The sequence below is a fragment of the Protopterus annectens genome, chromosome 8.part1 (genome assembly GCF_019279795.1).
Source record: "Protopterus annectens isolate FY-2018-M chromosome 8.part1, PAN1.0, whole genome shotgun sequence".
NCBI classification, from domain to species: Eukaryota; Metazoa; Chordata; order Ceratodontiformes; family Protopteridae; genus Protopterus; species Protopterus annectens.
Window position 1 is genome coordinate 188,178,496 of NC_056742.1, and position 72,089 is coordinate 188,250,584.

Sequence of the window (72,089 nt, forward strand, 5' to 3'; positions counted from 1 at the left end):
GCCAAAGACAACCACAAGGTATTCTTTAGCAATATCTCATACCTCATAGGATATAAAATATTCTGTACAAATCTCATTATTAATGCAGCCACCTATACTGAGCCTGATGATATAGCAAACCTACAGGTACACAAATTCAGCTCAACCTTTGCCCCCCCTTCCCCCTCAACCTCTCCTTAAGAAATACCATAAAAAACCACCACTACTATCACTAGGGAAGAGATCCTCAATGCTTTCTCAAAAGCCAAGAACACTGCATTTATGGGCCCAGTCAGTATCACAGAATGTCTTCTAAATAGCATGAAACATGACTTGTTAGGACCTCTGGAATTGCTATTTAACTGTCGCCTCCAAACAGGCTTAGTGCATTATGAATGGAGGACAGCAACAGTCATCCCTCTGCACAAACGTCGACCATTTACAAATCCTGGAAGCTATAGACCCATAAGTCTAACTAGTCTCAAATACAAAGCCATGGATAGAATCATCATGGACATGATCGATACTGTCATTGGAAACCTCCAAATACTGGACTAAACCCAGTTTGGTTTTATCAAGGGCAGGTCATGCCTACTCTACCTGTTAGGCTTCTTTGGGAAGATACCAAAGCAAGAGATGACAGCAAAATAGTTCACACTGCCTACCTTGACCTGGTTAAGGCATTTGACAAACTACCCCACTTGGGCATTGTTGATAGACTCAAGAGGATAACTATAAACGTTTATGTCACCTTGTGGGTAGCCAGCTGGGTCATAGACAGGACCTAAGAAGTTAGAATTGTGGAGTCCACCTCTATAAAGAGGTCAATCACAAGTGGAGTCTCTCATGGATCAGTCCTGGAACTGCTCCTTTTTGGCATTTATTTCTGTCAAGGGCCTCTGTCTGACCAAATCTGCAGACAATTGAAAATTACAGCAGTCATAGAACCCCCTACTAATGATGTCCTTCCATTTCACTATTGCAGTATTTATAAGATTATGGATCTCCTGCCTAGGGCAGCCTGACATCTGGCCAGTATGCCAAAGCCTTAGGTTGCTTTAAGGTACACTGTACGTCACACATATACTCCTCATGTAGCATAGGGCATAAAGATAATGTCCGGATGTACCATCCTCAGAACTTCTTTGCCACCAGTCCGAATGCTGTCTCTTGATCATCGTTCTGAAGGCCTGTGTTACACAGCTGGTTTCACTGAACCATCAAGGATAAGTACCCCATTGCAGTTCCTTTTTACTTGTCTTTTCTTTTTGTTGCTTGTGGGGTTTCATGTCATCCAAGAAGGTTAAATTCCAGTGTGGGAGACAGATTCCCCAAAAAAACTGCCACGAACAGTGTCTGTTTTGCCTTGGTGCCTTGCATGACCATACTGCCTTTAAGCACATCTGAGGAGGCTTTGCAGATGTCTGTTTCGAACATTCAGGGGTTGCCATGGTTGATCATTTCCAAAGTTCCTAGGGGTGTTCCTCAGATTTAAGTCATTGAAGAAGTCCATACTACTATTATTAAATGCCATACTGGGTCAGACCCTTCCAAGTTTTATAAGGCAGGCGTCCCACTGAAGAAAAAAATAATAATTAAACATGTTTCTCATTCCACAGAATGAGTGGTAGGCCTTCACTCAGGGTTTGTTTAGTGTTTTGATGGCTTTGATATCTCCTCAGGGTGTTTCTCTTCCAGCTCCCCCTTGGTCCTCTACTCCACTTAAAAGACTCAGGAAACAGAAGGAGGAGTTGGATTTGGATGAGTAATCCCTTGCTTACTCTTCTCAGATTCCTTCTCCTTTGGACTATGGATTAGAATAAGGAGAATCTACTAGTCCTGATACTCCCTTTGAAGAGATTTCTTTTGGGAACACAATCTCCAGGGTGATGGAGTTCTTTAAATGGGATTGTACTCAGGTCTTTGAGATTCATAAGAGGTACTATGAGTTGCTGCAGATGGAATCTCCTAAATCTTTTGCTGCTCCTCCTGTTTTGGCTGCTTTGTTGGATGGGTTTGCCAGTCCCTCTAAACGTCCAGATTCTCAGCTCCCTGCTCTCAAGAAACCTGATAGGCTTTATAGGGTGGCTGAAGACTATAAATTTTTCTACAAGTGCCATGCTGCTGACCCCTCAGTGGTATCTGACAAGCCCTCTCAATTGCTTCCTTTGCCAAGTTACTGCCCTCTGATAAAGGCAGCAGAACCATGGAAAGGCTAGGTGAGAAGGTTTACACCTTGGCTAACTTGGCTTTTGAGTCTGTTAATTATCAGGCTCATATTTCCAGTTACATGCTGGCTCTCCTATCCCAGGCTTGCCAGGTTACATCTGATCTTCCAGACTGTGAGGGTAAATCTTTTCCTTTTTCCCTGTTAAAGACTTCCTCCCAGGTGGCTCATCATTCCATCAAATGAAGTTATGATGCAGCAGATGCTTTTTCCTAGGGCTGCTGCTTTTGTGTCAGTAATCAGAAGATATTCTTGGCATTGGCTTTAACCTTTGCCTGATGATATCAAGGCTAAGTTGATGGATGCTTCTCTTGATAATAAACTCTTGTTTGGTGAAGGTGCTGCTGATTTGTTTATGTCCCCTCAGGATAAGGGAAAGGCTTTACAGGAACTCAAACATGCGTTTGTTTCTCCTGTTCCTAAATTTCAGGGAAACTACCCCAATAAGCCAGCCTTTGTTCCCAGGCAATATCACTCTCCCCCTAAGAGTAAACAGGGTGGCAAGCAGGCTCCACCTGCTAAGGCTACTCAGATATTAGGGCCTCAGAAGTCTTTGTTTCCAGATAAACCAGGTGCTGTAGGACTATTCTATTCTTCCCAGCAACTTTCTCTTTACCCCTCTCTCTCTTCCTGTTTGTCTACAGATTACTCATGATTCCTGGTTCTGTCCATTATTTGCCAGGGGCATTTCATGGTGTGGAAATCCCTTTCCTCTTTTATGGGTATTTCTCAGCTCCCTTGGGAATAACTCTCCTTTTTCCCAGAGGCGCTTTGGGACCTTTTGACTCAGGGTACTATACAAGAGGTGCCTGTGTCCCAAAGAGGTGGGGGTTTTACTCCAGGATGTTTCTAGCACCCAGAAAAGAGGGGACTTGGAGATTGATTCTAGACCTCTCTCATCTAAACATTTTTATGAAGGTGCCCACTTTTCAAATATTGTCACTTCAGACTTTATTCACTCTTTTGTTTCCTCAGGCTTATAAGGTGTGTCTGGATCTCAAGGATGCTTATCACCATATTCCATCCTTTTCAGGAAGTTTTTACATTTCTCTGTTGCTTCCTGTCATTTTCAGTTCTTTGCTTTGCCCTTTGGCCCCTCCACAGCCCCAAGGGTATTCAATAATTGCCTCAATCCTGTTGATTGTTTATTAAAGAATTCAGGGGATACAAATATTTCCCTACTTGGATGACCTGCTATTTCAGGCATCCTCTCCAGAAATCCTGTTGCAAAATCTCCATTTTGTCATTTTTCTTCTTCAGAGCATGAGGTTTATAGTAAACTTCAAAAAGTCTTCTCTGACTCCTTCTCAGGATCTTGTTTTTCTGGGTTGCATGATTCAGACAGTGCCTTTGCTGGCATTCCTGCCACCTCCCAAGGCCTTGACCCTCATCTCCTTCTTTTAAACTCTTCTTTCTCTGGCTTCCATTACAGGCAGGAAGTTTCTGAGAGCTCTGCGTTTCATGGCATCCACCATCCCAATGCTCTCTCTGGTGAAACTTCACATGAGGAAGTTTCAGTGGTCTCCAAAGTCAGTTTGGCTTCAGCGTGCTCCTTCCCAAAAATTTGGAGTTCCTCTTCTATCTTGTCTAAAGAAGGAACTCCACTGGTAGATCCAGCAATTTTCCCTAAATCCAGGGCTCACTCTTCATCCCCCTTTTCCTCTCAGGAATTATTCACAGACACACTTCAGATGTGGGATGAGGAGCAGCTTTTGGCTTCCTAAAGGTGTAGGGGGTGTATTCTCCACTTTAACAGAAGGAGCGCATCACTATGCTCCTTGATGAGAGCCCTTCTGATTGCTCTTCAGGATTTTCATCCTCCTTTATCTACATGACCTCTCAAGGTGTTAATAGACAACACCACGGTGATGTGTTATGTAAACAAAAGGGGGAAAAAGATCTTATCTTCTTTGCTGGTTGGCACTCCTGGTTTGGGATCTTGTTGTCCAGTATCAAGTGACTCTTCAGGCAATTTACATTACCTCAGGGCAAAACAATGTGGCAGACACTCTGACTAGGTCCTTAACTCAATCCCACAAATGGATGCTTCATGGGGATCTGTTTCTGGACATCGTCCACCAGTAGGGTTCTCCTCAAATACACTTGCCTCCCCTCTGAACAGAGAACGTCCTCTATTTTGTGCCAGAGTCCCAGGTCCTCTGGTGTGGAAGGTGGCCGCCCTGTCTTTTTTTTGGAAGGGGATCTTTCTTTATGCTTTCCCTCCCTTTCCCTTCATTCCAAAAGTGCTGTTCAAAATTCAACAGGACACCCCCAAAATCTTTTTGGTGACTCCCCTTTGGCCGAGACAGAATTGGTCCCACTTCTTCTGCATTTAGCCAAGGGCAATCATCACAAGTTTCATCACAAGGTGGACCTACTCACAGAAGACAAGGGATCTTTCATCTATCTGCACCTATCTACTCTTCAACTGACTCTCTGGATGATAGGGTTTTTATTCCACATAGACACATTTTTTTTTCTGAAGATGTGCTTAGGATACTGATGCAGGCCAGGAAACCCAATACTAGGAAACTTTACTTATTCAAATGAAAGAGGTTTTCTGTTTGGTGTCTTTCTTTTAACCTGGATCCACTTTCTGTGAATGCTCTTTTAGTTCTCTCTTAACTGTGGGAATTTCTTAATGCTGGGTTGGCTTATTCTTCTGTTAAGGCCCACTTATCAGAAATCTCTGCTTGTCTGCCTTTATCTCTTCCTTCAGCTACTAGATTTAAAGCAAAACAATTCCTTAAAGGTGTCCTTCATATTAGGCCTCCATTGAAGCCTGTTCATCCCCCCTCGTGCAGATCAGAGTGTGTATGAACCTTTAAGAAGCTTTTCAGTGAGCTAGCATATATATATAAATACTGAGCACATGAAGCAAGACTGCCATTTTGTAGTGAGCTGCCGACGTATAAGCATGCATGCATGTATAGTAGTCAGTCAGTTAGTTTGTTTATATTTTATGTTCTGATATCAATCCTGATGTGTTTGTATTTAATAAAGTATATAAACGAACACCCAAGCCTCTTCATCTTAACTAGCTACACAAGACAAGCCAAATGGTGTCAGAATGAGATCCAAAGTCAAGACCATGAGGCACTCAGTTGAATTTGGAGGAATACATAGACGTGGATCATCCCTACTGCTCAATTGACTCACCAAACAGGTCAGAAATAAATTACAGGTTCTGAAACTCACGGAAATGATTTTTTACTCAACAAATATAAAACAAAGCACTCAGAATGCTCAAAATGAATTTCTATTTAAATGAAATGTGTGAAACTGCAACATATTGATAAAAGTATTCAAAATAGTTAAAAAGTGTTCAACATATTAATAAAAGTATTCAAAATAGTTATGAAAGTGTTTGAAACAATATCTGAATTGCATAAAATGTATAAATCAAGGAAATTGTGCTACTTTTTCACATTAACTAAAGCTATTTAAAATATCCAAAGTGTACAAAGTGTTCACAAGTTTGCGCAGTATTACAGTACAGTTATTTCACAAAATACAGCCATTTCAAACAATATTTCACAAAGTACAGTATTTCAACAAGTTTCTTGTACATTTGAATGTTGTTGCAAGTACCTGGTGTATATTTGCACATAATTATATGGAGTAATCCTAACTTCTATTTGTTAGTATAGCAGAGGGAAGTAATATTGCCGAAAACTGAAGAGTGATTGAGCAAAAGTACAATATTTTCATATAGGATGCATTTTCTGACAAAGATGCACATACAAAGGCATTTAATCTGCTTAATTTAGCTATTTTAGAAGCCACCGAAAGAGAGCATTCATTTGTTTATGTAACTGCTGTGTCTGCAGGGAAGTGATAAAAATGCCCTATAGTGGTACCAGCTGAAACAAGAGAAGACCCAGAGTGCTTAAAATGTACATTTAGAGAAATGTGTAACCCCCAAATGAATATTACAATGTAAAGGCACATATTTTACACAAGAGATGAAAAGCCTGGTGAAACTTTTGCAGCATATATGATTGACTTGACAAATAAGGCTAAAGCATGCAGATTTGGAGTTGATAAAAGACAGGCTTATATGTGGTATTAAATAAGATGCCGTGAGAAATATTCTGCTTCAGTACAGTGATTTTACTTTGAATAATGGCATAGAGATTGGTCAAATATACAAGCTCACAGAAAAGCACACAAACATGCTTACAAATGAGAAAGCATGCTTCCAGCACCTATTAAAGCTAATGCTGATAGTATGCAGCACATGATTAAAAGATACATGCCTAAAGGCAAAGCCATACCCTGGGCCTCTCTAGCAAAGCCCGTGGTTGTTTCAGTGAAACCCAGAACCTTTCTAGCAATTTCCAAGACATGCTTTATAAAATGGACATGCTCAGTGAAGCAGAAGGGTGAGTCAGGAAACTCAAGGAATGTGCCCTTACCTAGCCTCATATTTAAATGTCGCAATTGTGTAGAAATCATGAGTCTAAAAGAGAAAAATGCTTAACTTTTGGTCAGCAGTGCCACAAATGTTAAAGGGTGAATCATTTTCAAAGGTTCTGTAAATCAAAAAAGGTCCATTCTTTTCTTAAAAGTAAACATTCTAAGAGACAAGTTGATCAATTAGAAAGATGTTACCCTATTTTTTATGTTGATGGTTTGTCAGTACACGGTGAAACAGTTAATGCAGTAAATTTGTGGGCAAAGAATGAAGTATTTTGTACTGTTTGGATTAATGGGAGACCCACAGAGTACAAAGTTGATACTGGTTCAAAGTGCAATATATGTCAGCAGAAACATTTGCCAGAGTAAGAGCTGATGTGAAGCTTGATTTGGCTAAGTGGGCAAAGCTTGTTGCTTATGGTGATGACGAAAATACATACTGAAGGTCCAGTAGTGCTTTCATATCACTGTGCTAGGAACAGCTATGACTTGCAATTTTACATAGTCAAAAGGCACCTACAGTCATTATAAGGCCTCAGAGACAGTTTGAAAATGGTACTGCTTTCAGTTAATTAGGAAGTCCACCATTTAAGCTTGAAAGACAACTGTTCTAATTTCACCCTGACAATTTTTTTCTACCTATGCTGATCTTTTCGAAGACAAAGTAAGCAAACTCCCAGTTGTGTACTGCATGAAGTTAGACCTTGAAATCAGCCCAGTTGTCAGACCAGCAAGGAATGTTCGAGTAGCTATGCAGAGTAGAGGCAAAGCTGAGCTAGACAAAATGGTGCAGTAAGGTGTGATTTGTTCAGTAGAAGAACCAAATGAATAGGTATCCTCTATGGTAGCAGCTCATAATAAAAGCTCAGATGATATTAGGATATGTACTGATCCACGAGACTTGAACAAAGCACTAAAACGACCTCATCATCCAATGTGTACAGTCAAAGAAATTGCTGCTCTTATGCGAAATGCCACTGTTTTTTGTGCCTTAGATGCAAAAAGTTAATTTTGGGAAATTTTGCTTGATTGAAAATCTTCATTGCTGACCACTATCAGTACACCTTTTGGAATGTACAGATTTTTGAGAATGCCATTTAGGATAAATTCCATCAGTGAAGTCTTTCACCATACAATGGAACACATTTTTTCTGGATATCCATGTGCTATTATAGTAGAGGATATTCTTGTAGGAGGTAATGGGGAAGCTGAATATGATAGAAACCTCAGGAAAGTTCTAGAATTAGCTTGCAACATGAATCTTAAGCTGAGTCCTCAGAAATAATGCAAGTTCAGGCTACAAGAAGTTACTTATGTTGGTCATTTGTTTACCATTTTAGGCTTATGACCAGATCATTCCAAGCAAACAGTAATTCTTGAGATGCCACCACCAGACGATGTTCAAGCCCTACAGCATTTTCTTGGCATGGTCAACTATCTGCATTTATATCACGTCATCAAAAGACGAAAACACAGAACACCATTTAATCGAACCTAAATAATCTAAAGCACACAATATCAAACATTCAGAAGAGCAAATTTTTTCCCAGGGAAAAATTTTGCTATTCCGAAACACATTCACACAACACAGGCACACCAAAAAAACAGCAATCCACACACTTACACTTAAAATCATACATCAGACCCTACACTAAACTATACAAACACTACTACCAATCCATTTACCTTAACCCAACCCTAACCCTAAGGTCCGTCACTATCGCACACTCACCTTACGTGCACCCTAACCCTAACTCATTTAACCTGCCCCTAACCCTAAACAATGTCACTATCACACACTCACCTCACCAGTGCCCTAACCCTAACTCACGTAACTCGTGCCCTAAACCTAATGTCCACACAATCACACACTTACTTGAACCCCCGTAACTTTCCACCTCAGTGCAAAATATAGCGAAGCCACAGAAACAGACAACCAAATTCTTTCCCTAGGAAAGAATTTAATGTTCTGCAGCTTTACTATTTTTAGTGTTCGCTGCATAGGGTTCGACATTGTGGCATTCAACGTTATCGGCTTTCGATAATGTGATATGAACCCAACTATCTATGTAAGTTCATTCCAAATTTGAGCCAACTTTCAGCAGCGTTAAGAGAGAAGATATACAAAAATGTAACTTGGCCCTGGTTAGAACAACACCAGAGAGCTTTTGAGCTTTTGACATCCTGAAACATAGAATTGCCAGTCCACCTCCTTTAAGATGTTATGATGTTCACAAACCAGTAACTCTTTCTTGTGATGCTTTCAGGTTTGGTCTTAATGCAGTCATTCTTCAAGAAGGTAGACCAGTAGCCTGTGCTTTGAGAACTCTAACCCAAACCAAGATGCAGTATGATCAGATAGAGAAAGAACTTTTGACAATTGTGTTTGCATGATCGAAGTTCTATGATTATATTTATTGTCGACCTATTCAAATTGAGACTGACAACCAATCTCTAATCACTATTTTGAGAAAGCCTGTGCACATAAATCCTGTGAGGTTGCAACGCATGATGTTGAAATTGCAAAAGTATAATTTCAATCTTGTTTACACCAAAGGCAAACTTCTTTATCTTGCTGATACTTTATCCAGATCGTCCAGAAATACCACTCAGCAGTGTGAAAATGAGAAACCTGATTTTGAAGTCATGGAAGTGAGAAATCTTTCTTCCACATGTTTTGATGATCTTAGAACTCATACAGCTTCAGATTCAATTCTCCAGAAGCTAAACCTCTTTATCAGTCAAGGATGGCCATCAAAGCAATCTTGTTTACCACAAAGTGCAACCATATTTTCCCTACAGAGATGAGATTTTGTCTGACAATGGTATCATCATGAAAGGCCCAAAAGTGATTGTTCCAAAATCCTTGTAACAAGAGTATATTAACATCTTGCAACATGGCCACCCAGGAACTGATTCTACCAAAAGAAGGGTGAGAGGACTAGTATTTTGGCCTTCTTTGTCATGAGATATTGAGACAGTACTTTCATGTTATTCTGTTTGTAATAGTATTAAACCATATAAACAAAGAACCACTTCAGCTAAACCAGATTTCTGAACTACCTTGGTAGACAGTAGCTACAGATATTTTCAAATAGAATGGTCAATATTATTTGGTGTTAGTAGACTCTTATTCAAATTGGTTAGAGATTGACCTACTTCCTAATTTCACATCCAGTACTGTCATTACTAAGTTGAAGAGGCATTTTTCTGTAAATGGTAGTCTGTACAAAGTTATTTCTGACAATGGTGCACAGTTTACAAGCCAGCAGTTTAAGAGATTTGTTGAGGAGTGGGACTTTATTCATGTTATGAGTAGTCCTCCCACAGTCAAATGGTTTGGCAGAACTTACAATTAAAAGTGCAAAACAGCTGTTAGAGAAGTCAAAACAAGAAAATACCAATGTTTTTCTGAATCTCCCGAATCTCAAAAATATTCCTTGCGATAATCATTTTGGTTCATCTGCCCAGGGACTTATGTCAAGACAGACCAGAGCCACACTATCAATCAGTAGCAATTGATTGTTTCCATGTGATAAGAACAACAAAGCAGTGAAAGCTCAACTCCTGGAAAAGCGTTTATCTCAGAAGTCCTATTATGATAAGACCAGTAAACCACTCTATCCATTACAAGAAGGGGAGCTAGTGAGGATGCAGACAGCAAAAGGTTTTAGTCAGATTGCAGTAGTGAAACATTTATGCCCAGTGCCAAGATCATACATCGTGCAATCACAAAGAATAGAATTTAGATGTAATTGGAAACATTTAGTAATGGTAACCAAGCCAGTACTGAAGCATGTTGCCTGTGATAAAGACTCTAGTTCTCAGAGTTACTTGTCCAGTTTTCAGTTCCAGAGGACATTCCAGCAAATATCTCTGTTCCTAAGAATATCCCTGAGAGTCGTAAAGCAGATTATTCACCAATGACTGTCCCTGTTGCTAAACCGAGTCCTAACTGCTGCATTACACGATCAGGTCACATTTCCAGACTTTGTTCCAGATACATGGCAACTAGGTCATAAATGTTCTTTATTCATTATTGTCTGTATAATTTGCATGACTACTCAAATGTCATTATTATTGCAAGACAGCTCAGTAAAGTGGGAAGATGTAGATCTGAGTGCGTATGTACCTTTAAAAAGCGTTCTGGTGAGCTAGCATGTGTATATAAATACTGAGAACATGCAAGCAAGACTGCCATTTTGTATTGAGATGCAGAGGTGTAAGCATGTATGTACATGTAGTGGTCAGTCAGTTAGTTCATTTATATTTTATGTTGCTGCTATCAATCCTGATATGTTTTTATGTAATAAAGTAAATAAATGAACACCTGAGCCTTTTTGTTAACTAGCTACACAAGATGAGCGACACATGGGATCTTAATTTTATTTTGGAGAAATTGACTCTGGCTCCTTTTGAACTTGCAGCTTCAGCTTCCTTGCAACATTGCTCTTGGAAGACTGTTCTTTTGTTAGCCCTTACTTCTGCCTGATGGATGTCTGAGATTTAAGCCCATATGACTTGTCCTCCTTTTTGGTGTTTTATAAGGACAGGCTGTCCTTGCTTACTACTCCTTCTTTTATGCCCAGGGTGTTGAATGAGTTGTCCCTTAATCAGTCTAGTAATTTGCCCACTTTTTTCCCTTCTCCACAATGTGCTAGTGAGAAGGTGCTTCGCACATTGGATGTGCACAGATAACTCAGATTTTATTTGGATAAGACTAAGACTGTTAAGAAATCTGATCAGCTCTTTTATTTCCTTTCATTCCTGGTCCATGGAATTAGTTGTATCCAAGCTGACTATTTATTCTTGGATTTCAAAAGCTATTTCTTTTTGTTATTCTTTTCATAGTAAGAGCCTTCCTTATTCTGTAAAGGCTTATTTTACTACAGCTGTTGCTTCTTCTTGTGCTTTTTTCAAAGGTTTGGATACTAACTATATTCTTGAGGCAGCTACCTCAACTTTTGTGCATACTTTTACCAAGCACTACAAGTTTGATGGAATTTCAAGAGGTAGAGCTGGTTTTGCTAAGGCCATACTTCATGGCTTCCTAGAGATCTCTGCTGGGCCTTCCTCCTCCCAAGTTTCTTCCTGAGCTTTGACCCTCTCCTATTATGAATTCTGAAACAGTTAAATGGTAGGACATAGTACAGTTGTGTAAAATCTTACCATAATGGTAGATGTCCTTCTTTTCACTTTTGCAGTATTCACTCCCTTCCTACTTCCCCTGATCCATTTCTCCACTGGATGTACTGATTACCTCTTGGTTTTCCTTGGGCTGGCATTCCTACTGGGGCTTTCAGTTCTGAGGATGGTTTGTCCAATCACCTTTATGCCCTATGTTATGCAAGGAGCATACGTGTGATATATGGCTTACCTTAAAGCAACCTTAGGCTTTGGCATACTGGCCGGATGTCAGGTTGTCCTAGGCAAGGGATCCATAATGTAATCAATACTGCAGCAGTGAAAAGAAGGACACCTACCATTATGGTAAGATTTTGCACAGCTGTACTTTCTTCCGGATGGGCTGACACCAGCAAATAACTTGTGTAAGAGCCATAGACTGAAACCAAATCCCAAGGAATTCATAATAGTATTCTTCAGGAAGTCATCCATCCCTGGTAACTGTCATAGTGACAACACACCCTTAAGAGTCGAACCAGTAGTCATGGACTTGGGGACAGACATTGACAGTATTCTAGCCTTTGACCATCACGTGTCTACAGTAGTAGGGAAATTATTCTATGTTGTGCAGCTTATATACAAAGGTATGGCATCTGGGTCCAGGGATGTCATTGTTCCTCTGTATTCAGCTTTCATCAGACTTATCATTGAGTGCAGTGCCCCATTTGGTATGTATCTAACCAGACATATTCAATAACTGAAACATCAACAGACGTTCCTCACTAAAAGAATACAGGACATTAATAACATGTCCTATGTAGACCACCTGGAAGCCCTGTTCTTGTATTCTGTCCCCTAAAAGCTGATAATGGGAGATCTATGATTGGCATAGAAGGCATTATCAGACCCCACCCTGGTGGACCTCCTGCATATCCGCAAAACAAACAGCATCATAATTTCCCATTCTAAAGACTTGAAAAATAAATATGCTGTGCTCATATATGTGCTCATATAGGAATTTGCTGTAGACATAAAAGTCAGGGTCCCATATTAGTGAAAGGCATTATTTATGTTGTAGTTATGTCAGATACTTGGAACACAAAAGACTATATGTGTTATGAATTTTTTACCATAACTTTATTGAACTTTGTGAAACTAAAGGTCATGTGAAGTATTCCATTTAAAAGTTAAACCATATGACAGAGAAAGGGGGTAGCTGCTGTGTGCTGCAAGAAATAAAACAGTGTGGAAATCTGGAAAGCTTTTCTGAATAAAAAACATTGCAACGACAGAAATATAAGAGGCAAATGATGTAATAAAACAATAACAGCTGAAAATAAAGCTACTATTTTGTAAGCTGAATGTAGCACAAGTTTAGTTCGGCTATATCAACATAGTTTTCTAAAGGAAAGTGATGCTGAACTAAAAATGGTTGTAACAGTGCTATGATGCAGCAGAATGAGAACACTTTGCTCTAAAATACTCCTGGTAGGCAGTGGCAAGTAGAAGTTTTACATGCATGCATATATTACAGCTGTGCAGACAGAAGTTAAATGTTTTTCAATGGTTCTAATGGAGACAATGAGTAACTAATGATGAAGTACAGACACTTATCCAGAGGTTTTGCAGCTCTGCAAGAAAAGTAAGGGATTTTAATGAGTGTAGGCTACAGATGCATCTGGAACACTGTTTTTTAAGCAGAGTCAATCAGCTGTAGAACTGTAAGAAATCATTCCTGAAAATTCATATAAGACAAGGTGTTAAAATGTTGCTGGATGATGTTGGCAAGCAAAAGCCATTTGTTCAAGGTACTTTTTGAACATTCTCTAGAAGATGAAGCTGTGAAACTGTGCAATAATGTAAGAATTCAAACAAAGTGATGTCACAAGTGTAAATGATTAAATGACTTTGTTAAGCAGAGACTGGATTTTCTGAAAAAGGAATATGAAAGAGTGAGGAAGAATGTGTGCGTCTGTGTGTGTGTGTGTGTGTGTGTGGGGGGGGGGGGGTAGAAAATAGCTGCAGTAAAAGAACATCTTCCCAAAGGCCAGACTAAAGCAGAAGGAAAGAAGACATGCTTCGTCTGAGTTGGAAACAATGGTATATATACTAGGAGGAAAGCAAAATCAATGGATGCATGAACTTGAAAGGCACAGGAAAAACTATACTTCTACAAAATGAGAAGGAAGAATTATGGTAATACTGGCAACTGGTAATGATAACTTTTTTTATTTAAAAGTAAAGTATCATAATGTGCAAGGTGAGAGCGTACTACTAATGGTACAACTCAAAGGGGCTGCAAAATACTCAAGAACTGTTTACAGACTATTTTTATTTTGCAGCAATAAAGTGCTAACATCTTTAAATTTAAAGCAACATACTTTAGTACAGTTTATTCTAGCATGTGCAGCTGACAATAAACATTTGACATTTAGCAGTGAGAAACTTAAAAAGGCTGTATATAAAGAAGGGAATGTGAGGATTTATTGAAGGATTATGGTTTGAAATAAGGCAGTGCACTGGCTTTATATCTCAAAGCCCCTTTTAGAGAAGGGGAGAAGTCGGTATATATAAGCTAGGGAAATGTAGAGGTATCCACATAAACACACACACACATACACACATGCACACACAGTGGGGGCTAAGGGAGGTTTGCTGCCAGAAAAAAAATAAATAAAATTTGAACTTGTGTTTGCTAAAAGTAGTTTTCAGCAATTCACTTTTGTACATGTGTCCATCAAAGATTAATATTTTGACAAATAATTGTTAATCAGTTAAGGAATGCAGTAATACAATGATAGTGATTTACATGCACTTTGAGTATCACAGATCTGCAATAAAAGTCAAAAATGGAATGAAAATCTTGACAACATACTGCAACAAGAGAATAAAAATGTGAAGCCCCAGACTACGAACACCAGCAAGAGCTTTTTCTTCATGAGGTGAAGATGATGGCACACAACTGGCAAGTTCATAGTTGTCAGCTTTTTAGTTTTCTTTTTTAATGATGTCATAAACGTGGTCATTGTGGCTGGCTCCTATCTTTGTTTTCTTAACCTCTGTTCATTTATTTTTATTTTTATTTATTTTTGTACCTGGTTTATATTTTAACTCCATTTATGAAGATGGTACTGTGAGAATGGCAGTATATTTTCCTCACTACAGTTATATTACAGATTGTGCTTATGTATTTATGCAAAGTACAATAAAAAAAAGCCAAAGCATGGGTTGTAATATTGTTGTTTCATAAATACAATATGTGCTAGATTCATTTTCCTTTGCACACATAATGTCTTCAGTGGATGTGTTCCTTATGTGGAGGCAGTCCTCCTTTGACTGTGAAAACATCATATAATGGACAAAGTAATGTACTTAAGCTTGTTATACCCATTTGAAAACATTGCACCTCCCCAAGGAACATTTATCGTTGATCATATAACTGCAGTTTGCTTTCACATTTAGCCTGTTCTTAAAAAGTGATAGTCATTTTTTATGTACACTTTTGAAATATCATCATGAAGAAGGTTTAGGACCTAGTGGTCACCACAATGTATTTCTGCTTGATGTTCTTAGTCACATAAACTACCTCCAAAAAATCTACATCGACACCCATTCACCAATAGTTATAAAACTGCTGTGTGCTTTCCCATATGGCCCGCCTCTCTACCCTATGGAAAAAAAAAATTCTGTACTGTTCTGATGTTAGAATACAGTGACTGTGGAAAAATGAAGGGCCACAGTAATAAATGTCACGGCATTACTTTCAGACTAGTATGCACTGAATTTACTCCCAAGTTGTATTCACAGCTGTGTTACTACATACAAATGACTGCCATTTGCCTTCATACACAGACAGTTGCATTAAAGGAAAGAGTCCTCTGATGCTCACTTGCCATGAGTGATCATTAACAGAGGGAGAGAAATAAGAACCACTGTAGGTTATTTCAACTTGCTGCTGTCATTCTTAGCTAATATCTCACATCAATCATTTTAATGAAAAAGAAAAAATTCTGTTGTGGGAAGTAAGTAATTTTGTAAATATTAATAGATTCATATGGTGTCCTACCAGTACTTAAAAATGGAAAGATAAATGCAGCAGAAAAAGAAATACAAATCCATGAAGGTTGCTGTTTTGATGCCTTTATCCCAGAAACAAGATATTGCTGGGTAATCATGAAGATCAGCTACTAACACCAGTGCTTACTTTACACAGTATCTGGAAAAGGAATGCTTAGATATTTCCTGCTACTATATAAGGAAGTGTGGAGTGAGAAGCCATGCTGATGACTAACATGGAATATAACTTCCAATTTCAAATTCTTATTTCCTCTTGTGAAAAGATCTGAAATAGTTATTACACTCAAACAATTAGTTTACTACAGTAATAATTACCCCTACATATTTAGTTGCAAACCCAATGTATATAAACTAATAGGAAAAGCAGCCAAAATGTATCAGTAGATTTGAACTAGTCCTATGGAAAGTTATATCTAGTAAAGAAGTTATTTTTATTCTAAAGTTTCTCACATTACATATTCTACTAGGATTGCCACCTTTGTATTATTCCATTTTTTGACAAAGAGCAGCATGCCTTGCATAATGAAAACTCTCCTTTTGGCTCAGGATAGCCACATCCCTTTTAGCAAGCCATGTCCAGAAACATCAGATGTTAAATGGCATATACAGCCTAGGCAAAGGGCTCCATGACACTCCCCATATTGCTGCCAACTGTTATCCTGGCACACACCCCAGATCTCCTCTTTGTTTCTTTCTAGCATTGCCTTCTGATACTATCCTGAGTACTTTTGTTTTATTTTTAATAGGTTTTGTCTGATGTGTCCACCTTTTCCTACAACCTTTCAGAACATTCTAGCTGGTGATGATTATACTATATTAACAGTTTAGGAACTAATTCAGTTAAGTTGGGGATACAGGGGACCTAGTACCATCAGACACTATGGTGTTTTAAATGTTCAGAGATAACTTTTACAGCTTTATTCCTACAACCTTGATCCAATGATTAACAAACAAATGGTCTCAGTGCAAACATGAAAAAACTAGAAAACTTGCACAAAGCACCGGGAAACCAGCAGTCTTGACAGTCCATTTATTGTACACATGAGAACCCATACACCAACCACAGACCAGAACAAGAATAATGTTATGATAGAATTCCTTTTACGTTTTCGTCATCCAAACTTCATCAGATCAACTGTTCCCTCCAAAATGAACATTTATATAGCCCTTGTCAATTTAAAACATCCAGAAAGAAACAGTGTCAATCATTACTAAAAATGTAATTAACCCTAAAATGTCTCAGTTTTTGTAAAACAGTTCATAAAACATAAATATAACACATAACCTGTTGTTAGCCATATCTTATGAAAACAATAAGCATTATGAAATCAAATGCATCAAATGTTTAAATACAAATGTTTAAAATACGCTTGCTAAAATTGTTTAAACTGTGCCCCAACATATGTTAATATCATTTTAGTACATTGGGAGAACAAATTTGTTTTTAATTCTGAGTTTAAGCAATTCAGGAATTTTTATGGAAGATTTTTGGATGATGTTTGCATGTTTTGGAAAAGTTCCACTGAAAAATTTATGGAATTTTACAATTGCATCTTCAATACTACGAATAAGTTCACATACAATGTAGATGATACAGAAATTAATTATTTAGATGTGACTATTCAGAGGCTAGGCAACGGTTTCAAATCTAGAATATACAGGAAAGGAACCTTTTTTAATGCCTACCCACATTACACCAGTGCCCACCCACCACACAAGAAAAGGGCAATTGTTAAAGGACAGTTGGTACGGGTCAGTAGAATGACCTCAGATGAAGATGATTTTAAGCATGAATGTGAGCTTATTATTGAAATGTTTAAAGTTAGGGGTTACCCTGAAGACTTATTAACAAAATTACATAGTGAGGTAGTTGAAGCCAGATTATCTAGGTTTGCACCAATTTTAGGAAAGACTTCTGGTTTGGTTAATATTTCTTATTTTACAAATGCACTAGACATTAATTCTGAATATCAACTGGAAGGAAAAAGATATCAGTCAGCCTTGGTTACTACATTTGATGGAGAAAGTAACTTAGTAAGGATGAATGGAATAAATTTTCCAGTTTCTCTGACCTGAAACCCATTTTTGAACAACCTTTTAAATGTGTTTATAGAAGGGGACGGGACATCAAGAATATTTTAGAAGGACACTGTATAGATTTTTACAACAGCAACAAAAAAGGCACGCACAAATGTGGGAGCTGCCCCTATTGTTCTAAAATAAAAGAAGGCGACTCTATATTTTTGGGTTGTAGGAAAAAACACATCAACACCAAAGGTTTTGCAAACTGCAACACCACCGGGGTGGTATATGTTGTTTTATGTGTGGCCTGTGACTCCTTCTCATAGCCGACCTTAGGCATAGGCCAACTAGGCGGCCACCTAGGGTGCTGCTGTAGCAGGGGCGCTTTTCCAGTATTTATTTGGTGTAAGATGTGGGCACCAGATGGTGTATTAAGGGGCACCGTGGAGCCCTTTTGCCTAGGGCACCAGTTGACCTAAGGCCGCTCCTGCTCCTTCTACATAAGCAAAACTGAAAGAAAATTGAAGCAAAGAATGTACGAGCATGTCTATGATATTAGAAAGAAAAATTACAAAAATGCTTTGTACAAACATACACAAACATGAGATAAAGCTGATTTTCATTTTTTTGTTATAAAGATTGTCCCTCTGAATCCATGAGAAACTCGACTGGAATACAAGGAGTTATACTGGCAGTTAATCTTGGATGCTAGTAACTCACCAGGGCTTAATGATATGCTAACTTTAAAACCAGTATTAAAACTTAGATCTGCTAAGTTATAAAGCAATTTGAGGAACTGGTTTCTCCAATATACACACATATATATTTTTATGATATGCATACAATGTCTCTGAATACATATTAACTTACATACTCGTTTATGTTTTTATTATTTTTTGAAAATCGTCTTGAACATTTTAACACTATCTGCTGCATGCTCTATACCAGATTATTTCACCAGATGGCAAACTTATTTTTAAATCATTTTTAAACAATTTTAGCTAGCATATTTTAAACATTTGTATTTAAACATTTGATGTATTTGATTTCATAATGCTTATTGTTTTCATAAGATATGTCTAACAACAGGTTATGTGTTATATTTATGTTTTATGAACTGTTTTATATAGTGTAATCACATTGAGACATTTTACGGTTAATTAAGTTTTTAGTAATGATTGACACTATTTCTTTATTGGATGTTTTAAATTGACAAGGGCTATATAAATGTTCATTTTGGAGGGAACAGTTGATCTGATGAAGTTTGGATGGCGAAAACGTAAAAGGATTTCTATCACAACGTTATTCTTGTTCTGGTCTGTGGTTGATGTATGTGTTCTCGTGTGTACAATAAACGGACTGTCAAGACTGCTGGTTTTCCGGTGCTTTGTGCAAGTTTACTTGAGCCAATGATTACCTGATCAAAAAAATCATGACAAATAAAAAAAAAATGTTTTTTCCAAAGAAAAAGTATGTTTTCTCCAAGGCTTAATATTCAAGGCTGATAAAGCAGTATATAATAATAAATTTAAGTAGTGGTTATCAATAAACTGAGAAAAAATGTTTGTGAGGGCATGCAAATCATGTCTCAGATGACTGCCTTCCTCCCTACCACTTTTCTTCCCCCCAAAAATGTTCCCCTCTGGTATTAAATAGTAATGAAAGTGAGAGGGCAAATTACCATAGTCATATATTTCAAGCTGCTATTGTTATTCATCTATACAGTGTGTCTCCGCACCTTCTGTGTACCTCACGTCAAACATTGATGAAAGCGAAAGTACAAATAGTGCACAAGATATTTCAATGTAATGCTGCCAGAAGTTAATATGCAGTATGCCTCCTTTCTCCTACCTCTACAAGAAAGCCATCTATACATATATCCAATTTCAATTGTGAAAACAAAATAACACCTTCAGCAATGCTTTTCAATGTGTTGCTTCTAGACACTACACTAGTCAAAGATGAACAATAATGACATTCTGTACACAGCTCTGAGGTGAGATTTTGAGGAAAGTTAAAGAATCAGTGACCACACTGTCCCCTGCCAGCACCCAAGCTTCATTGACGTTTTGTGTACACCTCTGAAATTGGCTTATGCAAAAAAAAAATAAGTAAAATAAGAAATAATGAATACAGCATTCAGAACCCCCAACACAAACTACGGCAATTTGTGTGTTACACTGAGTGAACTCAGTTTTAGACTAGATGGGGTCCATTGCAAAAATCCCTTCTAAACCACTTATACAGCCAAGAATGGTGTTTCCTAGAAGCACGGAAAGTCTACATTTTCTATGATACAATTCATGCCTTATTTTTCACTACCAAGAAGACTTATGCATGCATCCATCAATGCTGTGTTTTGAAACACACACACACACACACACACACACACACACACACACACACACACACACACACACACATATACCATGGTTATCTGCGGTAATTCACCTACAGTGTGACTTTGGGATATTGGAGTAAACCAGATAACCTGAATAAAACCCACACAGAGACAGGGAGAATAGGCAGACTCCACATAGATTGAGCCATAGCCAAGAACTCAGATGGGTAGACAATTCCAGGGAGATGACAACAATGCTAATTGTGCCATTCCACCAGTGAAGTGTTCCTTCCCACATAGTTATTTACTCATTTTATTACAATTTGATGACTGTTTGGCTGAACTGGTCATTTGACTCTTCTCAGCCACAATCCAGGCTCACAGAGTGTAAAACAATAACAATCTTGCATATGCAGAATTTACAACAACACATAAGACCAATAGTGTTTATAATAGTACAGGAGTATTTAGTTAGACAAGCACACCACTTTATCCTATTGTTTTAACAACTATCATCAGCAGCTTAGTTCATGGAACACTATGATAGAATCATGAATATGATAATATAGGCATATGATTTATTGGTTGTTAGCCATTGTCTATAAAGCAGTTACAAATGGATTCAGATTCAGAAAAGATTCAGGATTGAAAGTTTTAAGTACTTTCATAAAGTACGTATTCCTGTTTTTTTTTTCCTTTAGTGGACTAGTAGTTTGGGGAGCAGGTGCCAGTATGGGGAAAGCTCTTTTACCTTGTGCAATTTTGAATCTTGGACATGCTAGGGAGAGAGTGCTATCTTGTAAGCTTCTCAGTTCATATTAGCTTAGAAGAATATATTTTATTTTTAGATATGAACAGAAACTGTGTTATAGGACTTTATAAAGCAGTATGACTGAGAGAGACTGTCTATGTCTGTGAACCCTTTGACCTTTAGTAAGCACAGTGCAGTTGTGGAGTAAGGGATCACCCAGGACGACACAATTACAGATTCTGTTATCTACTGTTTAGATTTAGTTGGTATTGCATTCTGAATGTAAGACTAGTAACAAGAGTCCATATTCATGTTTGGGTATTAGTTTATTTTTATCAATAGCTAAGCAGGCTTTTCATGAAACAGGTGTGAGATTTTATGGCTAAGTTTAAGTTGTGATAATCCCTTGTTGGTTATAAAGTTATTATGAGCAGTAAATGTTAGAGAAGGGTCGAGGATAAAGCCTAGGTATTTTTGCACAGTACCATTAAGAATAGTATTATCTTTATTTTCAGCTATATGCATGGGTGAATATTAGGTAATTGCTTTCATAATAAGATCATTACATTAGTTTTCATGTGATTGATTAGTAGTCTTTTGGAATAAGTTCAATTGCACAACCTAGACTTGTTGGAGCCTGTTCTGTATGGTTATTACTAGATTGAAACAGAAGTATATCGGGTCTATATTATCAAAGCAAAAAACCCTATTCCAGAATACCTAAACATCGCCACCTATACCGCGAATGACAAAAATCACAAACACACTAAACCACGAAAAAAAAATATCGAACTGTCCTAGTCGGCCAACCCCACCACCCGCTACATATTACCTACCCAAATAAAATAAATAAATCACACACATACACTAACCAAACCCTACTTCTAACCTAAGGTAAAGCACCAAAACCCTACCTCTAACCCTACACTAAACCCCATGTACACAACTAACTATGCACTATCCTTAACCCCTCCTTAACCCTAAGGTCCGTAACTACCGCACACTTCCCCTACACACATAAACCCAAACAAAATAAACAATACACATACATACACTTAAAATAACCCTACTTCTAACACTACACTAAATCTTACATACATTACCTATCTATACACTTACCTTAACCCAAATCCTAACACAAAAGTCCTATCTATCACACACTTACCTTACGGAGCTATACCACAGACGGGCCAACCAAAACAATTCGACATTTCGGAATTTGTGGTTTTCTACATTCAGGATTTCCATACTTCACGCAATACATGTCAACATCTTCGTATTCGCTCATACTTTTTTTGCATTCGTAATATATATGTTATTTACCCTTTACCTTGCAAAGATTAAGGTAAATCCCTCAGGAGGAACACGATCAGTTAATCATACCAATCCTTTGAGTTTCAGACTTAGGCAAAACACATTCTTCAAGTAGCTTTATAAGTGAATTCTCTGAATATTTAATCATTCACTGGGATTCAATAAAACTTACATGGAATGTAAGAATAGTGCAGCCACTCCTGCACAGAATATGGCCTCTTAGTGATCCAGTAAACAAGCCTGGGAATGTACACGAGCTTGGCAGCCCTATTCCTACACGGACACCACTGAATAATGATAATTACTTTATTCTCAGATGAAAACCATGCAAATGAGGTGAATTAGCAATTTGTAAGCAGGCAGGCATCCTTGCAGGAATAGTGTTACCTGCAGAAACGTATTCGGCTACTGGCCACTAGTCAGCCAATCATACAGGCAGCATCTGCAGCACAACAGTATAAACTATGCAAAAACCTTACAGTCTGGTTTTCCCACAAACTCTGCACCATTGGTGTACATATGTGGGAGAATTTTAACCAAAAACATGATAGGGGCTGCCATTGCTTTGATCCATCGGTATGTGTTAGAGGCTGAGGATGGTGAGGAGGATAATGCTGACAACCGCCACAGACCGAGGAGGAGGAGAAGAGTGTTCAGACCCAGGATAACTTACCAGGGTCTACATGATCTGCAGACAGTAAAGCAGTACAGGGTGGACAGAGACATACTGCAGAAAATTATCGAGCTGTGCCAGCCTCAACCCAGACCCAGAGCCAACAGAGTGGAATCCATCCCAATGGATACCAAGGTATGTGTAGCCTTACGAATACTAGCTACATGTACTTTCTAAAGACCTACTGGGGATACCATGGGGGTCTCACTGGCATCTGCATCCAGGGTACTCCACCAATTCCTGGATGCCATTATACCGCATACCAGTGAGCACATTTACTTCCCCAGCACCCATAAGGAGAGGACCAGCAATATGTGTCTCTTACAACATGTAGCAGAATACCCAGAGGTACTGGGTGCTAGACTGCATGCACATCCACATCAAAGCACCACCCGGTGAACAGGGTAGGGTCTACATAAACCACAAGGGCTTCCCCTCCATCAACTGCCAGGTCATCTACAATGCCCAGGGCATTATCATGAATGTATGTGCTGGCAGACCTGGAAGTAATCACAACTCCTACATCTGGCATTCATCACAGATGTACCAGGCATTTGCCAGTGGGGGCATCTCATATGGCCATCTGGTGGGGAATGCTGGCTATGCACTGGAGCCATGGATGATGACACCCATCAGAAATGCACACATACCTACTCTAGAATGCCATGATGAGGCACACACACGAACCAGGATCATAATAGAGCATATGTTTGGGATGCTAAAGTCACAGTTCCGCTGCCTTGACATATCATGTGCAGCCTTGAAGTACTCTCCATCCATATTTGCACACATGTTCATAGTATGTGCCATGCTACACTATATAATCCTGCGGAAACAGATGCAGCAGGAACAGCACGGGGAAGGGCCACTTAGCTCCCCACAATTGCCAAGGTGCCCACCGGCACAGAGTGACTCAGAAAAGGAAGTCCCTGAGCCTGATCCCATAGGCAGACTGAAGAATGCCCAGTATGCCCAGGCCTTGGCAAAGAGGCAATACATAGCACACACACTGACACTGTTGGGACCCAGGGACTGACACTCTCTCTCTGACTCGCACACAGAGTAAAATGGATGACACACACATCACATTACCTGTAACTTACCATGTATAGGCAGTGTACTGTGTGCATCTAACATAGGCAGCCCTCAAACACCATCCTCACAACTGCTGCAGGCACAAAATAAGTCAGTCTTCTTAACAATAAATTAATCGATTGCTATGTTTTGGTAGCATATCTGTGGAAATGCTGCATGCATGCAAGGGAATGGGGTGGCCTACTGGGAGGGCAGCAGACAACTGACACCTGTGTGGAACACCAGGAAATGTCTACACAATACTGTCTTCCCCTCACTATGCAGTATCATTTAAGGTGACAAATCCCACTGCAGTGTATGTGTGGGGCCAATTAATGGGGGTCATAGGTCGCATGCATGGATGCCACTGTGCGGATCCCTTACTCACTCCCAGACTCACAAAGCAAGTCATCCATAGAAAACCATAAAGGAATGTCTGGCAAAGGCACACAAATGGCAACAACGATGGAATACCCCCCTACAGACATGCACAGTGATATCACAGCAGACCTTGCAGTTGCACTAAGACTCTCTGAAGTGTAAGAAGTCTGAAACACAACTGTAAGGCATTACAATCTAGCATGTGGTCTTTAGTCATATGCCTCTATTCTCCAAAACAGGGCACAATACTATGCTGAATGGAACCAAAATGTAAAGCCAATATCAGCAGTGTCCGTGCAAATGTGTATTGTTGACAGGTGTGCCCTCCCCATCCATATTCACATAGAAATGCAGTAACATGTAAGTATGTAGGGTAATAGCTGCAGAGAACACATTGTCAGGGCTGTCCCACTCAACATGATAACTTGTTGCATGTCCACATTATGTAGGGGTAATTGAGCTATTCATATGTGTGGGGAATACTTGTCAGGATGTGGCGAGAAACTTTGCATGACTGTTGTGTTGTACTGGTCTAGGTACAGTACTGTTGTTGACAGGGCCATGTACCATGAAATACAGTGCCAACTAAATTGCATGTCAGCTACACACATGGTGGGAGTTGTACACACTGTCCTAATATCAATATCCATTGCTGCTGGGAAGCTGGATAGGTCATGTACAGGGGGGCACACATATGAACAGTACAAAGGTTGGAGTAACCTACATAGTGCCTGCCATACCTCACAACTGTACAGACCTTTTGCAAAATGTACAGAGGTTTGCATCATATCTATAGTGTCTTTATTCTGAAATACTGGTTATCTGGCAAATTGCTGGCATTCCAGGAAAGTCTAAAGTCAGAAAATATTGATGGATTGTAGTGTCTCAGGCTTCATACCCTATAGAAAAATGCATGTTAATGTTAAATCTGTTATTGTATCACCCTTCCAGGTTTGTAAGGCCAATAGTTACAATGGTCTGTATATTTAGGCCTTTGTCACCCACTTACTCATGGCTTTGTCCAGATGTCTGGTTTACATATGTAGAGAGGCATGGTGCTTAGTAGCAGAGCAGGGCCTTCTATGACTTACCATTGTCACCCGAGGGGGGTCCACTGCCTGACAGCCTGGGAACATATGAGTGACAGAACACACTGGCTCGCTACAGATGACCAGCAGCAGTCTCACATAGACTACAGGCCTCTGGCAAAGGCCCATGCCTCACCCATAGTGTCTTTGTAGGGACTGTCATAGGGGCCATACTACCAACATAACACAGTCAACAAAATCCAAATGTAAGGCCATGCTGCTAAATGCTAGAGGAAGAAATCTGGCAAAGCCATACATAATGGTGAGATAAAGGCCAAATTATAAGGACACATTTGAAATATTGCTCTCATAATGTTAGACAGTTAATAGAATAACAGTGGAGGTGTGTAGTAGCATGGATGTCATGAAAGGTGTGAAGTCTGAAACTCTAATGTTCTGTCAGTATTCCCTAAATTCAACCCTGAGTGATTTGCAACAAATGTGCTAGAAAACCACGATGTTAAGGGGAAAACGACCAGATGTATGATGCATGCATCTGGATAATCTATGAGATTCTGTACAGTTGACAGGTATGGCTACACCAGGATATGATCTGTCAAGTAAGAAGAAAAACGCACAACCAGGAGAACCCCAGCCAGCATATCATCAAGGTACTGGACCTTTTACACAGCTTCAAAAGTCAATCGCCTATATCCACATCTCCAAACTGGCCAGATTGTGCAGGAATGTCTAGCCTTTACCACATAATAGAGGTCTGTGTATCATCCATTGTATATTTCACTGGTAAATAACTGTGATGATCTGATTCTGTCAGTAGGTAGTGACACAATATAGTGCAGTGTCAAACATTACATATGTCAGAAAATGTCTGCTAAAACAAACCCTGTCACTCAAGCAACTCATACATTGATAAGAGCAATAGTTACAGTACCCCCTATGTTTGGCCCATTGATTCCCCAATACTGGAAGCCAGTCTCCAGATATATTGCACAAACAGGTTGCAAGGTATGACTGTAGCACACAATATCCTGGACTGGAGTACAACTATCCCTGGAATGGATTCCCACACTTACTATAGAAGGTCATATTGAGCATAGTCCTTCACTTAGGGAAGTGAAGCCCATGTCTGAAACCACTAACTATATATCTCTGTATTGTGCAAATGTCCTTGCATACACACTGCTATGTAAACTTGTCTCCACACAATCACATCAGATAGGATCACCCACACCCAGCTGTAGGTAGCACATGTATGGTATTTCTGCATCTGTTGTGTGTCATATACACACACACACACACACACACACACACACACACACACACACACACACATATATATGGGCAACATATTATAATATGTCAAGCATACACATACACAGACATGGGGAAGAGAGAGACAGAAAGAGAGTGAGACACAGGGAGACACACACAGACAGTGAGTCATACACAGGGATACCCTAAATGGCATAGAGTGATGTCCTACTGCAGACAGTTACATACCAGGTGTAATCACTGGTGTGTGCCAGCATGAAGATGAGATCCATTGCCTGATGGTACTGAGGTGGGGGTTGGAATATCACATCACCTACTTTTGTGTGTGTGTGTGTGTGTGTGTGTGTGTGTGTGTGTGTGTGTGTGTGTGTGTGTGTGTGTGTGTGTGTGTGTGTGTGTGTGTGTGTGTGTGTGTGTGTGTGTGTGTGTGTGTGTCTGTAAGTCTTAAGTATTATGATGCCTTACCAACCCAGTACACTTCCCATTTCCCTAATTTACAACATCTGCCAGTGTCATTTACCTTAGAAATACCTTTGGACTGGCTTCAGTCCTGTAAGCTCTATAGTGTATGTGATAACTGCATAATACTATCGTACAAATGACTAGATGGGTAGGGGTTCTACTCACAGTCCCAACATATATAACAGTATTTGGGGTGGTGCAGGAATAAGTGTTTTAGTACATTCCCACCCAGTACACCTGATACTGCCCTGCTTCACAAGATCTGCTGATGTCATTCACTATAGAAGTACTGTTGGACTGGCCTCTGCCCTTTAAGCTCTGTGGTGTGTTCGATAACTGCATAACAGTATAATACAAACAGCTATTTAGGTAGGGGTTCAAATGTCAGTCATGGCAAATGTAAAAGTGTGTTTGTGTACATGTGTGTTGGTAGGTTAAAGATTTTGAGCCCATTCCCACCCAGCACACTTCCCATTGCCCTACTTTAGCAGTCCTGTTGATATCAGTCAACTTTGAAGCACCTTTGGGCAGCCCTTGGCCCTATAAGCCCTGTGGCTTGCGTGATAATTGCTTCTGGCAAATGTGTGTGTGTGTGTGTGTGTGTGTGTGTGTGTGTGTGTGTGTGTGTGTGTGTGTGTGTGTGTGTGTGTGTGTGTGTGTGTGTATGTGTGTGTATGTGTGTATATGTGTAGGTTAAAGCATTTTGTGGCCTCTCTCAACCAGTACATCACCTATTGTCATAATTTACAAGGGCCAGTGATGTTCCTCACCTTAGAAGTACCTTGGGACAACCTTCACCCTATAAGCTCCATCACACATGCACTAAATGCATAACACTGTAGTAGTAGGAACTAGATAGGTAGGGGTTCTAATCTCAGTCCTGGCAAGTGTGTGTGTGTGTGTGTGTGTGTGTGTGTGTGTGTGTGTGTGTGTGTGTGTTTGTGTGTGTGGTGGGTTTTGTAATTACATCCCAATTTCCATTTTACAAGGTCCACTGTAGAGGTAGCTGTAGAGGGTCTATATTACAACAATGAAAAATTAAAATATTGAGCGCTCACATGAGCAAAAAATCAGAAAAGCTAAATCGCTATTGTGGAGGGCTGTGCCCCCCACACCCCCAATAAATATATATTTCTACTCCGCTATCCAACTACAGTGATGAAAGGGCAAATATTCCGATCTTCACTGTACTGCAATCCAAAAAATGAAATATCGGATTCCTAATTTTTCGCTCATGTGAGCACTCGATATTTTATTTTTTCATCGTTCTAAAGTAGACCCACTGTAGAGAATCTGTAGCCCTACAAACTCTGTGCAGCTACCCTATAAGCTCTGTGCCACATGCAATAATTATGTAACAGTATGAAATAAATAACAAGATAGGTGGCGTTTCTAATCTGTGGATAGCATTCCCCACTCAGGAATCATAGACAAACACACTTAGCTAGGCATCAACCTTTATATCACTAGGTGGCTAGCAAACTGGCTCACAGATAAAACTCACAGTGTGAAAGCAGTAGACTCCGTGTCAGAATGCCGACCAGGCAAGAGGGGAGTCCCACAGAGTTTGGTCCTGTGTCCCCTCGCATTCGGGATCCACACATCTGAAGTCCAGCCCAACATGAAGGGACTCTGGCTGGCAATGCTCGCAGACTACTGCAAGGTGGGTGTTATTATTACCTCCTCATCCTGCACAAAGGCCTCACTGATACCTATGACGGGAGACAGAACTCTTGACTTTAGCTCAGTGCCAGAAAATGTACTGCCATCCCCTTTGGGAAGAACATGGTTCCCATGAAGTAATACATTGATGGTAGTCCACTGAAGACTGATGTTGTTATAAGGGAACTGGGAACAGGGTGACACTGAGCTCTCTGTTGACCACCACAGTGCCACTGTGTTCAGAAAGTCCTTCTATGTGTCACATCTCCTGACTAAGGGTGCTGCATCCAGGAAGTAAGAGGTCATTGTCTCCCTGTCCTCTTTCCTCATTAGGCCAATCAACGAGTACAATGGCTCATTTGGCATGCACCCCACTGGACACCTGCAACAACTGGAGAGGCTGCAAAAGTACCTCACAAAGAGGATCCTAGGCCTTAAACACTTTCCCTATATGGACAGACTCCAATAGCTCCAACTATTCTCTGTCTCATATTGGCTACATAGAGGTGATCTCTGCCTGACTTACACAGCCATATCTGAACCAGCTCTTTTAGGAATGCTATGTCTAAAGAAACCAATCCACACCACATGCCCCAGAGACATCAACCTCATTTCCACAAACAATAGAACATGCTGGAGTGACAGGTTCACAACCCAGAGACTGCCCACACTATGGAATAGACTTCACTTACATGTCAAGCAGAGCACATCACTGACCCTCTTCATGATATACCTGGATGACTGCATGGGGAATAGAAATCCCACCCCGGGGATCATTCCAGTGGCTATACTCAGTAGACACACTGGTGACTATCATCAGGTAGCACAATGTCAGGGTATTCACATGGGCTAGGCTTGTAAAGGATCCATGGCAGTTCACCTAGTACACAACTATGACGCTATGAACCTATGGATCTCAGTACTGGCAAATGTGTGTGTGTGTGCATCAGTGTGTAGAAAAGTGTTTGTGAGTGTTTAAACATTTGGCAGAAAGTAGTTTGCGGCCCTTCTCACCCAGTACACCTACCACTGCCATACCTTACAAGGGCTGGTGATGTTATTCACTATATAGGTACCTTTGGACACTCTTCACCCTATAAGTTCTACGCTGCATGCAGTAACTGTATAACACTATAGTACCAATGACTACATAGGTGTGGGTTCTAATCTGAGTCCTGGAAAATGTGTGGGTGTAAGTGTTTGTAAGTGTGTGTATTTGTAGGATACAGCATTTTGTGGCCTCACTCTCCCAGTACACTACCCATTGCCATACTTTACAAGGGCTGGTGATGTTGTTCACCTTAGAAGAACTGTGGGACACTCTTCACTCTATAAGCTCCATAGCACATGTGATAAATGAATAACACTGTATTAGCAATAACTAAATTGGTAGGGGTTCTAATCTCAGTCCTGTCAAGTGTGTGTGTGTGTGTGTGTGTGTGTGTGTGTGTGTGTGTGTGTGTGTGTGTGTGTGTGTGTGTGTGTGAGTGTGTGTGAACATGTGTGTGCGTGAGTGTATGTGTGAGTATGTGTGTGTGTGTGTGTGTGTGTGTGTGTGTGTGTGTGTGTGTGTGTGTGTGTGTGTGTGTGTGTGTGTGTGTGTGTCTGAGTAAGAACTATTTCCACTGGGTGGCTGTGGTTTACAATTTTAGCCCATGGTACTCCCAATACACTTCCCAGGGTCCACTTTACAAAGGTTTCTGTTCACATCCAACTTAGAGGTATTTGTGGATACTCCTCAGCCCTATAAGCCATGTGCCATATGCAATAGTTTTGTAACAGTATGGAATGAATAACATGATAGGTAGGCTGATAATGTCAGTACTAGCAAGTGTGTGTGCACTGTTGTGTATAGCAGTGTTTGTGAGTGTGTAGACTCATAGGTGACAGTCTAATTAGTTCCCCACACCCAGTACACACCCCATTGCCATACCTCACAAGGGCACATGATGTTACTCACTTTACAGGTACCTTGGAACAGTCATCACACTATTAGTTCTGTGCCACTTGCAATAACCATATAACACTGTAGTGCCACTAACTAGATGGGTAGGGGTTCCAAACACAACACAGGCAAGTGTGACCCTGTGTGTGTGTGTGTGTGTGTGTGTGTGTGTGTGTGTGTGTGTGTGTGTGTGTGTGTGTGTGTGTGTGTGTGTGTGTGTGTGTGTGTGTGTGAGACTGTGTGTGTGGGAACAGTATTCTCTGTGTGTTTGGTCAACACAATATCTTCTGAGGGTGTGGGTTTTCCCGATCTGAGGTCTGTTCCACCCACTACATTTACCATTGTCCACTTCACAAGGCTTGCTCATGTCAACCACCATGGACTTACCTGTATACACCCCTCAGCCCTATAAGCTCTGTGGCACATGCAATAAATGTTACACAGTCTTGGTAAATGTGCACATATACAGCTGTACCTCAGCTCTGACACGATCGATGTGTTACCACTCAGCCATACCCCTTGTTGCCAATGTTTGCAGGGCCACCTCCTGCTCATGCACAGACATCTAGAACACAAACAGAATACAGCATGTGAGACTACATTCAGTCAGCATTACTAACACCAATAATGCATCATAGCTGAAAAGGTACACACACTCTGATGGGTACCCATTACAATTGCAGGCTGATAGCACCTTACACAGCATTACATAACTAAACTGTACTTAATTCACTGTGTGCATCAGAACCATATTAGCATGTCACATCAGTGGTATGGATGACAAGGATGTGGCACAGGTATCACATGCACAGGGTGTTGTTTGGGTTTGCCAGATGCCTAGGCTGGGCCATACAGTTGACATCATGTGTGTGTTTGGAGGGGTGTTATATGAATGGGCCATGCAGAGGTGGTGTGTGTGTGTGTGTGTGTGTGTGTGTGTGTGTGTGTGTGTGTGTGTGTGTGTGTGTGTGTGTGTGTGTGTGTGTGTGTGTGTGTGTGTGTGTGTGTGTGTGTGTGTGTGTGTGTGTGTGTGTCTGGTGGTGACCTGGCTGTGATGATGATGTGTGTGTGTATGTATGCACGCAGTCATGCCATGTGGCTGCCCTACACAGGAGTATGTTGGACAGCTGTGGAAGGTACAAGGCAGGGTGTACAGTTCTCCATCTCCGGCCACGACATGGGAACTGGTCCAGCCAGGGGTCTCACTAGCAGTACCAGGCCTAAGGCCAGATACAATACTGCTTCCCAAATGTGACTGCTGTCTGCTGGATCCATGTCCCTGATGGGTCTGGCCAGGACTTTGTGCCCATGGCCTGCTCCATTGTGGTGTGGATAGTACCCCCTTCAGTAGTGCTGGTGGTACTGTCACTATGGGAGTGTGAAGGTACATGGCCCCAAAGACTCTCAGTTAATGTTGGTGCTGACCTACATGCACGTGGCTGTGGCCCATCTCCCACCACATGCTCTAACACAGACATGCTACTGTCAAGGATTGCCAAGGTCTCACCTCACTGTTTATTCATGACCTATGTATTTTGATGTGTGGCCTCAACCAGGTCATGTATGTCACCACATAAGTCAGGATGTGTCGCATCCAAGACCCTGAGTATTTGTCTGGTGTTGCATTCACTATGTGCCTGTGCATCCATGATAGCCTGAAACATCTGTTTGTTGGCACCTGCTGTGGCAGTTGCAACAGTGGCTTGATGGCCAGCAGTCCTCCCTTGAGCACCCCTGTCCATCCATCTGTGTGGGACCACACCTGCACTCTGGCTATGGTTAGTGGCTACACTCACACTTGCCATAGTCACCACAAAAGCCTGTTCCATGACACCACCTGCCACCTGTCCATTATCTGTGGCTACTGGGGATTGGGTATGTGTGGGCATTGTGACTGTGTGCAAGGACATTGTGGATGGCTGTGGGATGCCAACTGATGGCACAGATTCAGCCCCTGACAACCCCACCTGTGCCCCATTGTGACTGTGTGCAAGGACATTGTGGATGGCTGTGGGATGCCAACTGATGGCACAAATTCAGCCCCTGACCTGTGCCCCACTATGATCACCATCATTATCAGAGTCTGCAGAGACACTGACTTCAGATTCTGAAATGGAGAGACCATGACCACCATGTCCACCTTTGAGGGGAAGACAACATTTGTAAATTAATACTTTCACTATAAGGTTTGCTGGTACACACACACACACACACACACACACACACACACACACACACACACACACACACACACACACACACACACATGCATGCACATGCACAGACACACATGGACACACACACAGACACATACAGGTAAGGTGGCACAAAGACATTACACAGACCTCAAAATAGCCAACTGGTGACATTCAAGACACAGTCAGACCATGACATACACACTCTGGACAGGCCCTCAACATCATGCAGTGCAGCCATTTCCACTTAAAGTTACTACTAATATACACCTCTGTGATACATGAGTAGTGTCAGTTTATGATGGGCCTTCACCTAGCACACACTGCAGCCATGTACACATTATTGCTGTTCAACTGTATAGCACAATGCCAGCTCCTACAGAACATGCCTCTCAACCATACAGAGTTTTGCTGAATGTCTAGATGTGTGGCTCATATTTTTAGTCTGTTCCTCATAAATCCTGTGTTTGTCTGACACATTACTTGTATGATCTCAGGATTGGTGTCACTAATTAATGACATGGTTTGAGTTTCATACTTCAACACCTACAGTACATGTAAGTTAAAACAAAACCGGTTACAGTAACAACCTTCCAAGCTTACAGTGGATATAATAAGTGTACACACCCCTGTTAACATGACAGGTGTTTCTTATGTTTATCTTGAGACCACAGATATTGTGTCATGACATTTCTCACCTTTAATGTGAGTTACAAACTGTGCAATCCAAATGAAGAAAAAAACACATCAGTTAGGGGTAACATATAGAAGGTGAAATACGTGAAATAGACTGGTTTCATGAGTGTGCACACCCTTAAACTAATACTTTGTTAAAGCACCTTTTGATTTAATAGCAGTCAGTCCTCTTGGGAAGGTGTCTATCAGCATGGCACATCTTGACTTAGCAATATTTGCACACTCCCCCTTGCAGAAGCCCTCCAACTCTGTTAGATTGTGAGGGCATCTCTTGTGCACAGCCTTCTTCAGGACACCTTACAGATTTTCTATTGGATGTAGGTGTTGACTGTGGCTGGGCCATTCCTAAACATTGATTGTCTTCTGGTGAAGCCATCTTCTTATGAATTGGATGTTTGGTTTGGGTCATTGTCATATGGAAAGGTGTAGTTCTTCTTCATCTACAGCTTTCTAGCACACACATGAAGATTTTGGGCCAAAAGCAACTGGTATTTGGAACTGTTCATAATCCCCTCCACCTTGGCTAAAGGCCCACTTCCAGCTTATGAACAGCAACCCTAAAGCAGGACACTGCCAACACCATACCTTGGCATGGGGATGGTGTTATTTTGGTGATGCACAGTGTTGTTATTGTGCCAAACAAGCCTTTTGGAATTGTGGCCAGAAAGTGCAACTTTGGTCTCATTACACAATAACACATTTTCCCACATGCACTTGGGTGATCTGATGTATTGTTCTTGAGAATTTTGCCAGACTTGGATGTTGTTCTATGTGAGAAAAGGCTCCCATCTTCTAACCCTACCCCATAAGCCAGACATGTGGAGAATATGGGAGATTATTGTCACATGTAGCACACAACCAGTACTTGCCAAAGATTCCTGCAACTCCTTTAGTGTTGCTGTAGCTCTTCTGGCAGCCTCCCTGACCAGTTTGGGTCTTGTCTCTTCAACATATTTGGAGGGATGTCCACCTCTTTGCAATGTCACTGTTGCCTCATATTTTCACCACCTTTTGATGACTGTCTGCACTGTATTCCATGTTACATGCAATGCTGTGGAAATATTTTTGTACCCTTCTCTGGGCTGATGCCTTTCAAAAATGAAATCCCTTTGCTGCTTCTTAAGCTCCATGCAAACCATGGCTGTTGCTGCTGAGTAAATGTCAGGAAAATCCTGGTAGGACAGCTGACCGTTATTTGCTGTTAATTAAAGAGTCTCTGTAATTGATGGGAGTTGTGTACCCAAGAACACTTAATGCTGTAATTATATCAGAAGCTGCTTCAACACACTTATGCATCTAGCTTCTTGTACATTTTACATTTGTCATAATTGTTCCCCTAACAGATTTGTTTGTTTTACAATTAAATTGTACAGGTTATAGGTCACATGAAAGGTTGGAAGAGTTCAGCAATGTGCTATCGTGCTCTCATTTGTGCATGTCATAAATGTCTGGCATTTTAATAGGTGTGTGTACACCATTTATATGCACTGAATAACAGTAATTTATAAAATATGTCCCTAGTCTTGGGGCTTTGTCCCCCATTTTGTCAGTCTTTGCACAGATTTCTTGCAATGACAGGTTGTGAGGAATGCTACAAATATGTTATTTACATCTCCTGCAAACAGGCCTCTGTGATGAACACTGTGATGCAATGCAGTTAACCCCACCACAAGTGAACATGCACATACCGCAATATGGCTGAGAGTAACAGTTGCGTGCATGATAAAATGCATGACCTTAACATGCCTGGAGTACTGGTGAGCCACAACAGGACAATTCCATACTCACCGGCTTCAGGCTGCTGTCCCATATCCAGACCAGAAGTGCCTATGTAGGTGTGGGGGAGAGGCATTGTCAGCAGATTCACATTTGATATTGGTACAAGATGAATGCTATTTTTCTGCACATGTACAGTACAAGCTCTGATAGTACACATTTTGCTGTCTTTCACTGTAGATGTGCATTTGTATGCATTACTAAACCCCACCCACAAACTCAGTTTGACCTCACATATGCATCTAGATGTTCTACAGAAGAAGCCAGTATGACTGCTACATGATTCAATTGATGTGCACTGTGGCCTTACCTGGATGATCCTCACTTGTTGCCTGGGTGCCACCCACCTTCACAATTTGTGTTTCTTGTGTTGGCTGGTGTGTGGGGCTACTCCAAGGTTAGCAAGGAGCTCTTCTGTTGCCACAAGTGGGGCCTGTGTGGCAAGTCCCCCACCTGTAGCATTACAGTCATTGGCCATGGCAGCAGCCCTTTGCCGGGTACGACGTATCAGGTCAGTCACACGATGCCCGACCTGATCGTATGTGCAGCCATGGTGGCCAATGTTGTTCACACTGTCAACAAAGTCATTCCACAGGGCAGTCTGCACCCCCATATCCTGTTGGCTACAGCTGAACATCTCCCCATGGTGCTGGATGATAAGGTTAATAATACCCTCATTTTCAGCAGCAGAGTACTGGGGCTGAAGGACACGTGGCATGTCACCTGGAAGAAGTAAACAAAGAAACACATTACAGGACCTCATACATTGGTCAACATTCTTTACAGAACCTAAGCATCAACATTGTTTATTGTTAGCCACCACATACAACCACATCATATCCCTGTCATCTATCAGCACAGATGAGATTGCATTGCACTCCTAGTCCTGATGTGGGATGTTCCCCCCAATGAGAGCCAGTAAATTGCATAATCCACCATTCATCTTTCATCTTTGTGTAGAGGGATGACAGTGGCCATATTCCTTGCAGATGCAATGTCAATGGTGTTCAGGCTTTTCTTGAGCACAGTGTATAATGGAGCTGGGAGCTTATGCCTGAATTCATGTAGGATGCAGACAGGAATGTTATCAGGTCCCGTGGACACTTATTTTGTTACCTTTGAGTACGAATTATGTACCTGCTTCCTGATGATGAGGGGAGGGGTGTGAGTGCTGTGCATATCCACCTATACTGATGGTGTGACAGGGAGGGGGGGGGTGATGTTTTCCCTTAACCTGTCTGCAGCGGGATGGGTATAGCTATGCTGTGTGTGTATGTGGTGTGATTGATTTCCAGTACAGGTTGGGTTGGTTTATTGCCTCTGAGATGGAAGACATATGTGAAGACAGCCTTATGATGGGCCTTGGTGAATGTGCCCGATTTGTACACATAGTTAGCCTTAAAGTGACACACCTGTGACCTTATATGCTTGTTCAGACAAAGGTTGACCTGCTTCCAAGTTGGTGCCTGCTCCTAATTGTCTTTGTACAGCCAATATAGCTACCAATTATGTGGCTTGTGTATTGCTGCTGTCCACCAAAGCGGATTACTCTACCTTAGTGGAGCCAGGTTTTACAAGTCAGGTATTGCTGAGTCCATACAGCTATGTAGGTGGTTATATAGCTGTTTGTAGTAGGCGTGGACACAAGGTCATGACACAGCTGGACACCTCTCCAATTTCTACTGGATAATCATGCTTATTCTAGTACCCATGTCTGTGTCAGGGCAATGTAACAATCAGTAGCTGTGGAAATCTATGTCTGTTGGATGCACTGAAACTAAGGTTACAGACGTGTACAACATGTAGAGCTTATTTACCTGACATTTTGCATCTCATGTCTGTTGTTTTGAGGCTTCCAGTTACATTTACTCATACATACTTTTGCACAGGTAATACCTGATATACATTTTTGTTCTATGTCACTATGCACACTATATTTACACTCTTCCTGCTCAGTCATACCCCTCAAGCTGTTAGAGCAGGACATCTGGAGGATGGCAAACCTGCTTACTCTCTCTTACCCCCACTTACACTTACACTAATTCCTTTAGAAGAAAAAAAGGGGTTATAGAACAGTGGTGAGAAAGGGGCATGCAGAGAGAAAAACAATATGAAAGGTAACTATGGATGTGCAGGACGGGTGTAGGGAAGGTCCATAACTGTCCATTTGTAATACAGCAACAGCTGTGCATTTGTACTGGATTTAGAGATGAATTTGGACACTCAAACCCGAGAGAAGGGTGAGGACAACAGAAATGTGTTTTCGTACCAATTCGACTGGAGTACATGTGTCCAGTGGACATCTGTGCGAAATGGACAGCTATGTATGGGGCAATGCTTGTTTTTGGGACACATGCCCCTTTTCCTTTGTTAGGGTGAGAGTGGGATGTTGGGGAAGGAGAGTAGGTACATCTCGGGAGGTATGTTGGGTAGGGAAACAGCCAAAATAGACAGGACAGCATACAGGGGCAGTGTATGACACATGTGGGGGGTTAACACCTTGGACAAGGAGGGTGTTGGTAATCAGAGGCCCATGAGCCCCTATATGGATACGGTGAGACTGGCATCCCCACTGCACCTGCACAGCCCCAATAGTGGCTGTGCTGGGGGTTGGACAGGAGGGACAGCCTGCTAGTCAAGGTGCACCAGGCAGCCTTCCATCTTTGCAGCTGGCCACCTAATTAGAGCAGATGACACTGCGCACCATACCCTGGAACTGACAGCAGATGACGGGCTCATCTCTGTGACTACCCACAGGTGGTGCATGGCCTGTAGGAAATGAAGCTCTATGGTGGGTCCCAGACATGCTTGGGTCTGGTGCCATGGCCAGATGGGGCAGGACAAGTGGATCCGCTGGGATCGACCTTCCGAAATAAGCTATGGTGTCGAGGTATTCCAAGATATATTGATTAGTCATGAACAACACATTTCAAGATTAGTGTTCAATTAACCCAAAACAACAGCTGTGAAACAGATGATTAGCAAACAGGACACCTGCATAACTGGAACAACAGTAAGCACTGTAAAAGCATGCCAGTAACAATGTCACCAACAGGCCACCAACAATGCTATGTGAACAAGGTTTGTTAACATGCAACCAATTAATTAGATGAAGAATAATGTAACACATGTCCCAGCATTAGATTTGGTAACAACATACCTGTAGTATATGAATAATAATTTGTGATGCAGATGAGGGCTGGAGGGAGAGAAGAAAAGTCCATTAACAACTGCATAGGTTTTTATTTTTGCAGCAGTACTGGTCAATACTCTAGAGGTCTGCCCTCACTTTACAACTACCTATGGCCTACCTATGACATACCCATATTTGTGAGTTGGGCCATGTAGACGGCCTTTTGTACAATGGTGCCCACATTGTTGCTAACTGTCAGGTTGCTACCAACCTCAGTGCGCATCTCCTCACACCTGATTGCATGTTTAGTACATTATTACTGTCATACTTAGTGTGGATGACATCTGCCACAACAGGGGGAGTGATGGCTCTTCTGGCATTCTGTTTGCGGTAATGCTTCTTGTACTGGTCAGCAATCAGGTGACTACCTTTTGAGGGATGGCCACATCAGTAGGGGGATGTAAGACAGTGGGCAGCTTGCAAGCATCCATACGCCTTGTCAGCCACAGGCCACTGCTGTTGTTCTGTACCTCAGATATATGTATCTCAAACACTAGAGCCTCCCAGACTGACCCTTGGGGTACACCATTGTGGATGACTTTACTTTGACTGAATGGCTGCTATCATTTGGCCACTTAGCTTCCCATCTGGTAACCTACAGGTTGGTGTCTAGCTGTGTAGGCTTATGTGTCCTGTCCACCTGGGGAATAGTGTGAGAGGATAGGGTTAGGTGAAGGTAGGCATTGTTCACCATCTTCCCCTTATCACTGTGTTTGCTGGCCACTGCAGAGATGTCAACCAGGTTTCACAACCCTGATCTCCGTTTGACAATATCATCATGTGTGGGCCCAGGCATTTTGATGTTGTCAATGTCCCTGTTCATAATGTCCTTGATATTGTCTCCCATTCCCAGTTAGGCTGATGTGCATCATATTGGCTGGGTTGGTGGATTGCTCCACCTTTGTGGATAGGGATGACAGTGGCTATCCTCTGTGCAGATGGGATGACACCGGTGCTCAGGCTGTCGGTGACTACAGTATGAAATGGTATGGAGACCCCATGCCTGTGTTCATGTGGGATGCAACCAGGGATGTTATCATGACTATGGAGACCTCTGTGTGTTGCCTTTGAGAGGGCATTACAAACCTGCTTACTGACGATGAGGGGAGTGGGGCAGGTGCTGCACCCGCACATGTGTACCAGTGGGGGGACAGGGGGGTGGTGTTTACACTTCACCTGTCTGCAGCCAGTTGCCTATATCTATGCCATATGTGCATGTGGTGTTATTGACCACCGCTACACAGCAGGTTTGTGTGTTGTCTCTGGAATTGCAGACACATGTGTGGAAGGCCTAGTGATCTGCCTTGGTGGAGGTATCCAATTTGCACTCAAAGACAACCTTGTTGTACATCACCTGTGCACTTATTTGCTTGTACAGACCAAAGTAACATTGTTTCCAATGAGGCGCCTGTTCCTTCTTGGCCTGTCCAGCACTTGTTTCTACCTATTATTGTATTTGTGTATTGCTGCTGTCCACCACAGGCATTTACCCTATCTTGTGGGAGATGATGTTGCCCTGTCAGGTACTGCTGAGTCCATACAGCTATGTGGGTGCCCACATAGTATTGTGGTGTGGGCCTGGACACTGCTGCTAATTCCAACAAATGGGACATTGGCTGTACAGCTACTTCTACCTTCTATGAGGGGATTTATAGTAATTTGTGTACAGTTCATTCTGTTTGACACTGTAAGGGGGGGGGCAGGGAAGATGATGACCTGAACAGTGATGGCTATGTGGTCAGATATTACCAAGGAGGATGGCACTGTATGAGCCTTATAGTGGCTACTCATGTTGGCTAGGACCAGATACATGAGATTTCCAACTGCTGTTGGAGTGTTGACCAGCTGATACAATGCATTGCCATTGACAAAGCCAAGGAATCTATGTGCATTCATGTTCAGGTGGCATAGGTCAGGCACACTATGCTTGAGTATTTGAAGTCACCCAGGATCAGGGTAGACAACTGAATCCCGACAGATTCTAGCAGGTCCCAATAGGTGTAGTGGGAGTCCATAGTCATGTTTTCAGGCCTGTAGCTAGCTATGAATTGAGTAGGTGTTTTGTCAACTGTTAACTGCAGTCGGGATGTCATCCATACAACATACTGTTTGGCCAGCCTGGAGGTGTGTATGTGTATGCTAACATTCGACACTCCACCTTCTGTGGCTTTGTGGGCCTCAATTCGGGATCTACACTTATGATGGGATGAGCGACCTGGCAAGGTTGGTGTGCTCTTCACAGCCAGACAGCTGGTATCAGTGACTGCACAAATGTCAGCATCCTACAGGACAAGGTACACTTGCATTGACATCAGTGTCATGGTAAGACACCTAGCTGCTGTTAGAGAAAGACATCTGCACAAAAGCCCACATCAGTGGTGGCCAAAGGCCAGCAAATAGTGTCACTTTATGAATCTAGCTGAAACACACTTATTTTCCAGCAAAGACAGAGTCACATTCACAGGTGTACTCTGCAGAATATGACATCTCACAATGAAATGTATGCTAATTTGTTATGACTTCAGTCTTTAATGGGCTGCCAGTGATGTGCCAGACAATACACAACTGTTTGAGGCATTGACTAAAAATATGAGGCAGACATATGGTCAGTCTGCAAAACTCTGGACAGTTGTCAGGTATAGGCTCAGTATATCACATACAGTTCAACACACACATCTGCACCTGCCATGTACTATGCACATACCCTATGTACATCTCTTACATTTGGAAGACAAGCACATATATCAGAGTGGCATCCACAGGTGACATATGAATAATTACAACATCCTAGGTAGCTGGTCTACCAGTGACATACTCAGTATTGGACAACAGAGACTCCAGTAGTAGTCATACATGAGCTGACCTTTGTTGGCGTAACTCAGGGGGCCAGAGATGTGCTCCATGTCAATGCAGGCAGGGCAAGCAGTAATGGTCATAGGTGCCAGACAGCAGCATGTGAGTCCAGCAGGTCTTGTTGCAGCCTAGTTTTATATGTCCCATTTGACATCATTGCATTCCCTCTTCTACATTCCATTACATGCTTACATGATTAACATACCTGTTATAGTGCTCAGGAGTTCCCTCACAACAAAGCAAATGGTTAGGTTTGTGTCGTTATCATCTGTCTTTTTGTAGATGAGTTGAGACCTGTGCTGCACAGGCAGTAGCTTGCCTTTTGTTGGTACTGCTCATAAGCAGGTGATGGCCTGTGCACCAATTGGTGTCTACCACTTCCTATCTTCATCCAAAGCAGCTATGTTATCTTTCCATTTGCCAATGCCATAGCAACACCGTGCTATAATTACAGCCTTCATGTGTGCCTTGCCCCTTTTCCTTCCCTGTGTGGAGGACATTGTGGTAATGTGGGGGCTACAACTTTAGAAACAGTAGGTGGGAATACCTCTCAGAAGAGGACATGTGGAGGCAGCCCAGCAACATGGGGAACAAAGTTCCAGAATTGTGTACAGACTGTAAGTCAGTAGTGCTGTTATACACATAGAGGGTTGCTAATTTATCAGGGTTCATCTGGACATGCATTTTCTGTGTGACTTGACGTCTGACAGTGACATGTCTCTGACATACCTCTAAACTGTCCTGATGTCCACAGACTGCCCAAGGGCTCTCCTGTTATGTTTGGTCTGTTCCTCAGACATCTGTTTTTTGTGGAAGCAGTGGGATACTATGAGGATTGTAGTCAGAATAACTATTGACATCCATTGGTGTTTCAGACATCATCTCCTTCACGGATGTTATGTTACAACAAAGCCTGTGACACTGTCAACTGTTTCAGTTTGTAACACACCATTATGTGAGATATGTCCCTCTTTCTGGCCCCCTGGCGCCAAGTATGTCATGCTTTTTCTAGATGTTTTGCAGTAAGGGGGTCAGAGGTATGTGATATCATTATTTAGTGACTGCACTCAAGGTATCACCCCATTGACTTAGTAGACTCCTGCCAGTGGTATGCGGCAGTGGTCATGAATATGTTCTCACACCCTAGATGTTCTGTGGAAATCTGTACATATGAGAGTTATGTATGTCTGGCCATTGTGAAGTGAATGCCAAGATTGTGTAGCTGTGTTGTGCGTAGATGTTTATTTGGCTGCTAGGGAGAACACTAGATGTGAGTGTCACAGATCCTTTTTCTTTCTGACTGTGCATGTTGGTACAGCTACTGGTGGTCTATTGGGTGTGTATGTTTGTTGGGGCAGACTGAGAAAGGACCTGTAACACCTCAGAATTCCCAGGACAGTATGAGTTGGGCCATTATCTGACAGTGTATTGTGTGACTGGGAATCAGGATATTTTCGCTCAAATGGTTGTTCTGCTCTACAGTTCATTTGGGGTACTGGTATGTTGCTGTTACTGTGGTGCAAATGGTTGTGGGTGAACATTTATGCACCACTATCTGCTCTTCCCTACAGTTCCATCCCTGAAGTGCATGATATATTTGGATATACATGGGTAATTTCCCAGAGCTGACTTGGGTTAGTGTCATGTTGGTCTTACTGTGGTTCAGAAGGTGCTGGGTGACATGGTTGGCAGCTGTCACAGGTTTTTTTCCATTCTGTTACATGACTGCAGTAATACCTCTCCACTGTCCAGATGTCTAGAAACTGTCCTGATGTCTGCCTCATATGTTGGCCACAACAGTTGTAGGTTTCTGAGAAATCACTGGGGTGATGTGAGCATTGACATCAGTAAATTTTGACATTCATTTGTGTTTCAGACCTGGAATCTGTCTGGCATTGTATGTTATAGCACACCATGCCACTCTAGCATACTTCTAGGTGTATGACAGCCATATTTCAAATATTTCACTATTGTTTGCCCTTTATCCCCCCATTTGTCATGCTTTTTGCAGATTTGCTGCAGTAAGAGGTTGGTTATTTGTCTGTATATCTCTGTACTAATATATATATATATATATATATATATATATATATATATATATATATATATATAGAGAGAGAGAGAGAGAGAGGAATAGAGAGATGTACATATATATACATGCACAAAAGTCATTCAACATAAGGGTGAATTATCTATTTGTAGTTATGGTATATACATATATATATGTATATATACATACCATATATATATATATATACATATAGATATATATATATATATATATTATACACATAGATATATATATATATATATATACACACACACACACACACACACACACACACACACACACACATATATATATATACATATATATATATATATATATATATATATATATATATATACACACACACACACACATATATATATATATATATATATATATATATATATATATATATATATATATATATATATATATATATATATATATATATATATATATATATATACATATACAGATATATGTATATAACATAACTATGGATAGATAATTCACCCTTTGTTGAATGACTTTTGTGCATGATATGTTTGTAAAACATTGAAATTCCAACAACTCAGATGGTGTAAAAGTATGTTGGTGTGACTGTTGTGCACAAGGTCTTGGGTTCCAGACTAGGAACTGATCCTTTTTTTTCATTAATGTTAAATGACCAGAATGACTGATATGTTTGTAAAATCATTAAAGATTCCCATCGCTCAGATGGTGTAGTGGTATGTTGCTATGATTGGAGTGCACAGCATCCTAGGTTTGAGCCTTGGCAGGGCTGTTCATTTTGTTGCCAATCAGAACAAGGGCTGATGGAGACAGAGTGATTAAGGCACTTTTAAGCAGTTTTAAGCAGGTTTGCATGGTTTTGCATGGTGCTTAGCATTGCTAATAGATGGTTAAATCCTCTTAGTTTCACTTAGCACTGCTTACTTCCACTTACACCCATGCTAAGTTTCTTTACTACACTACTCTCATTGAGAAAAAAACAGTTACTACATAAGTTAAGTTTAAAAAAATAATTTTATCACTACTTTCCCATATAAAAATAATTTGCCTGTCTCGGCACAGACTGTGAACTCCACCATATAAAGCCAGGACTCTAACCAATACATTATCTCAGTTTTTATATTTCAGCTGTATATTTCTATTTATCTCCTATGAGATGTTTAAGCAATGCTAAGCAGAGTGTCATAACACTCACACCCACTTAGCTACACTTAAACATTCATTAGCATGTAAAAAAAATATTTATTATATTATTATTATATTATTATGTTATATAGTGAGTATTGCTGTCAGGGAATAATGGCACACATTTGACTTTCAGACTTCTATCCTTCGGAAATTCTTGCTAATGCATTATCTGTTTTCTATCAACTTTCTAAGTTTGTGTGGGCAATATTTAAGTAGTATTCCTTTTTAGTGCTTTGTCTCCCCAATATTTGTGCCTTTGTCCACATGGACTGCTGTCAGGGAATAACGGCATACATTTGACTTTCAGACTTCTACCCTTCGGACATTTATGCTAATGCATGACCTGTTTTCTATCTACTTTCTATGCTTGTGAGGCCAATATTTAAGAAGTGTCCCTTTTTAGGGCTTTATCTCACATTATTTGTGCCTATGTCCACATCTCCTGCTTTAGCAAGTTGTGAGGTGTCATATGGCACTTTTACAATGCAGGGGGTGTATCACGGAACCTGTCACAAAGCCCCTGCATTGCTTTCCTGCTGCCATATGTATTTCAGTGTCTGTGGACAGTGAAATGATCATTTATTTAATTTCAGTGTCCGTGGACACTGAAATACTGGCATAATATTAGAGAAATTCTCTAATAGTATGCCGGCTCATGTTACGAAAGTGCTATACAACACTTTTTGAGTGCAGGGGGCATGTTTATTGTCCGTGCAGTACTTAAACATGCCCCCTGCACTAATTCACAGTTCCTGTCCATTTAGCCTAAACAGCAGCGCACCTTCATGAATATGCAAGGTGCGCTGCTGTGGCTACATCGACATGAACCACTCTGTGCAGGAACAGCATTATTCCTGCACAGAGTTTATTGAATCCCAGCAATTATTTCTGATCTCAGGCTTTGTCACTAATTTTGGGCAAAGAAATTCATACCTAAGATCAAAAGTGTATGTCTTTTCCTTAAAAAAACAAAAAAAAGACACAACCAAGAACTCAAACTGCTATGTGTCCTCTTTAAATTCTGCATATATCTTAGCATTGTGCCGTTACTACTGTGTTTTTTTTAACTTAAGTGTCTTATGTTCCGTGAGCAACACTGACAGGTGGGAACCAGAGATTCTGAAGACTATATTTACCATAAGTTTCGCAAGTACCTTAAGAAGGTTAACCAACATTGAACTTCAGGCCCATAATGTATTTGGCAAACATCCCAGTGATCATAGTAAAGCTCCATCAGCACTCATATTTACTATGCAGTTACACAGTGCTGAAACATGTTTATGTAATGCAAACCTACATCTCTATGTATTTACTTTCCCTGAACTTCATTATTCCAAACTCATACCGCGAGCCAATAAACTGTACATGCAGAGTCACCATAACATTTTTACAGTGTGCCTTCCTTCTTTGATGCAGAATGCATAGGATAGGTAGGGATGTTTCAGTCTTCATTAAAAAAATATCTGAAAGCCAGAAGCCAAGAAAATAACTCGGGCATAAACAGTGCTTACACATTAATTCAGGAAACTTTCACTTTTTGAACAGTGCATGCATTTTTTTTAAGTTGCGCTTTTTTATGTAATTTTATCCTATAGTTTTTGAGCATTCCCAAGAAAGGCAAAAACTGAAAAATGTATAGTATATCAGCATTATTATAGTGCAGCTTACTACCATATGCACTTTGTGAGAGCAGTTCATAAATCTATCTGCATAATGTGAATAAATGGAATACCATTCATAGGCTCTTCTTAGCAGCACTAGTATTTTTATTTTTTTTTTTGTTAAACTCCCAGAAAGTTAAAGTCATTATAAATATTAATTCAGTGGTATGTGTATTTTTACTTCTACTTTGTTGTATATGTCATTTCACTTGTGGTTTAAAGTCCTTGGAGCTGGAAAAATATGAAACAAAGTTTGGTCCACATACTTTACACAATTGTTAAATCTCAATAGCTTAGCAAGCTGTTATTAAAATAAAATGTGAAAGGAAACTAATTAATGTGCACATTGGTGTTAGAATCTGAGCAGCCTGAGAGAAATATAATCCTCTTTACTGCCCATTTCGTCAAACACAATGACTTGTTTGGAAGCTTCAAGGCATCATTCTAGACTTGTGACACATTTTTCTTAAGAAGTTTCAAAGATTAAAAAGAACTTTTGCATCTGCAAATCAGGCACTGTCAAGAGAATTAGCCAGTATGTTAATTAATATTTGCAGCACTAATCATTTATTCACTTCTACTTTATCTGCCTTCTTCCCTGCATTATTTAACATTGTATTTTACATGGATGGAGCAATACAAAATGCAGAAACTTGAGATATAGGGCCAAAATTACTTATTATATTTATGTAATATATATCTATATATATATATATATATATATATATATATATACATATATATATATATATATATATATATATATATATATATATACTACCTGGATTATGGCATCTGATTATCAAAGTCTGAATGACTGCTGGGTTTTTTGTGCACATTAATATCATATTAATCATATTAATAGAAAGAAGAGTTGCATTTTATGAGCCTTTGTCTTGCTTTTCTTGCTGTTCTTGCTCCGTCTCTGAATAATAGCTTGACTATCGTCTCTTCTGTTATGTGTCAAAAGCAAACTCCACAGGAAAACATCTCCTATTTGTTGCTGTCCATAGGAAGTCACCGCTGGCAGTGATTCAATGTTCTGGAAGGTGGATTTTTTCCTTCTTCCTCCTTTATGTGTACAGATTTTATAAATGTAAGTTCTGTCTGAATATGTGTGTGTGTGTGTGTGTGTGTGTGTGTGTGTGTGTGTGTGTGCTCTTGTGTGTGTGTCCCTGTGTGTGTGTGTGTGTGTGTGTGTGTGTGTGTGTGTGTTGTCTGGGTGTATGTGTGTCTGAGATGCATGCCCACCACATGGAATGCTTGCCCTTAGCAGATGTGCTTAGAGTTCATTTTTATATCAAGTTAATTTCTAGCCAATTGTTTTGGGGGATTTAGGACATCCTGCAGTTGTAATCCAATGAGTCACAGTAGAAGCTTGTCTACCTGTAGAAGGATTTCATTCCCCACCAGCTGTCATATTTCTCCTGAAAAATGCCATTGTCTTATACTGTCATTTATAACAGGACATAACTTCTTTAATAAGCCTATAATGATACTGTTCCTCTTACTGAATCAACATAAATTACTCAAATTTGGCAAAGAGCCGAACAACTTCATTTTTTTTCTCTGTTCTTTTTTCAGTCTGGCAAAAAGCATGTACGAATATTACTAATGAAAATCTGACAGATGACTGACTGCAACTTCAACAAATCTCATTCCTGTGAAACAGCTTCTTTGAAAATCAACTTTGTTAAACTTGATGTTGTTTTTTCCCTTTCTTGTAAGACTATGAAGTTAGTGTTTATAAGGAGGTTTGGGGTCTCTCGCCATGTAGAATATGTACATGGGCTTACTGCTATTAAATATGTCTTTTGTTCTGTCTACCTCTTTTTCTTTTTCCTCTTTTTACCGAGAGTAGCTTTCAGCAGAAGAAATCTGTGAGAACGGGACTCATGGATTGGAAATTACCATGGGTGACTTGACATGAGTCCCTGCAAATTGTGGCATACATTAATTTAGAAAGTGATAAGTGAATAAATGCAATGAAGCAGCATAGGGTTGCATGACCACGCCCTTGTCACATTACTGTGCAGCCGTCCTGCAGACCTGTTCTGTATTTTTAAATTCACTCACACCAGCCTTATACTCAATAATATTTATTTCAGTTATTTTTCTAAATACAGATTGCAGCAACTGTTTTTTGTTTGCCTGCTTGTATGCTTTGCCCTTTCTTTTTTTCTGGGTTTTTAAACCTTGGCCCCTGTTCCCCCACACTTTCCATGAGGTGCATTAAGCAGTAATAATAATAGAATAGGTAAAACAGAATATCATTTGCCTCTTTTACAGAAACCTGCACTTCCGTGCAGTTTCTACCCTAACTGTACCTGACTGTGCAGCTAAGGAGCACATTTCTAATCTCTCTGAGATTTCGATATAAATGATTTAATGCAGCAGTACCAAAAGTTTCCAGAAGAATTTTACGCTGACACTGAATACAGTAGCATACCCCACTCATATTCAACTTATCCATACAGCTATGTTCCTCCTTGTCATAACTATAGTATTGTTCAAGGCCTAGATGAAAAATAATTAACAAAGTTTTTGCAAACAGGAAAAATATCCTTGTGCATAAATTTTTAATGGAAATTGTATTTCACTGATGCACACAGATGTGATCTGATTCGGACTGGTTACCTCAGCTCAGTGAGCTACCAGTCGGTAAAGATCACAGCAGCAGGTAGATGGAGGAGGGTAGGAGAGGAGTGTGAAATTTATTTATTTATGGCTGCTATGACTTGCAACCTAGCTGGTGCATATAAGCACTGCCTTAAAAGGTAAAGAGTTTCAGCAAGTGGAGGTAACACAATGCACAAGAGAACAACTGAGGAATCATAATATCTGCAACAACTGCATTGTTGTTGTTAGTATTGCTATTATAGGTAGAAGTAATATTACTATTTATTGTCTTCACATGATTCAGTGTGATCTATGACTGTGGTAACTCATGTAAGTGGTGCAGCCGGCCTCAGGAAAATCTATTGTTAACTTGTATGCAATAAAAATGCAACAGAGTATATTGTAAATTAATAAAAAAATCTGGGCCCATAACTGACAGGACCTAGTAAAATCAGCCACATACTTCTACTGTTTAGATGGCTTACATCTTAATTAAATAGTAATTAAGGCTGAGGCATAGAATATTTTGGTATCAGCCTTTTTTAACTGAACGGCTTCCATTATAGACAACATTGTCATGAACTACCTTCATTAAGAACTCATTCTATAACAAAATAGCCAAATTCACCACAAATTCCCACAGAGATTCCATCACTGTACAGCACTCCATCAACATAACTAACTTGAACTACCCAACCTCCACTCTCTCCACCAAATTACCACTGCACTTAACATCATTACTAAACCTGAAAAATGTCCTTCACTACATAATTTTATTCATCCATTCTCTAACCACAGAACCCTAAGATCCACAGACAAATTCCTATTAATGGTCACTAAATCTAATCACAGCTTCAGAGACTGCTTATATTCAAACCATATCTCCAAAGCCTAAAAATCCATGCTTCAGAATATCCTTAATACCATCAACTCAGCCATGTTCAAACAACTTCTCAGGACCCATCTAACTAACAACATGCAATGCTCTTGTACTGTCCCTGGCTAACCTAAGAAGTACCTTTACCACTCACCACCCTTCCTCTGCCACGTTCTTAATCTCAACTTCCTCCATTATATTCACTTGTACTTTTTCTCTTCAATTTCTCTACTGTCCGTTCCCCACAATCCCTCACTTACTACTGGGACTTCTATCTGCTATTTTCTTTTCTCAGTTCACCCCTCAAAACTGTAAGTTTTACTTGCATAGCTTAAAAATCAAAATTCAAAATGTTAATACTATATAAAATTGATAGTATTGATTTCTATTTAACACTAAAAATGATATTTTCTGCATAACTATTTATATCAAAACAAATGTACTTGTATGCAACTTGTAAAATCTCTGGTACTAGCCACTGTATATTTTGTATTTAGGTTGTTTATTCATCGTGCATATGTACACATTACTCACTGTATTGAAATTTTTACTCTTGTCTTATGTTATTTTTATAACCTGTTTAATATATTAGTTTTGTCTTGTACTATACTGTTTTTAGTCTGTGGAGCTTTTCTCCATAGGCGTCCGCTGAAGGTAAACAAGTGTTAAATATATAAAAATAAAATAAATTTCACTTTCTGGCTTGAAGTTGATGAGAATGCCACTTCCCACTCAGAAATTAATTATTAATTTGTACTATGTACAGTGGCATACATGGGACTGCTAAACTCCTGAAAGCCATAGTACTTCTACCTTAATATATGCAAAATGGATAGTATCGGCTTCTTTAATTGAGCACATTAGTAATAATGTAGACCCCACCCTTCATATACCATGTCTAAACTGGGATTTTAATCAATTATGAAGCAACTCCTACAACACATTGTTAAGAAACTGTAGCTTCAAGCACCTGGCTGGCTTCATCCCAATTTGAAAGACATCTATTCTTTTGCAGGCAAAAGTGCACTGCTGCATTTTAGGATAGATCTGATGCTGCTGATTTGTATGGTGTGCATGTTTTTACAGTTATTTTAGAGATGCAAACTTATCTTCTTAGGAAAAGGGAGCAATATAATGTCCATCTCCTTCTAAAACACAGCCTCTCCGGAAATAACGCTGCTAGGACTGCAATTTTTCTAAGTTGGATTTGCTGCTTAGTGGACCAAATAGAGGAACCAGCAAAAGATAATATAAGATAATGAAGATAATTGCTTATTGCAACAGAAGTTGCTAGGTGTTCTGGATGCTGTATGTTAGCAATTAATACAGGCAAATACCGAAGCAAGAGAAAAAAAAGGATAGTTTCCAGCTGGGCTTTGATAGGTGGTGGAGAGACTTTGGTTGGAGGTAAACCGTATTATTCTTTTACATGTGTATGCTGTTATACCGAAATAATATCTCTCATATCTTCTATGTGGAAGAAAAAAAGTTTGTATGGGAGGGATAAAGCTATCCTTTGTGAGGCTGCAGATGAATGTGCAAGGCTTGCTCTGACTAGAGATTAGTCACTGAAGAAAAATAAAAATGCATTCTGTCCTACTTACTAGCTGAAATTTCTAGCATTTCATCTTTTAGTTTTCAAAAACCATGACAGATTTTGGAGTTGTCTGTAGGATAAAGACATAGGATCGGTGCTTTAATATTAATAAAGGGGGGAAAAAAACACTGTACACTGATTTCTGTATGCAGAGGTAAATAAATGCACTCAAATGAGAATCACAAGTTGTAAAACCATTTTTTTATTAAGGAAACACTGCAAGTGAGAGCAGGTTATCGACAATTTTTCATCATTAATATCCCAATATGTTTTCAAATGACATTTTTTTATTTAATAGTGTATTACAAAAAATAAATAAATAACAATAGATAATGCATATAATGTAAAAGGTTCTAAGATTCTCTCACTCCTGCTTGTAGTTATTACTTCATCATTATACATTCTATATTAGGGTTTTTCCATTTTTTTGTTTTTATTACTATTTGGTTCTACAGATGAATAATTAAGAGTTAAAATTTTAAAGATAATATCAGCTTAGCTATACTCAAATACTTAAGTATTTGGGTTTGCAGATTTTCACCGTCTAACATTCTCCAGCAGCCTAGTTAAGCCTCTCCTTAGCAATACAAGTGCTAATATTAAAGTTGAAGACAGTTGTTTGCAGGTTTGCCATCTGTAACAGTTAGATGGGAAGTCTTTATTCTTATTTTCTGTTAGGTCGCTGTCATCTCTCATTCAGCAATCAGCAAATCACACAGTTCATCAGCAGAAACTTAATAACAGTAACAGATCATGGATGTGTTTGCAGCATTGCAGCTTAAAGATCACTATATAAGCAGAGCTCTTATGTTAAGTATGTTTGTATGCATTGACGTTATATACATAAGGTGCAGAACAGGAAGAAGAAAAGTTGAAATCCCCAATTTGAAATGATGTTAGAAAGGATGCTGCTCAGATGGCAACACTATAACTCCCCTTCTAGCATTCTGAAATGCATCAAAATGGATAGGTTGAGTATAACTTCTCATAGATAATGCCTTACCTCCTTGCATTTACATAACAAATATGTAAATAAAAAACTTCCTTCACATTTCAAGGTACCCCTACAACAGTGCTTCTGGGTTTGCAATTAACTACTCTTAAATTGTTTGTAGTACTCCCCTCTTAGATGTACTCACATACGGTAAACCTTTATATATTGTTCAGTATCCATTTACTGTGTGTAGTTGAGCCTCTTACTACAAATGCACTCTTATTTTTTTAGTTCTTGGATAACCCCTTCTCCATTCAAACTTCCACTGATTAGCTTTGCTTCAGTCCTCTAACCTGGTTTACTATCATTTGATTGAATAGTACTTGACTGAAAAATCAAATGTTTGAAGAAAAAATAACTGAAAACTAATTGACTGAAAACCCTGTTGACTGAAACCCATTTCACTGAATCACAAATCACTGAAAATATTCAGCATAAGAAAATACAACATAAAATTGTGGTTTTGCCCTCCTACCCCCTTAATTATGTATACTAACTCCACGCTGCACAATCACTCGAGAAATTTAAAAAAAAGCACCATACAAAAAGAAATAGTGATCATACACCAATACTGATTCACTGTGTATGGCGTTTTGTTTTCTTTTTTGAAGTGATTGTGTAGCCCTGGAGTTACCATATATTATTAAGGAGGTGTGGGGAGGAAAGCCCTACAGATGGGGGGTGGGCTTGTCCCATTGCAAAAGCACTACTCCACTTTAATAAAGAGACCAAAACACAAAATACCTTTTACAACCTTTATTGCTTAAACATAAGTAAACATTTTGCACTTTATTAAACATAACTTTCCTTCATTGCAGATTGATAAATATTAAATGACCATTCATAATGGCAGCTTAACACCACTCACAATTAATGAATAAGCAGAGTATTCCATTTGCTTGCTTATTATCATTCTTCACAGCATTCACACACTCACTTCCACCACTCCAAATTTCCTTCCTCTAATTATGTACCAGGGGAACAGAAGAGAGGTAAGCCTGTCTCTCTTCTCTACCCTTAACCTCCCCACAATGAACTCCCTATCCAAACACTACAACTTCCCAATAAAAGAAGGGAAAGAGAGGGATGGGTGGGACACAAAATCATGCCAAATGAGAATCAAAGCCAGCAACTCCTCACTTCAAAAGCACTAACAACCTTCCCCTTTTCATATCTCACTTCCTCCCTTCTCCTTCCACTGGTTAACTCTTTCTCACCCACTCTCCCTGTAAATCTTGCCTTTTCCTACCCATCCTACTAAACCCTACCATGCCTTACCTGCTCATAAACCCTTTCTTCCCCTAAAAGATGTCCTGTGACAAATTAGTCTATTCCAAACTTCATTTGTCATGTTAATAAAGAGACCAAAACACCAAAGAACTTTGACAACCTTTATTGCTTAAACATAAGAAAACATTTCACACTTTATTAAGCATAACTTTCCTTCATTGCACATTGATAAACATTAAATGACCATTCATAATGGCAGAGTAACACCACTCACCATTAATGAATAAGCAGCGTACTCCATCTGCTCGCTTATTCTCATTGTTCAGGCAGCATTCAGCCACTCAACTTAATTTCCATTCAAGCCACTTGGTGGTGCAAGCAGCATCCACACACTCACTTCCACCACTTCAAACTTCTTTCCTCCAGTTATACACAAGAGGGGGGACAGAAGAGGGGCAAGCCTGTCCCTCTTCTCTGCACACCAGCCTAACTCAGGCTGTTCCCCCTCATTCCCTCCACTCACTAACTTACCCTTTCAGGAACAAACCCAAGTTCAGATTAAATAAATCCATATCAAAGTCACTAAGATGGACTCAATCTTCCCTGAACCACATAGGTCTCTGTTAGCAAACTCATCATGCTGTATGACCCTCACCCCATCAACTCCAACTGCTTTGACAACCTAAAGTTTACAAACTTCCTTGCCCTCTCAACTGTGGAATACTTCCTAGCATCTCTCCAAGTCAAACGAGGAATGATCTCTGACCATACCAAACATAATGGATACAACTTCCCTAATGCTAAAAAATCCTTATGTATCCGATACACCAACTGATGCTTTGGCGTCACACTCAAATCATTACCTGCTAGCTAATAATATACAGGGGAGACTCACATGAGTCTGAATCTTTGTAAATATCTGAAACAGCCGACTCCACTTAAGCCTTCTAAAGCCATCCCAAGTGGCTTCCATCCAAAATGGTGTAATCCCAAATCTAAACTGTTACTACTGACCACAGGTCTACTTTACTTCACCAAAATCCCATTTCACTGAGACAAAATCATCTAAAGTTCATAACACTGAAAACGTAATTTCACTGAATCTCATTTCACTGACAGCTTACAATGCTACATTTCACAAGACTAAACGGGAATCCAAAGACAAACAAACTCACAAAAGGAAGCCTACTTCCTGCCACAACTTAAAAACTACTTATTTATCCTCTTAACAGAAACCAGACAATATAAAACCAAACTAAGTGGGGGGTTATGCCCCCCACACCTCTCAACGTGGAGGCTGTGCTCCCCACACCTCCGCTAACTATATATATACTAACTCCAGGTCGCACTACAGTGGGGATGAGGGCATATACCCTTTACTTGCCTCACAGTACTCTACACACTGCCACATCACGTCTATAGCTTACATTTCAGTGAAATGAGATTCATTGAAATTAAATTTCAGTAATTTAAACTTTAGGTGATTTGGTCTCAGTGAAATGAATGTCAGTGGGATTTCATTGAAGGGAAGTAGACCCCTGACCACAACCCTACTTGCTGCCCAAAATACGTAAGAATGCCCTGTGATGTAAATCGTTTTACGTAAAAAAAAAAAAAAAAAGAGAGAGAGAGAGAGAGAAAAGGAAAAGACTTTACTAGCAGAACAGCAAAACACCCTCACTTATCTAATATAAGCCACAAAGGCATTGGAAGACCATCACCCCACCCTTTTAATAACTTCAGTCGGGCTACCCCCTTTGTCAAGTCTGTCACCCATCTCATCCTAAAGAACAAGTGGAACATTTCTCTCTCTCTAGTCCCATACTACGCAAAGACCTTTTCATGATGAAATTCAACTGGCTCCCCATCCTCACCCTACCCCCTACTGACTGAAAAACTAACTCCTGCAGTCTACCTTTATGAGCTGCAAGCAATCTCCTTGCCCAAGTTACTGGGAATGTCTGCCCAAACCTGTCTTCCCCCAAAACTATCGGTGCCCCTTTACCCGCCTGATCCGTCTTAGATGACCTCAACCAAATATGAACTGCACCAGGCAACAACATAATATCATTCTACACCAATGACTCCGACAACTCTGACACCCTGAATGCATCATAATACATCCACACACTTAGTGTTCCCCACAATACGTAATCCTCTGAGTTCACAAATATCCTATCCAAACCTTGTACCAACACCCTTAAAAGCTCCCTTTGTCACTGGCCAATGTCTATCCCTATTCAATCCTTCCTCCCTACCCCATCCTTTTAACACTTGCCCGACTGTCCAAGATTTAGTAAAATCCTTCAGTCTCACCATCCAAGCAAACATGCAAATCACAGCCAAATCCACTCTCACCAATTAGACCAACCTACCCTGCTCTTTTGCCCTACGAAATATTGCAACAGCAACTCTTCTGACTACATATATGCCTCCTGTGATAGATGCCTCACAAGCCTATCAAAATCATGCAATGCCCTACCATAAAGCTTCCTTTTGGACACTGCCCATGACTACTGAACCAACATGCCTATCACTGATACTTAATCCACCATAACTCATCTGACACCACCATAGGATCTTCCGCTGCCATTGGGGCCACCTGATGAAACCTGGAAAACTGAAAATGGACAAGCTATCAGCAATCTCGTTCTTCATCCTCAGCACATGTACCCCTGTAAAAGAAAAGCTAATCAACAAATTTTGGAGAACCAATTTTTCACAAAACCAAAAATAAACATTCATACTTAGCTGTCTTAACCTGTAAAATTCAGACAACTGCAATATTATCAGAATTAAAAACAACCCTCCTGCTCTTCAAATCCTCCTGCCACACCACTGACGCTACCCAAATTGGCATAGCTTCTATAAAGACGACATCCCACTTCCAATCCTTCAGCCATTCAGTTGGCCATGGCACTGAAAATCACTGCCCCCCAAAAAATGCTCCTATGACCAAACCCCCCTCCGCATCAGTGAACAGCTGTAAATCCCCTTGACCCATCCAATCTGACTGCCGAAAGGTAACACCATTGAAGTGCTACAAAACTTCAGCCACAAAGTTAAGTCCTCCCACACCAATTTAACAATTCTCACCCAGTGTTGGTTGCTCTTGTCCCCTTTCAAAAGAAATGGCACTGACCTACAAAGTGTCTGCCCTGGATGAACTTCCCGACAGGCAAAATTCAGTAACCCAAAAGGTTCATAGGTTCATAGGTTGGTACTAGGCTATCGGCCCTAAGGCCTATGCAAGCTTAGCCATAACAATTCCCTGGAAATTTCTTTCACAATATTTACTTCTCTGGGCCCCTGTCTAGCAGGGCGACTGACATGATCCCCGGGGTGAATTTCATATCTCCCATCCAATCATCAATGTTCCTTTTGAAGAGGGCCGATGAGGCACTCTATTTGACATGTATGGGCAGTCTATTTCAGAGTATGGGGAGTCTCTGGGTCAGGAACCTATCCCTCCAGCATGTTTTGTTCATTGTGATGATAAGGTTTAGATCCGTGGAGCATGTGGCTCTGAGTTAAGTGGAGCATGCCCAACAGCTCAGGGTGTGACATGGCCTTGTATGTTAAGCAGAGATCGTCTCTGAGTAGACGATATGCCACAGAGTATAGCTGGAGTTTTTTTAGACGGTCAGCATATGGCATCTGCTTTAGGCCTGTGATTCTTTTAGTGAGGTATTTCTGTGGCCTTTCCAGCTGTTGCAGATGAATTGTGAGGTACATACCAAATGGGACATTATACTCTATAATGAGTCTAATGAGGGATGAGTACAGTGGGATAATGACCTCTTTTTTTCTGGATGAAAAGCCCTAAGTGATGAGGTGTGCTATATAGAAGGATTTCCTGACTGTTGTGGCAATGTGGTTATCGAAAGTGAGACCACTGTCCACTTGTGTCCCTAAGCCTCTCATCACACTTTCAGTGTTTAGTGTCCTGCCACCTATGTGGTAGTTCATGGGTACATGTTTTTTTCCAAAGGGGATAACTATACATTTCTTGGCATTAAGCTTGTGCCCATGACTCTGGCACCAGGCATCTGTTTCTGTAAGGCCCTTTTGTAGAATATCCGCATCATTTGGGGATTCTATAATGGCTCCCAGTTTGCAGTCATCTGCAAATTTTGTTAGCCAGAGTCCCTTAGTGTTGGCTTGTACTTCAGAGAAGTATATGCCAAACAACAGTTCCATGACATCCCTCACCCATACCTTATCCCTAGCCCACATCCAAACCATCTTTTCCTTTACAAAAAACAGCACTTAAGAAAAACACACAATGTAAGCCACCATCGAAGACCACTTTATTGAACCAAGTTTAGCGCTTTCGACCAGAAACATATATGGCCTTCTTCAGAACTAACATTATGCTAAAAAACTTTCCTTAAATACCCCTCCCCCATCTAAAACATCCAATCAGCAGAATGAAACACTAAAAAATATAACATGTGAAAACAGTAGTGGGTGAAAAACCCACATTTATCAAAAAAGAGCCAAGAATTTTAAGTAGATGTTGGAAGGTACCTCAAAAAGTTGTAACCCTGGATTAAGGAGTATGTATAAATGCATGAACTGTAATGTATGCATATATATAGCAGAAGGCCTTTTTTATCGAAGTATGTACACATGATAGAATTTGGGCAGTACCAGGGAGGTTCACATGTAGTTCCACTTTTGCGGTATACATAGCAAAGTGTTCGACATGTGAATCCTTCTATATTGGAAAAATCAATAGACCACTTAGAAAAAAGATCAGTGGTGGTGCTGCGGTAGCGTTGTTGCCTCACAGTAAGATGCTGTCTGGTTCGATTCTCAGCTAGAAATTCTTCTGCGTGGAGACATGCATGAATGGGCGTACCTTCGTTGAAGGTTGTGTGTCAGGGCTGGTAACTCGGCACATAAAAATCAACTACCAATCATTAGCGGACTGGAACTCCGCTGTGGCAACCCCTAACCGGCAAAAGCCGAAGGACACAACAACAACTTAGAAAAAGGATCTATGAACATTATTATGGCATTAAGAAGAGTGACCATAATAATGCTTTATTTAAACATACTTTGGAATGCTTAACTTGTAAGACTTTTTTGTTTTCCATCTTAGATTATGCCCCCCCCCCCAATTTTATGGTGAGAAAGAGGGGGAATTAGAATTTAGGGAATGAAAATGGCAGAATCTGCTCAATGCCTATAATACACCAGGTTTATATTGTGGAGTTAATTATAAGGTTGTTTTACACAGAAAACTTATTATGAAAAGTGTAAATTAAAGTATTTCTTTTTTCAGTGATTTTCACGTTATTTTTTTTAGTGTTTTAGTCTGCTGATTGGATATTTTAGATGGGGGAGGGGTATTTAAGGAAAGTTTTTTAGCATAATGTTAGTTTTGAAAAAGGCCATAATTGTTTCTGTCCGAAAGCACTAAACTTGATTCAGTAAAGCATTCTTCAACAGTGGCTTACATTGTGTGTTTTTCTAAAGTGCTGTTTTTTGTATGGACTTTGATTTTTGCACTTCATTCTGAGGCACAACTTCAGTTTTTTACTTTATTTGTCACCTTTTCTTTTAACTTAGGTACCTTCTTTCCTGGTAAATAAAATAGCCCTAGCTCCGCATCCATGGTTAATCGCAAAAAATCTAAAGCCCTCACCAGCCCCTCTAACTTGTGAGCAGCCAATGGGACCCCCCCACTGCCTCACACATCCTCAAAAACTCCTGCATAACCACAGCTGCTTCCTCTTTCCCTTCACCCACTAGTAAAAAAAATCATCCAAATAATGCACCGCCCTCAGTTTCTTCACCTGCTGTTGCCATATTCAGTGTAAAGCAATGCTAAACCTTTCAAAAGTTGAACAAGCCACTGCACATCCCATCAGCATGGCTGTGTCAAAATAAAACTTATCCTCAACTACCATGCCCAACAATAGCCAATCCTCCTCACAAACTGGCAAAAGTCAAAAGGCAAACTCAATGTCCACTTTCACCAACCATGGATCCTTAAAACCTGTGATAATCTGGACCACGTCATAGAATGACGCATAACTCATGCTAGCTTCTTCCATTGGGATAAAGTCATTGACAGACCCCCCTTCAGTGTAATATAGATGGTAAATCAAAAATAATTCACCTGGTTTCTTCTTGGGAACCAACCCCAAGGGTGACATCTTAAAATGGAGAAATGGGAGACTATCAAATGGGCCCAAAAGCCTGCCCACCATACACTCTTTCTCAGCCAAGGCCTCAAAAATATCTTCCCACCCTACCAATGACATCAAATGTTTACCAACCTTGCCATCCCCAACCAAACATGACTTAATTTGAAACCCCTGCAAAAAACAATCAATTGTGACACCAATGCTGGCTGCAGATACTGCAGCAGCAGCATGTCCCAGAGGAAGTGCACTTTAATAGGTGAATGTGCCCCCAAGCAGCCGTCTTCTCCCAGGAAAGGACCCCTCCCCTCTGGCCATGAAAATTACCCTGCCCCATCCCCCGTGCAACCCTGTATCTGGTCCACCCAACCTCCCCCTTCTGAGTTAGCCTGGGTAATGCTTGACCTGCAAAGAATGGATTTGAACCCAGGAATGGACCTCTTGCCTATTACACTACATCACAGGGTGCACACCCGTGCACTTTGAACAGGCATGGGAGAATCTACATGCTGTCTAAGAACATCTCCCAGCATTAAAAGGCCAACATACTCCCACACCCCCTTCTCCAAACTTGCTCCCTTTACCGCCAACTCCAAAGCAATATTTGCCCACCTCTGCCAAAGTGCCTCAACTTCAGCCATATTGCCCCCATACACATGAAATGAGAGAATAACACTGTAAGTAAAATGAGCTGAAAAAATATATATATTACAGTCCCTCATTAACATGTCCATAAAAGCAGGCCCTGTCTGAAAGGAGTCATTCCATTTAAAACTGTTGAACATTCATATTTACCACTGCTCCCCATCCAATATTTTTACTCCTGCCAGCATTGAACCAGAGTCCTTGCCCACTGCAGCATAGTGCACTAGCCAGCTAGGTCAATGTAGCTCACCTCAGCTAACATAAAAACACAGAGGCTCACTACCTTTCCTCATGAAGAACCACTGACTAAACTGCAACCTGAAAACCCAGTTCAACAATATTGCAATTACAAAATTAGGGCCAGAGCTAAGCATGCCTGCACTTCAGTCAATGCCCTTAACTACCTTAGGGTTCCCCATGAAGTACCACCACTAAACTTATTTTTTTTTTTTTTATAATGTTGTTCATGCAAACATATAACTTCATAGGTGCAATCCAGGTTAACTGGACATTTTAACCTCGTCACTAGCCTGAGGCCAGAGTCAGCCTCTGCAGCTTGTCTCTGTGAGGTAAATACCATAGCCATTATGCCAAACCTCATGCCAACCCTCCTGCTTCTGCTGTACGAAATGTGTTCTAGACCAAATGAGCTACAAAATTATTCCCCCAGAGGTGTACCTGAAAGTTCAGAACCAGCTGTAATATCCTGCTGAATAACTAGGCTGTGATGGCTTGCCTATATCCCGTTTCCATTAATTACTCCATTGCAAAGGGAGAACATTTCTGACTGCCATTTCACCCAGCCACATGACAGTTTCTCTCCTGCTAACTCCTTACCACAGCAAACACACTGAATAGCTGAAACTTCATTTGGAATCACAGAAAAGTGAAACTGTAAATGGTATATATATATATATATATATATATATATATATATATATATATATATATATATATTTTTTTTTTTTTGAAAAGGCTGAAAACAAACATTCTTGTGCATGAGAAAAACTGCATTGTACAGAGGGAAAAAATTCTGAACTAGAACATTTCATTAAGAAATATATAATAAAAATGGTAGTTTCAAATGGTGACAGCAAGTTCATACTAAAAAAGTACACACCTTATAAACACTAACAGCATTACACTCTGTGGATGATGCAATGCTAAGTAAAGAACTTCTACAGTGCTTCTGCAAAATGCTTGTTGTGTGCTTAAGTAACTCACAGATAACCAAACTGCACAGCCATCAACCCAAGCCTGCGAAAAGAAACCCACCATAGCTCTGGCCCTGACGCGCTGACCCAGATTAGCCCACTAGGCCACTAAGCTCTAAACTCCCTTCTCTTTTTTTTTTTCATATATATATATATATATATATATATATATATATATATATATATATATGTATGTATCTTTATTTATTTATTTTTAATTAACACGCAACCGCTACTGCACATGCGTGAAACGTCCGACACCATCACTGAGCCAGCGACCAGGATAGCCAAAAGTATAGATAATATATATAAGCACTAACCACTACCTACCACTGGCAGTATAGAGAAGAAGCACTGCACCTGCCAGCCCTTCAATTCGCAATAGAAAAGCAAGCACAGAGTATGGGAAAGGGACACACAGGTAAACTAAGCAGTTGCCAGGCCATCTAACCAAACTGTCCATTAACCTGCCTTCCCCCTACTTCTCCCCAGGCCTACTGCATCCCCCTTCACCACAGTAACCTCAATGGTGAAGCTCTACTTACCTCTCCTTGCTTGACAACCACCTAAGGCCTACCTTACTTCCATTTACCTCAATTCATCAACACACAAAATCACTCAAATGTAAAAACCAACCCAGCACTCCTCTTTTTAAGCAACCATTGTCTTAACTTTATTATAAAACAAAAATTATATATATATATATATATATATATATATATATATATATATATATATATATATACATATATATATATATATATATATATATATATATATATATATATATATAATTGTCAATTTTTTGGAAAATCAAAAGTCATATGCTCTAGACCATAGGTTTGATTTTCTGAAAATTCAAAAACACGAAAAACAGCAACAATTTATGTTTTCAACATTCACTGCAAATTATATACACCAGCTCTAAGATTACACTACAGTTGGTGCCGTTCATCTTGGTTTACAATTGAAGATGAACAGGCAGGGTAGTTTGTTTATATGCTTTATTACATTGAAACACACGAAGATGGATAGCAGCAGTACAAAACATAAAATAACTGCTTAACTGGCAGACTACACAGACATGCATGCTTGCATCTCAACAGCTTGCTACAAAATGACAGTCAGGTTGCACGTGCTCAGTATTTATACACTTGTGCAAGCCCATAGAAAGCTTCTTACGGATATACATACATACATACTAATCTACATCCTCCCTCTTTAATGAATTCCCCACAGTACAATGACATTTGAAAAGAAGATATGCAATTTTACAGACAATGAGAAATAAACACAATGTTCATGTCCATGTTGCTGTGTATCTGGAACATGGTATGGAAATGCGACCTGATCTAGTGACATAGCAATCAGAACTGGGTTTAGCAACAGGGAGAGTGATTGGTGAACAAACAGACTTTGGAGTTTTGGGATTCTTCTCAGGAATAGGGATATTTACTGGAATGTCATCTGGAACTGGAATGCTGGATAACTCCCTCTGAGATTTAGATTCTTTCTCATAGGTATGATACTGCAATACAAGCTAGGACACTGGGATCAGATGTTTCTGATTCCACCTAAACTTTACTCCTTGTGATTCCACAATGTATGATCTCAGCTCTGGGCATACATTTTTCATGACTCCAATCCAATGAAACCTTTGGACATCTGCATCCTCACTATCTCCCCTTCTCATAATGGATTGAGCAGTTTGCTGGACTTATCATAACAAGACTTCTGGGATAAGTGCTTCTTTAACAGATGGACTTTCACTGAGTTGTTGTTCTTGATACATGAAATGAAGAGATGACTGCTAATTTGTAGTGTTGTTCTTGTTTGTCTCAACAGAAGTCTCTGTGCAGGTGAACCAAGATGTTTATCATGAGGAATATTTCTGAGATTAATGAGATTCAAGAAAACTTCACTGTTGTCTCATTTTGACTTCTCTGTTAAATGTTTTTCACTTTGAACTGCATGTTCTGCCAAACCATTTGAATGCAGGTACTCAGCGATACTTGTAACATGAATAAAGTCCCACTCTTCTGCAGATCTTTTGAACTGCTAGCTTGTAAACCGTGTACAATTGTCAGAAATAACTTAGCGCAGACTACCATGGACTGCAAAATGATATTTCAACTTAGTAATGACAGTAATGGGCACTAGATTAGGAAGTAGTTCAATCTTGAAACAATTTAAATAAGAGGCTACTAACACCAAGTAATGTTGATCATTCCACTCAAAAATGTCTGTAGCTACTGTTGACAAAGGTAGTTCAGGAATGTGGTTTAGCTGAAGTGGTTCTGTCTGTTGATGTGGCTTAGTACTATTACATACAGAGCAAGATAAAAGTACTCTCTCAATGATCCTTGACATAGAAGGCCAAAATACTAGTCCTCTTGCCCTTCTTTTGGTAGAATCAGTTCCTGGGTGGTCATGATGCAAGATAGCAATATACTCTTGTTGTAATTGATGATGATACCATTGTCAAACAAAGTCTCGTCTCTGTAAGGAAAATAAGGTTGCACTTCTACTGGTGAACAAGATTGTTTTGAAGACCATCCGTAACTGATAAAGGGGGTGAGCTTCTGAAGAACTGGATCTGAGGTTGTATGACTTCTAAGCTCATCAAGACGTGTGGAAGAAACATTTCTCATGCCCATGGCTTCAAAATCAAGTTTCTCAGTTTCATGCTGTTCAGTGTTATTTCTGAGTGATTAGGATAAAGTATCAGCAAGATAAAGAAGTTTGCCTTTTGTGTACACAAGATTGAAGTTATACTTTTGCAATTTCAACATCATGCGTTGCAATCTGCAGGAGCTGTATGCAAAGCCTTTCTCAAAATAGTGACTAGAGGTTGGTGATCTGTTTCAATCTGAATAGGTCTACCATAAATATAATCATGGAACTATGAGCATGCAAATACAATTGCCAAGAACTGTGCATACTGTATCTTGGTTTGGATTAGAGTTCTGGAAGCACAGGCTACTGGTTTACCCTCTTGAAGAATGACTGCACCAAGACTAAACTTCGAAGCATCACAAGCAAGAGTAACTGGTTTGTGAACATCATAGTATCTGAGAGTTGGTAGACTGGCAATTCTCTCTTTCAGAGCATCAAATGCTCACTGGTGTTGTTCTGACCATGACCAGTATACATCTTTTCATGTCAACTCTCTGAGCAGTGCTGAAAGTTGGCTCAAGTCTGGAATGAACTTGCCTAGAGAGTTAAATTATGCTGAGAAAATGATGTAGGTTTTGAACATTTCTGGATCTGGCATCTCAAGAATTGCTGTTTGCTTTGAAGTATCTAGTTGTAAGCCTGAACTGGTAAATAAATGACCAACTTAAGCAAATTCTCGTAGCCTGAAATTATACTTCTGAAGATTTAGTTTAAGATTCACTTCACATGCTCTTTCCAGAACTTTCTTGGGGTTTCTGCCATGCTCTTCTTCACCATTACCTTCTACTTGAATAGTATCTACTGTGATAGCACAAGGATACCCAGAAAAAATTAGTTCCATTGCATGCTGGAAGACTTCACTGGCAGAATTTATCCCAAATGGCATTCTCAAAAATCTGTACCTGCCAAAAGGTGTACTGAAAGTGGTTAGCAATGAACTGGATGGCACAGTGGAGCAACAGTAGCATTGTCACCTCACAGCAAGAGGTTCTCTGATTTGATTCCCAGCCGGGGTGTCTTCTGTGCGGAGTCTGCATGTCCTCCCTGTGTTCATGTGGGTTTCTTCCAGGTGCTACGGTTTCCTCCCATGTTGAAAGACATGCATCTGAAGTGTTTCTCTCCGGGCCTCCACTGAAAATAGGCCCTGTTCCAAGCTGGACTTTCCCAGTTAACAGATGTTAAATAAAAAAAATAAAAAAGATTTTTTTTCTCAAGCAAAATTTGCCAAAATGAACCTTTTGCATCCAAGACAGAAAAAAAAAACAGTGGCATTTGGCATGAGAACAGCGACTTCTTCAACTGCATGCATTGGATGATGTGGTCTTTTCAGTACTTTGTTCAAATCTCATGGATCAGTACATATTCTGATATTATCTGAACTTTTTTATAAGCTAGCACGATGGAGGATACCCTATCAGCAGGTTCATCAACTGGACAAATTACACCTTGCCGTACCATTTTATCTAGCTTGGCTTTGAGTCTGTTCTGCATAGCTACTGGAACTTTCAGGGCTGACCTGACAACTGGACTAACTATGGGTTTAACTTCATGGAGTACACAACTGATAGTTTGCCTTGTTTGTCTGAAATAATATCAGCATATTCAGAAAAAACAGTTTGGGCAAAATCTGAGCTGTTGTCATGCAGGCTAACATGGTGAACTTATTTATTAAATGACAGCAGTCCCATATTCAAACTGTCTCTTAGGCCTGATAATGACTGTACATGCCTTTTGACTATGTAAAATTGCAAGTCATAGCTGTTCCCAGCACAGTAACACAAAAGCACTACTGGACCTTCAGTATGAATTTCTTCATCACCATAAGCAACAAGCTTCACATGCTTTGCCAAATCAAGCTTCTCACTAACATATACTCTAGCAAATCTTTCTGCTGACATAACATTGGATTTTGAACCTGTGTCAGCTTTGAGATCTATTGTTCTCCCATTTATCTGAAAAGTACAAAACACTTCTTTCTTTGCCAATAAATCTACTGCATTGACTGTTTCATTAAGACAAAGACACACCATTAACATAAAAGTAGGGTCACAGCTTTTTAATTGATTAACTTGTCCCTTTCACTGTTCTCTTTTAATAAAATAATGTGCCTCTTTTGATTTACAGACTCTTTAAACATGATTCCTCCATTTACACCTATAGCATTGCTGACCAAAAGGTAAGTACTTTTCTCTTTTAGACACATGATTGCCATGAAAATGATGACAGTAGACTATGAGGCTAGGTGGGAGTACATACTTTCAGTTTGCTGACTCACCCTTGTGCTTCACTAAGACTGTGAACACTCTGGAATTTGCTAGAAATCTACGGAGTTTACCAGTGGCTGTTGCAGAATTCACAGCTGCTGCCATGTGTTTGGGCTTGTTTCTTTTAGCCACGTGATGCATACTATTAACACAAGCACCAAAAGATACTGTAAGCACGCATTTCACATTTGTAAGCATATTTGTGTGCTTTTCTGTGAACTTATATATTTGACAATATCAATGGCCTTATTCAAAGTTAAATCACTGTCTTGAAGCACAATCTTTCTCACAGCATTATCTTTTATACCACACACAAGTCTGTATTTTATCATCTCATCCCTTAAATCACCAAATCTGCACATTTTAGCCCTGAGAAACAAAGCTGTTATATATAAGCTGCAAAAGTTTCACCAGACTTTTGATCCCTTGTATAAAATTAAGTTCCTTTCCATTGTAATATTCATTTGGGGGTTACACATCTCTGTAAATTTATGTTTTAAGCACTCTGGATCTTCCTTGAATCAGACGGTACCACTATATGGCGGTTACCCCCTCCCCTGCAAACACAGCAGGTGCATACACAAATGAATGCTCTCTTTCAATGGCTTCTTAACCAGCTAAATTAAGCAGAATAAGTGCCTTGGTACAGTCATCTTTGTCAGAAAATGCAGCTCTTATGAAAATATTGTACTCTTGATCAAACACTCTCCAGTTCTCTGCAATATTATTATCAAAGATAAGTGGTCCTGGTTTTCAAAATCCTTCAGCCATGTCAACATAGTATTTCCAAACACATTGAAAAATGTCCCTTGTAATTATATACAGGCATACACACACAGTCAGTACTTGTAATAACATTCAAATGTACAATAAACCCTTTGAAATACTGTACTTTGCAAAATATGCTTTGAAATGGCTGTATTTTGTGAAATAACTGTACTGTAATACTACACAAACTTGCAAACACGTTGCATACTTCAGATATCTTGAATAGCTTTAATTAATACAAAAAAGTAGCACAAAGGGAAAAATGTGTTCATTTTCCTTAATTTATTCATTTTATGAGATTCAGACTTTGTTTCAAACATTTTCATTACTATTTCGAATATTTGTATCAATATGTCATAATTTCGGGCATTTAGTTCAACTAGAAATTCGTTTTGAGCATTCTAAATGCTTCGTTTTATATTTTTTTAATAAGAAATCATTTAAGCAAGTTTTGATACCTGAAAATTGTTTCTGACCTATTTTTGTGAATTATAAGTGCAGTAGTGATGAGCCATTCCTCTATATTCCTCTACCATTAAATGAGTGCCTCCTGGTCTTCATTTTAGTTTTCTAGATCCCATTCTGACACCATGTCACTTGTCTTGGTTTACAATTGAAGACAAACAGGTGGGTAGTTTATTTATATGCTTTATTACACAGAAACACATCTGGCTGGATAGCAGCAATACAAAATATAAACAAACTGATTAACCGACACTATACAGACATGCATGCTTACATTTCAAGAGCTTACTACAAAATGGCAGTCAGGCTTGCATGTGCTCAGTATTTATACACTTGTGCAAGCTCATGGAAAGCTTCTTAAAGGTATACATACATACATACTGATCTACAGCGGGGAAAGGAGTAAATTCCCTGTTCCCCACTGTACCGTGATCTCCATATAAATGCTTTGACTTTTTGGAAAGTTGAACCTATGGTCTCAGCCATATGACTTTCGACATTCTGAAAATTCAATGTCATATAGTCCCATCTGTACACACACACACACACACACACACACACACACACACACACATGCATATATATATATATATATATATATATATATATATATATATATATATATATAAATTAAGCGGACAACATCTAGAAGAACTGTTAATAAATATACATCGAAACTTCTGACAATAGAAAAGAACTGCTAAAACTAAGTAAAATATAAAACTGAAAAAAGACACCCCACTCTGGTGTGATGAGCTTTCGTCCTTTATATGTATCAGGACATCATCAGATGAATCAAATTACAGGAGCTAAAGAATATAACAGTCTAGATAATAATGAATATTAATTACAAAAAAATGGCCAATGACAACCTATGTACTATAACAAAATTCTATTTACAGTAGTGAGCAGTCCAATAACTTCTCTAAAAAAGAATACAACTATTAATATGACATGTCACAGAAACAAAATCAATCCCCCAGTTACTGAATGAAAACATAAGAAAAGCAATACCAGTCACTTGTTATATCACAAAAAGAAAAGTCTCATATGACATTCCAATGTAGTCTGTTAAAAGAACAATCACTGAAACCATTTTAAGGCACATTTCAAATTTGAAGCTTCATTCAGTCCAGGTCTGAACTCTGCATTTAAATGCAGTTGCCACCTAAGTTCCTGTACTTGAAGTAAACTGTCTGCATCTCCCCAAAAAAATATTGACCTGTTCTAGGACAAAAAACACAAACTTATTGATATTTTTTTTGGAGATGCAAACAGTTTACTTCAAGTACAGGAATTTAGTACTTTATGTCATATATTAAATCTTATAACAACTTAAGACATCTCATTAAAAAATACCTTCATCTGGTAATCTGCTCTGGATACTTTGAACTTAATCCAGGATCAAAAGGTCTTCCCTGTTCTAAGTATGACACCTCCTACCATCCCTTACAATACAGTATAGGTTTAAAATTATACATACTAATTTCAGAGGCTTATCTACCACAGGCACAACCTTGGGTACCAAATATGTTTGCTGTCTCCAAAACAAGCTTCACATAAAGGGCTATGAATGGGAAATCCCTGGCTATAACACGATTTGACAGTACAGACAAAGCAAGAGACCTGGAGTAGTCATCATTCTATCTCACTCACCACTGAAACCTGAGCCACACCCTAATCAACTGCTCTCCTTCTCTGCAATGGAAGTATTTCTGTTAATTGTATCTTCAGGAAACACTAAACAACTTCACATAGGTAGTAATTATTTTAAACACAGTGATGCAAATAAATTGTTACTGGAAGCATCATCTGAGTTAATTGATAACTGCTCATGATTTTACCTTGTATGATCACTTCATAGTACCTTAGGACAATGAATGTTTAAAGTCTGAATACTTCTCCATGTAACTTTTTCAGCTAATCTCTACATTGACAAAAAAAGCCGGACAACCTAGAACCATGAAAATACTAGACTGGACCCTTGAAAACTAGCATACAAATAAGGCTCCAGTGTATTACTCAATCACCTCACTGAAAAACTTGCAACTTTTGCAATTCCTAGTCCATGGTCTGCTAATCTTTATAAACCTATTCATTCACATTATCAAAAACATTCAAAGAAATGCCAAATAAATTTAAACCAATGACAGAGAGTGCACGCGCTTGGTCAGGCAAAAAAAAAAAAAGTCACTTCATAACAGGATATCCTATATACCTTTCTCTTCAGGCTAGTAAACAGATGTACCACCATGGACATAATGCATTAAAAGAACAACAGTCTGGCATGGATTTTGGTTTATTGAGAAAAATTATGGCCCTATATCACAAAGCTCGGAAGGGTTCAAAAATAGTGATTTAAAGTTATGTAACATATGTAGAAGATGATGCGACAACTGCCAGCATTTATTTACAAAAGTGAGAATGAACACTTTAAGAATTTATAAATGAAAGAATTTAATAATCTGCATCACCAAAAATGAGTACTAGAGGAAACAAATCAGTAAAAGAAAATGCAATCAGTCTATTAACACCTGAGGCTTTTATCCATCAGACGTATAATATCTAAATAAATTACTCAGAATGTTAATTCTTTAAACAACCCTTACAAGGCAGCCCATCTTCCACTATACAATAAATTTTAGAAGCATTAAGACCCTGTTTGGTAAGAGTTTAAAATGTCGGGACTAGGATTGTTGAGTCACAAAATATGGAAACTGTGGTGATCTTGTAGCTGTTAAATACAAGTTTGTGGGTTGTGGTGGCCTTGTCTTCACATTGGGGGATGTGCAGGCTGGGGTTTAATCCCCTTGCAAAAACAGTTTTCAAGGAGAACACCAATGTTCTACATTCACTCTTCTCCAAGAGATTAGACTATTGTAAAATTAAATGATTATAGATCTCTTCTTTAGTGGTTTCCTGCTATGTTATTTATGGAAATTATACTCAATATATTATACATCCTATGTGTAAACAAATGAACATTAGCCTTTCGAGAAAGATCATTCTATAAATTATTGAAACAAGTTGCACTCATTTGCATAGGAGTGTGGACCAAAGCAAAGAGTAAAATTGTAGACTTACTGCAATACTGGGGTCACTATAAAAATAATTGAATATGTCTAACAGAACTTAATTTAATTTACCATAACACCCCATGGTTTCTACCTGGTGCAAAGTTCTCAAACAGCCTTATTAAAGTGAGTCAGTCATATTACTTTACATTATGAAAAGGGATTATTTGTTTCTCTGTTCTTGGATCTGTCTAAAGATTTTGATGCTGTGAGCCATTCACTTCTAAACAAATTACAAAATCTTGAATTTGCAGTGGTACACAAGCTACATTAGTGATCAAAACTCATGTCTTCATTGGAAAGGCAAACATTCTCATTCATTAAAACAACTATTTTCTGCATATTTACCAGAGATATGCGCCATCAGATTAATTGTATTCAGTTAATACAAGATGCTGACAATTCAGCACTCCTTTAAACAACATACAACACACAAAACAGAAATTCATGAAGGCTTTAACTCATTTAACCACCAGTTAAATCAACATAAATTTTCTCATAAAAAAACAAATAAAATAGGTGTGTGTGTGTGTGTGTGTGTGTGTGTGTGTGTGTGTGTGTGTGTGTGTGTGTGTGTGTGTGTGTGTGTGTGTGTGTGTGTGTGTGTGTGTGTGTGTGTGTGTGCATGCATGTGTGTGTGTGTGTATGTGTGTGTGTGTGTGTGTGTGTGTGTGTGTGTGTGTGTGTGTGGAGATGTGGGGGGACTGGCTGAAGTCAAAACGTGACACATAATTTTCTCTTTCTCCAGTGATAATGTTGCAAAAGTAATATTTTAGCAATTCTTTGATGATCATTTATCTGATTAAAGATTATATTGAGCTTCCAGGATTTGTTGACTGATTGAAGTCTTGCTGCAAGTTATAAAAGAGATGGAAGCCTACCATGGTATGGCTTTGAAGGAAGAAGTTTATAAGCTTCTCTACTGTGTTCTGGCACAAAGGCCTTCTAGGAACATAGACTCCACAAATAATGGAGTATACACATCTGAGGATATAAGCTGTTTCAATGATGTTCTGAAACATCAAACCAAATATAGTTGAGACCTTATTAAACTTATGGAACATCAAACCATTTGTACTGAGATTGTGGTACAGTTGGAATCATGAAATTTGTCC